Raw genomic sequence first — 72,089 nt, 5'->3', positions numbered from 1 at the left:
AGCAACGTTCGCCGAAAGAGTGGCTGGAATTCGCTCCACACAGAGGTAATCAAGCTCATTGTTTCGCGTGTGGACAATCTCAGTAACATGCCGCTCACCGCGTGCTCGTCGGGGCTGTACCGTTTACTCAAAGCCCTCAGGCCGGAGCCTTTTAAGCCAGCTCCTTGCTTGCTTATGCTGCCTGATCTTCAGAAACGGCGTGCCACGCAGCATAACGATCGTAGGGTGGCGAGCATCAACCCCCTTCACTGCGATCCGATCCCCGTCAGCCTCAGATACATTAACGGTATGTACTGGGTCGGCATGAACACGTCTTGGATGGTGCTTGTCGACGGTCGCGGCAGCTGGATGCTCGTGGAGGTCTACACCCAGTGATTGATCCCCCTTCCTTCGATTAACACTGCACTACTTTGGCACCACGGCCCAGAATACTCGGAATCTTACAGTAGCCAACATGATACCAAGTTTGATTTGCTCAAGGTCGTAATCTTCCAAGTGCCCACAAGATTTGTGAATTATAAAGATTTCAGGCTAATTGCGTTCTTCAACCGCGGTCTCGCCTATCTGACAGGTCACTGCGGTAAGTGGATAAATCTGCACGTCCATCGCAGGATCATACATCCTCCATGGTTCTCTGATGCCATTGAACACAAGGGCTTCATTTACGCTGTCGACTCCTTCTATGGCTGGCCATATTGCTGGGCTACTCCAGTCATCGCAACAAACGGCTGTTACAGTAGTATGTTACTTTCCTATGATATCATGATGGCTTGCTTATATTACTGTCAACATTTACTGAAAAAATATTCATGCTCATAACATGCTGTTCTTAAGATTGACTAAATCAAGAGCCCTTTTTTATTTGACTCCAACTTGGTATGATGTTGTAGGCCGCCTGGTGTCCCTACCCTTCCTAATCCCAGAACCTTTCAAAGAAAAGCGGCATGGCAGTTGCAGGTGGTTCCTGGCTCGATCAGACGATAACGAAAGATTGATATCGTTCGCACGTACCGGACGTGTTGTTTCGCGGAATACAATCACAATCACTGCAAGGTCTTTGAGCAGGATCCCAGCTTCTCTGGGCCTTCAGGAATTTTTGACTGGAGGCTGGTAAGTAGCCTTGGTACACACTCTCTATTTGTCGGACTGAATTATTCGATTAACCAGGAGATAACCGACGGCAAGGATCATGATGGCAGTGCGGTTTCGTTCATCGGGCAAAATTGTGTGTACACAACATACCATGCGTCTCTGCATGCACCATACCCTGATATGTGCCGCCATGCTCTGCAGCCCAAAGTAGGAGAGAGGGTCGCAAGTATAAGACTTCGACCTGCTGGTTGGAGTTTCCCCCGTCAGGCACCCATCTGGTTCAAGCCGTCAGCCAATCTCCACAACTTAATAAATAGTAACGTCTAACTGAGCCAGTTAGTTAGATGCGTACACTTGGTGTAGTAGGATCTTTATTTAGTTTGATGCATGCACTTGTTTTTTTTGGTAGCCCTTTTGCAATGATGGCTGATGTTTGGTTTGGAATAGAGAGCTGCGTCTTCACTCTTCTGCCGTGCTTACTGCTTCTATTGCACCCCCAGCCCTCGTTGCTGTTTTCAATGTACAATCAGTAGTATATTTCGTCTATTGGTTGAATAAATGTGTTGTTAGAACGACAAACACAATGTTTTGGAAGTCGTTGCACGGTTCGATCCTTTAGTACCCCGTACCGTACGTAGCTCATACTATTTTTCGTACGAAACACATTTTCCACTTGTCGATAACATACACCCCACTGATGAAGGCCCAATAGAGAAGCCCATAATTAACTGGAAGGGAGGCTCTCACATGAATCCGGCCCAGGTACATGCTCATGGTCCCCTAAACATAAATAAGTAAATAAATAAATAACTCTAAATGCTCATGCACCAGTTCTTTGGGAAAATAGGTAGCCTAGTATTTCTTTTTGAAGAATACCCAAGCTAGGTCTATTTGTTTTCTCTGAATTACTGGGCTGCAAATCTTTCAATACAAGGAGGGTGCATTCCGTCCTGGCCAAAGAGTATGGTCAATGTCTGTTAAAAGTAATATCAAAAGGGGTTGAAAAATCCAAAAAAATTATAGCAAATGGGATATTAGTTTTTTTAATTTTGTTCTTCACTGATATCTTATACGTATTTCATTGGATTTAACATGACATAGTACTAATTTGTTTTTAAATTTGTTTTAGTATGGCTATTGATTTTTGGATTAAGAATATTTTGTTCCCCAGCAAAAATTTGTGAATTTTCAAAATTACCCACATATTTAGTTAATTTTTTGACCCTGGTACTGACCAGAAAATGGCCGGCAATTCTAAAAATGGAAAAAGGGCTGCAATAAATTCCATATGAATTAGAAAATGAGTAAAAATTATAAAAATAATAGCAAATGAGCTGTACACGCCACAGATTTCGGGGCTGACTTGTTTACGCAAGGCTTTGTCAGTGAACACACGATTCTAGCCGTCGTGCTTCTTCAATCTCTGATCTTCCTGCTCCAGCCGCCTAAACTAGCGCCGGCGGGACTGCCTGCTCCCTCTTGTGGCCCGCTGTGATGCCGCGCAGGCTTCCCCGGCCCACCCTACTCCCTCCGCTGGCCTGGCCGCACGCAATCAACTTCCTCCTTATTACGTGCAAAAATGATTCCTCCCACTGACATCTGGGGCGCACCGGTTGGGAGGCTGACCTGTGGGCCTACTACGTTGACGCGTACACAGGGCTTGTCAACTTAGTCAACAAACAATTCTAGCAGCAGTAACTGTTGGGTTTGAATCGAACGGTCCTGCTGCTTCTTCAATCGCTGCTCTTCTTGCACCAGCCGCCCAAACCAGCGTCGGGAAGACCGCCTGCTCCTGCCTCCAGTGGCCGGCTGTGCTGCCGTTGAGGCCTCATCGCCCCCTACTACTCCCACCGCTAGCCAGGCCCTGCGGCGATGGCAGCCTCACACCGCAGCCGAACCAGTGAACCCTCGTACTCCTCTCTGTGTGGGCATTCACTACCGCATCTTCCCCGGCTCCGCGTCGTCCCCTTCCTAGGCCTCGCCGTTGTCCACCGCCTTGGTGCTCTCGGCGCGGCGTGGTCAATGTGGTCAACGACATTCCATCGGAAGAGTACTGTACATGGAGAGGCTGGCAGCTGGGTCCATGGCCACAACCCAGTTTTTTTGTGATTTGCCAAGTAAGTCGCTTTGTCAGGCCTGTTGGGCTGCAAATCTTTCAAGACGAGGAGAGCTTTCATTCGACTGGCCGAGAAAATGGCCCATCAGTAATGAGAAATGGGTTGTACATTTTTAAAACACATCAAACCGGCAATTAGTTTCAAATATCTTTTTTTTCATTTCGAGATTTTAAATTACATTAATTTTTATGCATGGAGAATTTGTTGGATTTTATATTGATATACATTTATTTTTAAAATCAGTTTGAATGTGAGTCAAAATTTCGGGATTAAAAACAGTTCGGACCGCACCGAAATATGCAAAATTTCATATAAGTTTTTAACTATGGCCACAATATGGGCTGTAATGCTAACAAAAAGAATATCGGCTCCAAGAAAACCTTAAGAATTAGCAAATGGGCTGTAAATTATTAAAAATAATGGCAGATGGGTTGTATGCTGTTTTTCACAGATTTGAGGTTTTCCTAAAAAAAGGTTGACGCACAAGCAGTGACTGTTGGATGGCCATCCAATGACCGTCGTGCTTCTTCAATCTCTGCTCTTCCTGCTCCAGCCGCTCAAACAAGCGTCGGCGGGACTGCTTGCTCCCTCCTCCCCGCGGCCGGCTCTGACAGCTTGGACCCACCAGCTATATCTTCGTACGCAAGGAAGTGCCTCCTTATTACGCACAAAAAAATGAATACTCCCCCTGTTAGCTGGGACCCAGTATAGTGGCAGGCTGACTTGTGGGCCTACTAAGTTGACGGGGACGGAGGGCTTTGTCAACTTAGTCAATATGCACGATTCTAGCTCCAGGGACAGTATGATGTCCATCCAACGGCCGTAGCGCTTCTTCAACCTCTGGTCTTCTTGCTCCAGCCGCCCAAACCAGTGCTGGTCGTGCCTCGTGCTCCCGCCTCCCGTGGTCGGCTACGATACGGCGGAGGCCTCACCGCCCCCTACTACTCCCACCGCTGACCAGGCCATCCCTCTACTCACCCACACCCCCTATTATTCTGCGGCGACGGCAGCCTCACACCGCATCGAACCAGTGAACCCTCGTACTCCTCTACGCGTGGGCATCCACTGTGGCGTCTTCCCCGGCTCCGCGTCGTCCCCTTCCTAGGCCTCGCCGTCGTCCACCGCCCTGGTGCTCTCGGCGCGGCGTGGTCAACGTGGTCAAGGAACGGCTTCCATCGGACGTGGACTGTACGTGGAGAGGCTGACAGCTGGGTCCGCAGCCGCAGCAAGGAAGTGCCTCCTTATTACGCTCAAAACAATTATTCCTCCACCTGACAGCGGGGACCCACCGTACGGGCCACCGTATTTCGTGAAAAAAACGATCCCCCTGTCTGCTGGGACCCACCAGCTACATCTTCGCACGCAAGGAAGTGCGTCCAAAAAAACGATTTGCCCCTGACTGCTGGGACCCACCAGCTACATCTTCGCACGCAAGGAAGTGCGTCCGGGCAAAAAAAATGATTCGCCCCCCTGACTGCTGGGACCCACCAGTTACATCTTCGCACGCAAGGAAGTGCGTCCGGGCAAAAAAACAAAACGATTCGCCCCCCTGACTGCTGGGACCCACCAGCTACATCTTCGCAGGCAAGGAAGTGCCTGACAGTCGGGACCCACCTGGTCGAAGCGTACGTAGCGTTGTCATTCTAGTCGCGAACGTGTACGTACATACTGGTCGATGTAGAGGCGTGCACGTGTCGTAGTAGAGGCGCGCACGTGTTGTAGTAGAGGCGCGCACGCAGCATGTACACGTACGTACAGAGGCGAGGGTGCAAGAAAGAAAATACGGCCACGTACATACATACGGGTAGGGTCTCGAATGCCTAGTCGCGCATACATACATGGCTGGGTCAGAACGAAGAAACAATGTCGTCGTCGTGTTCATGGGGAGGCAACGAAATGAGTGTTCATGGGGAGGCAACGGAATGCGTCATGTTCATCGGGAGGCAACGGAACGCGTGGGAGCCAACCGGCTTGGACGGAATAGGCGATGGAAACGAGGCCTGGCGTACCGCAAAACGGAGGAAACGGCCTTGTGTTCGACCGGCCACGTTCGGAACAGGGTCCTATTGATCGGGAGGGGTATTGCGTGCCGCAAAACGGAGGAAACGGACCTCCTACGGTCGAAACGGAGGTCCTCTTGATCAGGAGGGGTGTGGCGTACCGCAAAACGAACGAAACGGACCTCCTACAGTCGAAACGGTGGTCCTGTTGATCGGGGGGGGGGTGTGGCGTACCGCAAAATGGACGAAACAGACTTGTGTTGGAGCGCTACGGTCGAAACGGGGTCCTGTTCATCGGGAGGGGTGTGGCGTACCGCAAAACGGGACTCCACGAGATACTGTTCATCTCCACCGTCGACCTCCTCTAGCCTCCACGGGCTACCGTCGACCTCCTCCAGCCTCCACGGGCTCCTGTTCATCAAGCCTCCACCGCGCGCTACTCCACCGGCTACTGTTCAACCACCCCTCCACCGTCTACTGTTCATCCAGCCCTCCACCGTCTACTGTTCATCCAGCCCTCCACACCACGGGGTCCTGTTCAACCACCCCTCCACGGCCACCCCTCCATCGTCTACTGTTCATCCAGCCCTCCACACCATGGGGTCCTATTCATCCAGAGGCAACGCCACCGCTCACTATTCATCCAACCCCCCCCCCCCCCCGCAACGCTCACTGTTCATCCAATCGATCGACTTCAGTTAGCAGCAGTAGCGAAGGAATCGCTCCCTCGGGTTCAGTTAACAGCCATCGATCGACCGCTCGGGTTTAGTAACGCATAGCCTGCAGTGCAATCGCTCGGGGTTCAGTTAGATCCCAACGCATCGCTCGGGTTCAGTTAGAGCCAACGCCTCGCACACATGTGTGTACGTGTACGAGAGAAACGCGCATCGCTCGGCCCCCGACCTCCCACCGTAACCGGAAACTCCACGAAATTTTCCTCCCCCTCGCTTCTACCATGGTTTTTCCCGTCATGGACGGCCCAAAGAATGTCATGCAGCTACGTCTCCGGCCCGCCCAGGACGAAAAGCCCATTTTCTGTCATGATTCTTTGTCATAGAAGTAGGAGCCCACCACATCTATGATGATACCGGGTTTTGTCACAACTATCGTCATAGAAGTGTCATATGTATGACAGAAAAAAAATTGTTGGGCCCAAAATGTCACGGATGTGTCTTTTTTTTTGTAGTGTTCGTTTGTGTTCAACGACCAGACAAAGGCATCACAGAACCCCACCTTCATTAATAAAGCTTTCCTTTGTTATTCGCAAAATCCAGATTTCAATCTTAGTTTCTTGCTTGTTCTTCATTTGCTTGCAGGAAATAGACCTTCAGTGGTCAGGTTGATCGTGCTCCGGCGTGGTCAATAACCTCTCGGAGTTGGTTTAGCGATTGCTAAGGCGCGACGTCTTCGCACATTCGTAGTTGGATCGTCAAAGTCGACTTCCACCAAAACGATAGCCACCATCTCATCGAAGGACGGGATACCTTTGCCTCTATCGAGTGGTATCAGATTTTTAGGTTGCTCGGTGAGATTTTACAGTTTTTCGTAGTTTAGGTCGACTCTGTTCTTCATACCTATAGTCCACGGAAAAGCCACACAAAAATTTTAGGGTTAGTTCATCATATCTGAACCAGTCTGAGCTATTGCATAATCTTTTCTATATTTGTGTTGTTGAATTTGCGGTTGCTTCGTCGTGTCAAGTTGCTGGTCCTAGGTCTAGTTCTTAGAGTTTCGAGTTCTGTTCGCAAGTCGTCATGCCGCCGCCGCATCATCATCATCACCGCTGCCATATAGCACCATCGTCATCACCGCTGCCATATAGCACCATCGTCATCACCGCTTCCATCTACCACCATCGTCATCACTGCAGCCATATACCACATATCCACCGCCATCACGATAATCCGAGTCCACCTCCATCACAGATTCACCACCAGTTCGTATTCCACCGCCCTACATATCTCCACCACCAGTCCGAGTTTCCACCAGATTCATATTCGCCATCAGTTAAAGTCCGAGTCCAGTATTTGTTGCTTTGTTTTTGATTTCCAGATCACGCCATACTCCAAGTCGTGACAGAGAAGGACTCCCGAACTTTCGTGTTACCCGCAGTAGAAAAATAGCTCCAGTTTCAAAAAAAATAAGTCTGGAAAATTTTGGTTAGGCAGTTTCTAGACCATTTGTAGACTTTTTTGAAAAAAAAATGTTGCGGAGCAAAAAAAAAGAGGAAAAAAAGTGCAAAAAGGTGAAAAAAGAGATTTTTTTTTTCCAGTGTGTGCTCATCCTTTGTTTACGTGCAGCGCCGTGATTTTGTTTGTGTTCTAGGCTCGCGTCTCTAGCACGGTGTAGCCTAGGACCAGCACAGTACCGTCGTTGAGCGTTTCTTCAACTTTGCATCTCTGAATTGATTATTGCTGACCCTTTTTGCTACCATATTATAAGCCTTCCCAGCTCCACATACATCTACGTCGTGCGTTTGACTCTCCCTGGTAGTCGCTCTATCCAAGCTTTGAGAGTTTTGACTAACGGTTGCCGATCACCACCTGCTGCTGGGTAAGAACTGGTAAGAATTTGAGATTCTCTTGAAGGATTTGTGACACACCACCATCACCACTGTTTCCTACTAGTCTGTAGGATCATATTCTTTTGTGTTTATATTGCTATTAACCATGGCAACATCACAAGCCGACGAGATTGACCGGGAGAACATGACGAATGAGGAGCTTCATGATAAGTTTCATCAAATGTTGGGTCAACAGGTGGAAGACATGATGGCCAGCTTTGGAGAGGCATTGGAGAGGATGGATGACATTGAGAAGACAATTGACACCAAGTTGGATGCCAAGTTCGATGAATTACTCAAACATCTCCCACAACCAGTTCTACGCCGCGATATAGTAGGGCGAACACATCGTGTTCCTATTGAGCAAGGACAAAATTCTGGTGCTGCTGCTACTGCTGTTGGTGCTTCTGTAGCTCCTGCTGCTACTGCAGAGGTGGAGGACTATTACGAGGATGAGGTTGATCAAAATCAGAATTACGTGCAACCACCAGCACCACCACCAGCAGGTCGACCTCAGGTATTTATTCGCAACAGTAGGCCTGCACCACCACCTCAGGTACGAGATAATGACCATATTCCGAAACTGAAATTGAATATTCCACCATTTGAGGGTAGATATGTTCCTGATATATATCTTAGTTGGGAGTTAGAAACTGAAAAACGTTTTACATGTTTACAATATCCCGAGGAGAGACGGGTTGCTGCTGCTATTTGTGCTTTCACTAGTTTTGCATGTGTATGGTGGTCCGAACATTGTAGATTATATCCTATTCCAACTACTTGGGCTGCTTTGAAAACTGATATGCGTACTTGTTGGGTTCCACCATATTATCAATGTGAATTGCTTCAAAAATTGCAGCGTTTAACACAAGGGAAAAAAATCTGTAGAAGAATATTATCAGGAATTACAAACTGGCATGTTTAGATGTGGCATTGTTGAGGAGAATGAAGCTATGCTTGCACGTTTTATGGGTGGATTAAATAGAGAGATTCAGACTATTCTAGAGTATAAGGAGTATACTAATATCACTCGTTTATTCCATCTTGCTTGTAAAGCTGAACGTGAAGTGCAGGATCGACAAGCATTGGCGCGAACTAACTTTTCTGCACGCCGACCTTCATCATGGACACCGCGTGCATCTTATACTTCAACTGCACCAGCACCTCCATCATGTGCCACCTCCAGCCGTGATACAAGAAAGCAGGCACAACCACCATTATCTGCCAAGAGCGCACCTGTCGAGCCTGCACAGAGTTGTTCTTCTTCCATGGCATCAACAGGGCACACAAGTGATATTATTTGTCATCGTTGTAAGGGAAGAGGTCATTATGCGAGAGAATGCAAATCTCAGTGTGTGATGATTGCTAATAAGGATGGTGGGTATGAGTCCGCTAGTGACTATGATGAGGAGACTTTGGCTCTTATTACACGTGAAGAAAACGGTGGAGATGATTCTGATCATGAGACGCAATACATGGCTCCTGAAGACGCTGACAGGTATGAATATTTAGTTGCTCAACGTGTTTTGAGTGTGCAGGTCACACAAGTTGAGCAAAATCAGAGGCATACAAAGTGAGTTGTGAAGGAACGTTCTGTGCACGTCATCATAGACGGAGGGAGCTGCAACAACTTGGCTAGCATGGAGATGGTGGAGAAGCTCTCTCTCACCACAAGACCACATCCACATCCTTACTACATCCAATGGTTCAACAACAGCGGCAAGGTTAAGGTAACACGTACTGTTCGTGTGCATTTTAGTATCTCTACATATGCTGATTATGTTGATTGTGATGTGGTACCTATGCAAGCATGTTCCTTATTACTTGGTAGACCATGGCAATTTGATAAAAAATCTGTACACCATGGTAGAAACAATCAGTATACTCTCGTTCATAAGGATAAAAATATTACTTTGCTTCCTATGACTCCTGATTCCATTTTGAAAGATGATATTAATAGAGCTAATAAAGCAAAACAGGAGAAGAATAAGAGTGAAAATCAGATTGTGGCAAAAGAATTTGAGCAACAAATGAAGCCTAATAATAAACCATCTAGTGTTGCTTCTGAAATTAAATTGAAAAGTGCATGTTTATTTGCCACCAAATCTGATATTGATGAGCTAGATTTCAGCAAATAAGTTTGCTATGCTTTTGTGTGCAAATCATTCGAGGACGTGCCTTCCTCTTTGCCTCCTGCTGTCACTAACATTTTGCAGGAGTTCGTTGACGTCTTTCCACAAGATGTGCTACTAGGATTACCGCCTATTCGAGGGATTGAGCATCAGATTGACTTAATTCCCGGTCCTTCACCGCCAAACCATGCGACATACCGTACCAATCCAGAGGAGACGAAGGAGATTATGCGTCAAGTACAAGAGCTTCTCGACAAAGGTTATATACGTGAATCCCTTAGTCCTCGTGTTGTTCCTATTATTCTAGTGCCGAAAAAGGATGGTACATCGCGTATGTGTGTTGATTGTAGAGGCATAAATAATATTACTATTCGTTATCGCCATCCTATTCCTAGGCTAGATGATATGCTTGATGAATTGAGTGGCTCTACAATATTCTCCAAAGTTGATTTGTGTAGTGGATACCATCAAATTCGTATGAAATTGGGGGATGAATGGAAAACAACATTTAAAACTAAGTTTGGATTATATGAGTGGTTAGTCATGCCTTTTGGGTTAACTAATGCACCTAGTACTTTCATGAGATTAATGAACGAAGTTTTACGTGCTTTCATTGGATGATTTGTGGTAGTTTACTTTGATGACATATTGATTTATAGCAGATCTTTGGAGGAACATTTGGAACATTTACGTGTTGTTTTTATTGCTCTACGTGATGCACGTTTGTTTGGTAACCTTGGGAAGTGCACCTTTTGCACCGACCGAGTGTCTTTTCTTGGCTATGTTATTACTCCACGGGGAATTGAAGTTGATAAATCCAAGATTAAAGCTATTGAGAGTTGGCCGCAGCCCAAAACGGTCACACAAGTGAGGAGTTTTCTTGGCCTCGCCGGATTCTATAGGCGTTTTGTGAGAGATTTCAGCACCATTGCTGCACCTCTCAATGAGCTTACAAAGAAGGATGTGCCTTTTGTTTGGGGTACCGCACAGGAAGAAACCTTCATGGTGTGATAAGTTGACACATGCTCCTTTACTCCAACTTCTTGATTTAATAAGACATTTGAGCTTGAATGTGATGCTAGTGGAATTGGATTAGGAGGTGTGTTATTACAAGATGGCAAACATGTTGCGTACTTTTCTGAAAAATTGGGTGGGCCTAGTCTGAATTATTCTACTTATGATAAAGAATTATATGCTCTTGTTCGGACTTTAGAAACATGGCAACATTATTTATGGCCCAAAGAATTTGTTATACATTCTGATCATGAATCTTTGAAACATATTAAAAGTCAAGCTAAACTGAATCATAGACATGCTAAATGGGTTGAATTCATTGAGACTTTCCCTTATGTCATTAAACACAAGAAGGGTAAAGAAAATGTTATTGCTGATGCATTGTCTCGAGCTATACTATGCTTTCACAACTTGACTTCAAAATATTTGGTTTGGAGACCATCAAAGATCAATATGTGCATGATGCTAATTTTAAAGATGTATTGCAGAATTGTAAAGAAGGAAGAACATGGAACAAGTTCATCGTTAATGATGGATTTGTGTTCCGTGCTAACAAGCTATGCATTCCAGCTAGCTCCATTCGTCTTTTGTTGTTGCAGGAGGCACATGGAGGAGGACTAATGGGACACTTTGGCGTGAAGAAAATGGAGGACGTAGTTGCTACACATTTCTTTTGGCCAAAGATGAGACGGGATATCGAGCGCTTTGTTGCTCGCTGCACTACATGTCAAAAAGCTAAGTCACGACTCAATCCTCATGGTTTATATATGCCTTTGCCTATACCTAGTGTTCCTTGGGAGGATATATCTATGGACTTTGTTCTAGGTTTACCTCGAACAAAGAAGGGGAGGGATAGCATATTTGTTGTCATGGATAGATTCTCGAAAATGGCACACTTTATACCATGTCATAAAAGCGATGATGCTGTTAATGTTGCTGATTTGTTCTTTCGTGAAATTATTCGCTTGCATGGTGTGCCAAATACTATTGTTTCAGATCGTGATACTAAATTTCTTAGCCACTTTTGGAGATGTTTATGGGCTAAGTTGGGGACTAAACTGCTTTTTAGTACTACTTGTCACCCCCAAACTGATGGACAAACTGAAGTAGTCAATAGAACATTGTCTACTATGCTTAGGGCTGTTTTGAAGAATAATAAGAAAATGTGGGAGGAATGCTTGCCTCATATTGAATTTGCTTATAATCGTTCATTGCATTCTACTACTAAGATGTGCCCTTTTGAAGTTGTGTATGGTTTCCTACCTCATGCACCTATTGATTTGTTGCCTCTTCCATCTTCAGAGAAGGTTAATTTTGATGCTAAACAACGTGCTAAATTGATTTTAAAAATGCATGAGTTAACTAAGTAAAACATTGAGCGTATGAATGCTAAATATAAACTTGCTGGAGGTAAAGGTAGAAAACATGTTGTGTTTGCACCTGGAGATCTTGTTTGGTTACATTTGCGTAAGGATAGATTTCCTGATTTGCGCAAATCAAAGCTAATACCACGTGCTGATGGTCCTTTTAAGGTGTTAGAGAAAATAAATGATAATGCATATAAACTTGAGCTGCCTGCAGATTTTGGGGTTAGTCCCACTTTTAACATTGCAGATTTGAAGCCTTATTTGGGTGAGGAAGATGAGATTCCGTCGAGGACGACTTCATTTCAAGAAGGGGAGGATGATGAGGACATCAATACCATTGTTACACCCATAACCCCTGCTTCTATACATACTGGACCAATTACTAGAGCTCACGCATGCCAATTAAATTACCAGGTACTTTCGTTTCTTGGTAATGATTCTAATGTTCATGAGAATATGATGCTGCCTAAATTGGATACATTTGTTTTGCTTACAAATGAAGGGCCTAGCTTGGAGAAGGATGAACAGTGGAGCAAGAACAAGCATGGAGATGATGGCATGCGCAAGGGGAACAAGAACGGAGTTACAAGTGATGATTTCAGGATGTTGAAGCCACCATAATGAGTGCATGAAGCCTTGGATGAAATATACAAGATGCTACTTCATAACTTTCGTCCATAGGCTATTCTAGGTGCTGCGTCACCTTATTATTGGGCCAGGCCCATGTATTTTCGAAATACTTGAGTATAGGCTGTTTTTAGAGTCTGTATGTTTGGGGAAACAAGAGATAGGGTTGGTTTCGGACCCCTTCCCCAAGGGCCACGAAATTCCCCGCTCTTCCTCCATATATACAGCCCTTAGGGCGTCGTTTAGACTTTGGGTTTTGTTTAGATTAAAAGTTCTCCATAGCTGCAACTTCACCTACTTCGTTTGTGTTCAACGACCAGACAAAGGCGTCATAGAACCCCATCTTCATTAATAAAGCTTTCCTCTATTATTCGCAATATCCAGAAGTCAACTTAATTTCTTGCTTGTTCTTCGTTTGCATGCAGGAAATAGACCTTCGTGGTCAGGTTGATCGTGCTCCGGCGTGGTCAATAACCTCTCGGAGTTGGTTTAGCGATTTCTAAGGCACGACGTCCTCACACGTTCATAGTCGGATCGTCAAAGTCGACTTCCACCAAAACGATAGCCACCATCTCATCGAAAGACAGGACACCTTTGCCTCTATCACCGCCAAGTCAAGCTTATTGTGGATGGTAAGCCGTACTTACTGCAAAATGTCTTTGGTGGTAATAGGTTCGCTTTGCTCTCACGAGTATGGCGTTTCCCATGCGCTTTTGCGAACCTCCTAAGGAGTGCATTAGATGTAGCCAAGTACTTCGCGTCCCAGGGGGGACATGCCGAGCAGAGGCTATTATGGGCGCAGTTTCAGGCACCCGAACACCCTACCCTCCTCAACAACCAGATGAAGCAGTTGATGGAGTTACATCGGATGGCGGAGCTGGCAATGAAGGACTTCTGTGCCAACTTGTGGCCTTTGGAGCTGCTGTCGAGCAACTATTTTGGCTTGGTGCAGAGGTTGTGCGATGTGGCACCCCGGATTGATGTTTGGAAGCGCTCTATATGCATTGAGGGATCTCGGATGTCCTTCGGCAAGACTATGGTACATTGGCCGAAGATCAAGCAAGCCGGAATGGCCACCGGATCCCCGCCCCCTGGGAAGGAGCATAGGCGCCCTGAGTAGTACTTTCCCATCGTGATGGATGGTGCTCGGGCGATAGAGGCCCAGGCTCGAAGGATGTAATTTATGAATTACTGTATTTTCATTTATCCAAAGAAGTTTGAACTTTTGTGCTTTATAATGCAACTGGTTGGCGTTATATATAATGCCTTGTTTGTTTATTTTGACTCCTGTGCGGCCGTTTTAAACTGAAAGTTACCAGTTGTCGGCTTCAACCCCTTAGCAGATGCTGCAAAGGTTTTTTTCTCTTTAACACTTTAACCCTTAGCCGACGTCTCAGTGCCCGGAGGCGGTAGTATGTAAGGAAAACAAGGCAATCAGACTATGTGGCTTTAACGCTTTCACTTAGTCATAGGAGCCTGAATGTGGGAGCTAGTGACTAGCCCCCAGTGTGTGTGATATTCGGGTGTGCCGAGGTTGATGCCATCATCACTTGGTTTCTATGACATCGTTTGACATAGAATAACCTCCATCAATTTTTAGTTTAACTCTTGTCATTGGATCGCCGACCAGTTCTCGCTTATTATGGAAGTCGGTTTTCGGCTTTCTTCACTGAGGTACTTAACAAGGCGAGCTAGAAGTACAATCGTCGTGGTTCTTCTTTTACCCTCCTACTCGAACAGTGCGAAACGTAAGAGGGCAAACACAGGATCTGGGCAACCCAACTATTGACCAAAGACATAATTTGGAACTGATTCATATAATGCAATATCCAAAATGTCGAGTGATGAGGACATGGCTACTGCAGTTACACCCATATCCCCTGCTGTTTTACCTCATGGAACAATTGCTAGAGCTCGCATACGCCAATTAAATTATCAGGTACTTTCGTTTCTTGATAATGTTTCTAGTATTCATGAGAATATGATGCTGCCTAACTTAGATACATTTGTGACGCTTGCAATTGAAGGGCCTAGCACGGACAAGAAGGATGAACATTGGAGCATCGTCAATCACGGAGATGCAGGTGCGTGCCAAGAGAACAAGAAAAGAGGTTCAAGTGGGGATTTCCGGACTTTGAAGCCACCATGATGACATACAAGAAGATGGACGAAATATACAAGATGGCCTTTCATAAATTTTGTCCATATCTTATTATTGGTGTTGCGTAACCTTTTCTTGGGACAGGCCCATGTAATATATTTTTAGAGTCCATATTGTAGGGGAAATGACTTAGGAGGTGTTTTAGTCCCACCTTGCCTAGGATGGACGAAACCCCCTCTCTTTTTCCTATAAATATAGCCCTTAAGGCATCGTTTAGACTTGGGTTTTGTTTAGATTAAAGTTCGCCATAGCTGCAACTTCGCGTACTTTATTTGTGTTCAACGACCAGACAAAGGCGTCACAGAACCCCACATTGATCAATAAAGTTTTCCTCTTATATTCGCAATATCCAGATTGCAATCTTAGTTTCTTGCTTGTTCTTCGTTTGCCTGCAGGAAACAGACCTTCGTGGTCAGGTTGATCGTGCTCCGGCGTGGTCAGTAACCTCTCGGAGTTGGTTTAGCGATTGCTAAGGCGCGACATCCTCGCACGTTCGTAGTCGGATCGTCAAAGTCGACTTCCTCCAAAACCATAGCCACCATCTCATCAAAAGACGGGAAACCTTTGCCTCAATCAAATGGTACCAGTTTTCAGGTTGCTCGGTGAGATTTTCTAGTTTTTCATAGTCTAGTTTGCATATCTTCTTCACACCTAGATTCCAAGAAAAAGCCACAAAAAAAGTTAGATTAGTTCATCGGTGTCCCAGACAGTCTGAGCCTTTTCGCTATTTCACTTAGTTTTTGCATTGTTGAACTTTCGGTTGCATCGTGTGTCAAGTTGCTGGTTTTTAGTGTCTAGGTTTTTAGAGTTTCGAGTTCTAGTCACGTTTTGTTCACACCGCATCCGCTCACACCATCATCCACCGCCATTGTCATTCGCCATATCATATCACCGGTTCATCTTGTAGTTAAACTCAGTACATCTTGCGGGCAGATTCATCTTGGAGAGAGAGAAAATTAGTCGAGAATTTAGATCAAGGAGAGAGATCGGAGTGCAGCAGAGAAGGAGTATGTGCTAGTTTGAGATTCTTGGATTTGTTGTTGTTGCGGCCGAGTACCAAAAAGAGCTGTCAAATCTAAGTCGATAGTAAAAGAAAAGAGGTTGTTGACCGCTTGGAAGAAAAGAGGACGTGGCAGTAGTATTTAGAGAGAGAAAAAAAAGAGTTTGGGAGTCTCACGGCCGGAAAGGACTAAGAAAATAGTAGGAAAGTAGAGGCCGTACGCTTCAGATTTTGTTGGCCTACTGTGGTTGCATGAAATTTTGGTTGTGATCTCCTTTGTGGGTCCCAAGGCTGCTGCACACGCTCTAGGAAAGAATCCCAAGACTCTCTTCTCCCAAAGTAGTACTACGTGTTACCCAAGGCCGTTGAGAGCGTTACAAAAAAAGAGAGTCTGATTGGGAAGAGAGCAGGGCGTTCTTTGCACGTGGGGCTGATCCGAATAGAAAAAAACAGATTTGATTGGAGTACTAGTAGTACTTTGTTTGGAAGGCAAAACGAATTGATTTGGTAGGAAGAGTCTACCAATAAAGTTGCTCCAATATTTGTGCTGTTTGTTTGGAAAGTGTTCTAGTCAGCCACGTTCGAGTTTGAAAAAAAAGTTGGCTCGAACAAAAAAAACTAAAAGAAGAACGTGGGAAATAAAAGAGATTGAAAGTGCATTATATCGACTGGAGGGGGGTGAATAGGCGATTTTTATGAATTCTTCACTGAGGAATTTTCTGGTGAGGAAGTTCCTTAGCGAACAACTATTTGCAGCGGAATAAGTACTCAGAAGTAAACATAACAGAACACTAGCATGGTCATCATAATGGAATGAAGACAAGCACATAGTACAGAAAGCGTAAACACATGATAACACGGAAAGAAGACGAACAGACTGAAGAAATTGAACTGAGGAAATTGAGAAAGTCCGCAGTCAAAGTCTTCAAACAGATATGAATAGACACACGACAACAGAAATGAGGAAATGAAAAAAGTTTAGGAAATAGAACCAGTAAGCTTGGTGAAGTCAATGATTTGGTAGACCAGTTCCAACTGTTGTCTCAGTTGTACGTCTGGTTGGAGCGGCTGATTATTTAAACTCAAGGACACCCGGTCCTGGACACATAGTCCTCACCGTATTCTCCTTGAGCTAAGGTCACACAGACCTCGCCCAATCACTCATGGTAAGTCTTCAGGTGACTTCCAAACCTTCACAGACTAGGTCACTCGGTGATCCACAATTCCTTTTGGATGCTCTAGACCATGATGCCTAACTGTCTGGAAGAAGCACAGTCTTCAAAGGTAACAAGCATCGTATCTACGCAGGATCGATCTCTTCAGTGATGCTCAATCACTTTGGGTTTGTAGGTGTTGGGTTTGGGTTTTCCTCACTCGATAATTTTCGCTCAAAGTCCTCGGAGGATGGGATGCTCTCAAATGACAAGTGTAAGTTTCTCTCGGAGCAGCCAACCAGCTAGTGGTGGTAGGGGCGGCTATTTATAGCCTAGGGAGCAGCCCGACATGATAAGACATAAATGCCCTTCAATGATATGACCGTTAGGTGGGTAGATATTTTGGGATAGCTGGCGCATAGCACAGCAACGGTCGAAAATTTGACTCTCAAATTCCTCAGGGCTATCATGTTCCTCACTGTGTAGGCAATCCGCACTGGCGAATTCCTAACTCCTTAGTCAGAACAAATTCCTCAGAGACCATAAGAACTTCGTCTCTGTCACTGAAGAATATGACTGAACTGCATGAGATTTCCAATGGCTTCACTCGAAGGGATTGGTAGGTATAGGATTTTGAGTTGAGCATCACATGGAAATTTTTCCTTAGTATTTTCTCGACCCCCTTTAACAGTACGGTGTTTCCTATGACTCAAGAAAGAGAAAATGAAAATAGAAAAACAAAGGTCTTCAGGCTTCATGTTCCTTGAATGATTGCCAAGTCTTCAAGGTTACACCAATTTCTTCACTTTCAAAGTCTTCAATCGAAGAACTTCATTTTTAGGGGTCGACTTTCTCTGTAAATATCAAACTCCTCATAGACTTATAGACCTGTGTGCACTCACAAACGCATCAGTCCCTTAACCTATAAGTCTTCAATACACCAAAATCACTAAGGGGCACTAGATGCACTTACAATCTCCCCCTTTTTGGTGATTGATGACAATATAGGTTAAGTTTTCAACGGGAATAAACATATGAAGTGTAAATACTGATATTGAGGAATTTGATTGCAATATATAGAAGATCTCCCCCTGAAGATGTGCATAGTGAGGAATTTGCTTTTGAAGCAATGCACACTTGAAGATTATGATCATGGAGATCCCCCCCCTATATCTTGTAATTCATACACGCATTTGACATATAATATAAAGAATTTGAAATGCATGAGGAAATATGGTGACTGATGTAATTTAGCATGCGTATATTAACATTAATGAGGAATAAGCATGCAGAAGAACTCTGCAAAAGTATCAGGCCACCAGAGTTTAAGATTACAATTCGATCCAGTAAAGTCATCAAAAGAACGAGAGTTGTAACTTAGAAAAAACGCCCATATAAGATAGACCCGCTTGAAGACTAACTCAAATTTCTCCCCCTTTGTCATCGAATGACCAAAAGGGTTGAAAATGAGGACTAACGCCCTGAAGAATATCATGAATATGGAGGAGCGCCAGCGTCGTCAGGGTCTTGAGTCGATGTAGGGCCTGCTGCAGTGTCGTCCAAGTCTTCGAACTCGTCCGTGTCGCGTGATGAAGAATATGAGCTGGCCACCAAGGAAGGAACCTTGATCTTCTTGAATTTCTTCAGTGGAAGAGCAGACCAGTCAAAATCTTCCTTGGAGCCCATTTGCTTCAGATCTTCTTCACCATAGAGATGTGACAGAATAGCCCAGGTGCGACCAAAAACTTCATGGAGATAGTAATGGTTTTTCTTCACTGCATTATGTGTAGAGGTCATGTTGTGAAGAATAGAGCCAAGCTGACGCTTAACCCATTTGTGGTTTCGATCCACCTTCTGGTGAAGACTTAGAAGCAGCTCACGGTCAGTCATCACACGAGGAGCAGTGGCTTGAGGATTTGGCTTGGATGCATTGGTAGCAGAATCATGAGTGGCAGAGTCATCATTGGTGGAATAAGATGCAGCTCTGCGGAACTGACCATCCAATGGACGAATGCCTTCATCGATAACAGTTGGTGCCTTGCCCTTCTCATCAGTTGAGGAATATGTCCGCTTGAGGACTTCAATCAGGGGCAAGTAGCTGAGGTGATTCTGAAAGTCAGCCTTCTAGTTGAGTGAAGACCTTGTTCTGAGGAATCTCATGATCCACGGCGCGTAAGGCTTCAACTCAAATGGTGAAAGTGCAACATTCGCCAGAGTCCTCATGAAGAAATCATGATAATTTATGGAATGCCATGTATGATGTTGAATAGCATATTGTTCATCATCCCAATAATTTCCTCATCGGATGAGTCATGGCCTTTGATAGGACTCATGGTCTTCGTCAGAATGCGATAGATGGTTCTAGGCACATAGAGCAATTCCTTCACGAGGAATTTGGTCCTTGGAGCTTGACCAGGGTTCAGAGGCTTCATGAGCACTTGCATATAGTGAGCAGTGAGTTCAGGCTCATCATACAGACAATGAGCACCGTCAGGTGGAGGACTGATTGGCAGGGCTCGAAGCAATTCAGAGTCTGGTGCCTTGTAGTGAGTGTTTTCAGTCATCCAGTCCAATACCCAAGAGTTGACGTCAGCAGCATCACCTGTCATATGCAGCATTGCGTAGAACTGAAGAATGAGCTCTCCATTCCAGTCAACTATGTCAGAGCAAAAGTTGAGCAAGCCTGCATCATGAAGCATACTGAGGACTTGAGAGAAGCAAGGCATTGATTCCATGTCCACGTGAGGAATATGCTCGTGGTCGAAGACTTTGTCCTTATTGAACAACAGTGAAGAATAGAAGTTGGCCTGGCTGGCAGTCCAGAAACGTTTCCTTCTAAGACGAGCATTGTCATAAGGGTTGAAGTTAGTGAAGAACACATGCTCGCCGAAGAAATCACCAGCCTTGAATTTTTGCTTCTTTGAGAAGGGATCCTTTGCTTGGGCTGAGGAGTGTCAGTCAATTGCATCACCACCTTAGGAATAACAATCTCAGGATCCACAGGCTGAGGAATTTCAGGCTCTTCTTCAGCTTCAGCCTGGGTCTTCAATTCTTCATTTACAATTTCTTCAGCACTAGTGGCTGGAATTTCTTTATGGACAGACAGGGTTGCATGAGGTTCTTCAGACCCCATTTGTACTTTAGTAGCAGCTGGGGACTGAGAAATTGCTTGGAGTGGAGTGAACATTGGAGAGTTAGGGTGTTGACTTTCCCAAAAGTCATCATTCAGCACAGGTGTGGTACAGCCAATGTTCACATCCTCATCTTCCATTTCTTCAACGCCGGCCTCTTCAGCACTGAACTGAGGCATAGGCAAGGAGACGACTTGGGTTGAAGGGATTGCATCCACTTCAATTTCTTCATCCAACTGCTCTGTCGAAGCAGTAGAAGGAGTTTCTTCATCAGATTCGCTAGGAATAACATAATCTTCACCAAAAGGAACAAGGTCCTTTGATGGCATGAATGAGATGGGAACGACATCAATTGGGTTGTCAATTGAGCTAGTCAGAGACTTCATCTTCTTCGGAGCTGAAGAATTTGATGAAGTTGATGCCTTCCTTTTCTTCACAGCTGCACGCTCTGCAGCCTTGGTCTTCTTCGCATCTGATGTAGATGGAAGGATCGGAGTTGGCGTAGGCGCAGGAGGTGCAGAGGACTTTGGTTCAATTTCTTCAGGCGCAACTGATGCAGTTTCCCTAACTTCTTCACTTTCTTCAGGCGCACCACTAGTGGATGCCCTGGCAAAATCTTCAGTGGCTGGAATGGAGTCATCAGCCCTGGTACTCTCATTTTCTTCAGCAGCCTGATTGTCATCAGTGGTCCTGGCATGGTCTTAAGTGGGCTGAGTAGATGCTTCAGCCGGTGTAACTTCAATGTGCACCGGAGGAGCAACACTTGAAGTGAAAGTCTTCGTCAGTTTGACGAACCGGACCTTGGCGCCCTTCCAATCAGCATAGTAGCGATTGAATTCATCACTCAGTTGCTTGATTTCAGCTTGCAAAGCAATGAGTTGATCAGGAGTGAGAGTGAGGACATTGTCCTTGAGGTAGCGCTGCTTCTTGTACTGCGATTTCTTCAACCTTCTGCCTTCTTCAAGTTTCCACTTTTCTTCCTCAATGAAGGCAGTCAGAACATGACTTTGACCAGGAGTGATGATGTAGGGCGGAACCCTAGGGGCCGATCTTTCACGTTTGGAGAGGATCCCTACGAGGAACACGAAGAACGCGCGAAAGAACACAAGGGAAATCACGGGGTAAAACGAGAGAAACACTCAACCAACACGAATATGATCACACATGTGCTAGATCCAAGGAACACAAAGAGATTCACGGTCCAAATCCAACAAAGGACGATACAAGTGGCGGTAGCTCATCTCCGAGAGGAGATCTTGAATCCACGAGGGATCTTCCCATAAAGGGGTCTTGAATCCATGGTGGATCTTCTCCGAAGAGGCCGCTGTCTCTCACGAGGAGGAGATCCGTATGGATGAGCAAAGCTCTATCTCAAATGAGCTAATCCTTTGCTAACCCTAACTAGGAGGAGGTGGGGGAGTATATATAGTGCTAGACCACGAAGGGGTAAGTGAGAGGGGGATACATGGGCCCTTGGCCCGTTCTCTGCGCACAAGCAGGTGCCGGATGTCTGGGCTGGGGCCGGATGTTTGGGCTGGCCTAGGTGCCCTGCGGTTGCTCTCTGGACAGGCAGGGTCCGGATGTCCGGGCTGGGGGCCGGATGTCCGGCGACTCGGGAAGAGTCGGATGTCCGGGCCTCTGGCCGGATGTCCGGGCTGAAGGGGTTCAGCTTCTGAACGCGTTCTGTGATGGGCGCCGGATGTCCGTGCTGTGGCCGGATGTCCGGGCTTGCGGGAAGGGCCGGATGTCCGGGCTAGGGCCGAATGTCCAGGGCCTGTAGCAGCTGGCTCTTCTTCCTTCTCCTCTTCCATGCTTGGCCTTGGTCCTTTGATTCTCCATGGTCATCTCGGTTGTACCTTAGTATAGGCAAGGTGCATGCATGAGGTAGTAGCCATGTCTCACACGTGGAAAGTGACGGTTCGAAGAGGAGTGAATTCACCTTGTGTCCAATGGTGTATGTTTGAGGTCTCGTCATATGTCCTCTTGGGGCTTGGAGAGTAGTCGGAGTGTACATGGGGATGAACGTGGGATGCTCTGCATCATCTCCCCCCCCTTGGGAAAGATCTGACCTCGGATCATGATCCCCATCACCATGGAAATGGTTGTCGTGGACGGACTTGTAGTTGGGCGAAGTCGAAGACATGGTGCAATCCAAGTAGTCCATGGTGTCACCGGAGTGATAGACATGCAAAAATAGCAAACACAAGCGACACTCGGAAATACAATGGTTAGCGCACACAAAGTGTCCATCATGTAAGAATAAGTCCGTGCAACAAGATAGTGCGTGACAAAGCACAAGATGCTTATCCAAAAGATGTAGAATGAGATGTAAAGCATTCATGGTTGCAAATGCAATCGTTGTGCACATAAATGTGTTATGAATATGAGCAATGCAACCACGATACAAAATGATGTCATAATGGGATGGTTTATCAAATGCATGAACAGGGCAATGGATGCGCAACATGGGGATATTATCATGCAATTGATGGTTGACAATATGATCATTATGTATGAATATGCCATCAAGGAAGATCACAACAAATTTGCTTAGGAAGTGCACAAGCTCATATATCATGGATGTCATGGAAATAGATGCAACAAGGCAAGCATAATGTGAGTCAATCCATGCATAGGGTGCAAACTTGCGGTGAGTATGATATGTCCATCGAGCACGACATGTATGAGCACAATCAACAAATATGGAGGTGTTGGTGTACCAATGCTCGATGTCGTGGCATGAGTGGAATTCCGAATATGCATCCAATAAGTGTGAGCGCTCCTCAATGTGAAGGTCCATGGAGCCAATCTTCAATGTCGCTCCTCCGTTCGCGAGATGTATCATGTAGACAACAAGAAGGAAACAACAATGAAAGAGTGACCCATCCAATATGCGTATGTGAGGGTGGCTCAAAGGTAAGGAGTTCACCTTTATGAGGATGTCAAAAATGTTGGTGTTGCACATCATGTATGCCTTCACATAGCCAATATATCTCATGACGGTAATGCCTTGTGAATCCTTCAAAACAAAAGAACATGACAAACACTCGAAAAAACAAATGAGGTTAGCGGAAGTGCAAAACCTATCATTCGTGTGGTAAGATACCAAACAAGTGTATGCATCATGCTCATCATAAGAAAGTACAAGGGAGCATTTCATAGTATGGAGGCATATGATGTAAGAGCAGCCAAATACAAGAGGCTCAATCAAACAAGCATGCATCACAAGTAAAGTGTCAAAGTCTCCAAGATCAATAAGCATAGTATGGTTGCACTCAATACAAGTGGATATGAGAGAGGCAACTAATGGACACAAGAGACAATGATCAAGATATATCATGTAAGAGGCATGAGCATATATGTCATCAACCCAAGAAAGCAAGTAATAGTGGAACATGGGTGATGCAACATAGAAAGCAAACATAGCGATCAAGTCAAGCAAGCTAGTAGTACGAAGATGCAACATACTAGAGGGAATCATGGCAGGCATGTCATGTGTGCAAATAGTGGGCATGAATAATGCACATGACATATCACAAGCATGAAAGCAAGATATGAGAAAAATATCATCAATGTATCGGCGAGAGACCATATGTAAATAGAAATGGCACATCATGACTCTCCCCATGCAACAAGCATCAATAGCATGGAGCACATGATAAGCATGGCAATAGCAACAAGGATCTCCACCAAGCATGCAAATACACATATAAGTAGCATAATGGTGAATCATGGGTAGATGCAAGCAAGGGTCATAATTACATGGCAAAGGCATTGAAGCAAGCATATCATGTAAAGTGAACACGAGAAAATGAGCATAAGGTGACAAGTGGTAAATAGCCCATAGCCATGTGAGAGCCAAGTAGAAGAGATGCGCATATTCCTTGCGTGAAGGGAATGGTGGTAAGGATAGTCCACGGGATCCCAAAGTGTCATTGCTCTCAAGAGCTCATTTCATCAACTCTTGGGATTGAGAGGTTGATGGGTATACATGAGTACCTACACAAAACAAAGGCAAAGGAAAATTTGTGTGTGCGTGATATATGTACACATCATCCATCATGATGCGCACATGCATGTGTCGGTTAGCACAAAATATCCAATGCTCAAATAAATGAAATGCGTGATATAGAAACATGTCATCCATCATGATGGGTTTGTTGTTATGTATAGCATAATGGAGACTCAGATTGTGTAATGCATCACGAGCAATATCTAGAGCATTGTTATTCATGGAATGCATATGGTGTACACTATCATGGGAATCATGCAAAGTATGAAATGCATCAAGATCTCCGAATATGTATGAGGAAACTATGGGGGTCTCCTCATGAGCATTAGTGGAAACATCCCATGGAGAATATTGACAACATCCAAAACAATGCATATTTGGAACAATTTGATCATGGCATGGCATAGTAGATGAATTGTGCAAATCATGTAGAGGAAGCATGGCAATATCATCACATGAAAAACAAAAGCCAATGACCATCATCTCGTCATCTATGCCATAAGTGCAAATGGGATTTATTTTAATGGGGCATGCATAGTTACTATGTTGAGATTGTAATGATGCAATATGGGAGATCTCACTCATAGCATATGACAAGTTCAATGGGTTGTCAAACATGATGTGACCAAAAGAATTTTCACATGATATCCTATGGAGCATAGCATCACAACTAGGCAACTCAACATGCTCATCATCACATTCATCATAAATAGGTAAGTCATGGCATGAAGAAGTCTCACTAGCATGAAGCATGGGAATAGGTGGGTCAACATCATGGGAGCAATCGATGTCAAGAGAGTCCACTAGTGGGACAAGAGAAGCACCATCACCTATGTTACCTTTGGAGTGTCGCTCATGTGTTGTAGGTGAGGTGTTGAAGATCCACTCGTTGTCATCTTCATCTTGATGGAACCATGTGAGGGTGCATCATCGTCCACCATGGCCATCGGTTTCTCCATTGGAGGGATGGACTCGTCGAGGATAGGTGTGTTATCATGTAGGAGGCCTAGAACCAAAGAAGAAAACACACTAGAAGTAGAGGTTAAGTCGTTAGAAATCATAGTGGCCTCACGTGCCGTGTCAACTACCTCACTCACTAAGTGTTGTGGCTCACTCACTCCCTCAAAGATGCTCTCACTCATATGGTTGGTGGAGTCACTCAAATGGCGCTCAAACTCACATAGGATGTGTGGCATGCTCTCATGTGTGGGGCTAGTGGTGGTCACACTCATCCTCTCATAGGAAATGCTCTCAATGTCACATACGATGGAGTCACTCATCTCACTCATGGGGTGGTGGTTCTCCTCACATGACAAATGGGGCGTCTCGACATATGTGGGTGTCGGAGAGGTGTAGGTGCAAATGTCTCCATGCGCGGTCGCGTAGCTTGACTCGGAGTATGAGTCCAATATGGGCGCCGTCTTCATGGTGTTGAAGAGGTCGCGCTCGTCGCCATGGTCGAAGGGGATAACCCTTGCTCGACCGTCTTGCCGCCGTCTTGTTGTTGGAGGCCCATAGGATGTGGCACCTCGTAGCTCGTCTCCATGACCGAAGGGAGTTTCCCATGCTCGGGCATCTTCCTTGAGGGTCTTCCGAAGATGGAAGTGTCGCCCTCGCTCGTAGGTAGTCGCCTTGGACTTGATGAAGTCGATGTAGGCGTACACATGGGAAGGAGGCAAAGATGGCGTACGTCCAAAGGCGAAGATGCCTTGATAGCACTTGGCGAAGATGCCGAAGTGGTTGTTGTAGTCGCAGCACCATCTTGGTGGTGCTCGTCTCGCGGTCTTCTTTTGTGCTCTTGAAGCTTGGCCTTGGCGTGAAATAGGGCTTGTTGGGACTTGTACATTTGTTCTTGTGGAGCATCTTCATGATGATGATGTCGTTGTCGTGCTTGAGCTCGATAGCGTTCGTCATCGTCGTGCACATGATGCTTGGAGGTGACCTGCCCTTCATGACAATTTTGATCACGAACGTGATGGTGGTCGCCATGTAGATGTGGACGAGGACGATTTGCACTTGCATCGTTTTGGCGCTCCGAAGACTTGTGGCTTGAATGTCGCCGCCTTGAAGATGACGAAGGGGAAGAAGACTTGATCAAGGCTCTAATCTCCTCCATCCTTGCATCTAGCTCCTCTTTATGCGCGGAAAGCTTCTTGTCGATGTAGTCCCTTTTCCTTGCTTCAGAGTGACGAATGTCGATGGAGATGTTCTCGATGCGCTCTCGCAATCTTTATTGTGCGCCTTGCATTTGTCGTTGTAGATCAAAGATGGATGCTTTGGTGATGTAGTTGTTCACGCCGTCGTGGTTGTCGAAGGCCGGAGAGGAAATGCCTTGCCTATCCATCACAAGACTCGAGCAAATATGAGTGGGAGAAAGAGAAGAACTATACCAAATGTACCTTGATCAATGTTGAAGATGGATCAATGATCACTCAAATGTGTAACAAGGAAATAACACAATTGGTACCAATTCTTGTCGGTTCTCACACCTACACAAGTAAGGCTTTGGGTGGAGCTCGGTGAGGATAGTGGCACAAAAATTTGATGCAAAATGTTAGCAAGAGTCAATTATGTTGAAAGAGATTCACAATTTCGCAAGCGAAACAAGTAGACCAATAGCAATGTGGCACATGGAAACACACACACGGATAGATAAATGGGATCGTGCAACCAAGGAATGAGCACAAAATGTGGAATCCACGGAAAACGCTCGTGTTGCACAACTCAAGAGAGACGCTAGCACGATTGCTCTATAGGCGGATACGACACTTGTGCACAACCTATAAGATGCAAAATGGATAAACTCTGTATCCCAAGTATGCTATGTATGTATGGTTCCCGGTGTTCCTCTTAAGATGATCCAAGATGATCAGATGTGACAATCTTATATGCAATGTGGTATGATGCTATGACACTTGCTTACAAGCTCTTTCTCTTTCTCTTTTGCTTAAAAGCTTTATTTCTTTTTTTTTGTATGGCCACTTTGCACAATGCACAAACCAAGATAGCAATTGTGTATATGTGGGAACAAACTTGTGACACAAGATATGATACCAATATATGCACCACGATGATATGGTATGTATGCTATGGGAAGTATGACCACTAATGTGCACAAGTCACATTGTCGGCAATACTCAAATGGCTAGTCTCGATAGGCAAGTAATGCAAAATGGTCTAGGGGTTAACAATGCAATGGCATGGGAATATACAATGGAGGGATACCACGATACCAATATGATATGGAGGTTACCGTCCTTGGCGATGATGAGTGGCGGTGTTCTTGATGTAGATACCAAGATGATGGAGACTCGTCCCTAAGTAGCCGAAACACCTTAGGAAACGGAAAAACCGCGAACTCAAAATCTCAAACGTCAAATGTCAAAGTGGTGGTAGCGGAAAGTGGTGGTGGTTTGCACTTGGCAATGCAGAAGTGAAATGATGGGCTATACACGTGTCGTAGTTGAAGTTTCCGTCCCTAAGTAGCCGAAACACCTTAGGAGACACAAGCCACAACTCAAACAAAATTGGGTTAAGTTGGGGTGGAAATGTATGGTGGGGAAAGGTTATGCGGGAACGGTGGTGGTGGTTGATGAAGAGGTAATCGTCCCTAAGTAGCCGAAACACCTTAGGAGACTCGAATCACTACTCAAGCAACCACTAAAGCTATATGGAACAAAATGGGTGAGGTTGCGGAAGTCGGTGGTGGTAATGCAGATGATATGGTGGTGGACCTAGGCAAAGATACCAATATTCACAAAATTTAATGGAGTCAAATGGTGTTGCAACCTATTTATATGGATGGGGGATGTCAATAGCTACTCAACGAGCTAAAGAACGCGAAAATCAGACTCCATATGTGAAAATTATGGGCAAAACGGTGAAACACCAAAGGCTGAAATGACAGTGGGCGGACATCCGGGGGTTTGGCCGGATGTCCGGGACCTGATGTCCAGAAACTTGCACGAAAATGCACTCCAGGAGCCGGATGTCCGGGCTAATGGACGGATTTCCGGGATGGCCGGATGTCCGGGCTCCAAATCCGAGGATGAACTCGAGGAACTCAATTTTGGGGCGGAAATTGATGATTTCGGGGGCAAAATTGGAGAGATTTCATGGATGGAAAGTGGGGAAACTTGGGGAGATGCTAGATCCACTTGAAACCAAGCAAATCCATGGATCAAAATCAACAAAACATCATTAAACCAACAACTCACAAAAAATTTGGGGGCTATTTTGGTGGGGATTTTCGGATTTAGGACGAAATCAACAAAATCAAGCTAGAAAAAGAGGGGTAGGGGTTCCAAAAACGTGATCAACCTGGCTCATGATACCAAGATGATGTAGGGCGGAACCCTAGGGCCCGATCTTTCATGTTTGGAGAGGATCCCTACGAGGAACATTAAGAACGCGCGGAAGAACATGAGGGAAATCACGGGGGAAAACGAGAGAAACACTCAACCAACACGAATATGATCACACATGTGCTAGATCCAAGGAACACAAAGAGATTCACGGTCCAAATCCAACAAAGGACGATACAAGTGGCGGTAGCTCATCTCCGACAGGAGGTCTTGAATCCACGAGGGATCTTCCCATAAAGGGGTCTTGAATCCATGGTGGATCTTCTCCGAAGAGGCCGCGGTCTCTCACGAGAAGGAGATCCGTATGGATGAGCAAAGCTCTATCTCAAATGAGTTAATCCTTTGCTAACCCTAACTAGGAGGAGGTGGGGGAGTATATATAGTGCTAGCCCACGAAGGGGTAAGTGAGAGGGGGATACATGGGCCCTTGGCTCGTTCTCTGTGCACAGGCAGGTGCCGGATGTCCGGGGCTTCGTGACGGGCCGGATGTCCGGGCTGGGAGGCCGGATGTCCGGGCTGGCCTGGGTGCCCTGCGGTTGCTCTTTGGACAGGCGGGGTCCAGATGTCCGGGCTGGGGGCCGGATGTCCGGCGGCTCGGGAAGAGTCGGATGTCCGGGCTGACGGGGTTCAGCTTCTGGACGCGTTCTGTGATGGGCGCCGGATGTCCGTGTTGTGGCCAAATGTCCGGGCTTGCGGGAAGGGTCGGATGTCCGAGCTGGGGCCGGATGTTCGGGGACTGTAGCAGCTGGCTCTTCTTCCTTCTCCTCTTCCATGCTTGGCCTTGGTCCTTTGATTCTCCATGGTCATCTCGGTTGTACCTGAGTATAGGCATGGTCCATGCATGAGGTAGTAGCCATGTCTCACACGTGCAAAGTGACGGTTCGAAGAGGAGTGAATTCACCTTGTGTCTAATGGTGTATGTTTGAGGTCTCGTCATATGTCCTCTTGGGGCTTGGAGAGTAGTCGGAGTGTACATGGGGATGAACATGGGATGCTCCGCATCAAGTGAGGTTCATCTCCGGCAATGGCGTGTTAGGGTCCTTGTGCCATAGGTCAATGAAGTCAAGGATCAACTTTGGATCCAATAGCAGTGGCACATTGCTGCCTTTGGCTCTAGCGGCCCTGGTCTGCCTGTCTCTGATGATTTCAGCAAGTTCTTCATCATCAGCCTCATCATCATCAGAGGGCCCTTGGAAGGCGACCTGCTTCTTGTGAGGACTTGGTTGAAGGCCTCGTCCAGTAGTAGCTTTTTCTTCAGCGGAGAGGGGCCAGCTGAGGAATTTGGTGCAGCTGAGGAACTTGCAGATGCTCCTGAGGCAATTGAGATGCATGAAGTCCTTTGGCACGTGGCGAGATGCACAGGTGCAGAGTATTTGGTCGGAGCAGCTGAAGACTTTGTCGGAGGGGTTGAGGACTTGGAAGGAGGAGCAGACCGAGGAATTGGCCATGAGGGCTTTGAAGAATCTGGCCTTGAGGGCATTGAGGGAGAAGCGCTTGACTTATGCGTAGGCTTCTTAGGCATCGCCTTCTTCGGCTAACTAGCAGAGGCCTCAGCAGCGGTAGCAGCAGCAGCAGAGTCAACATTGAATTTCCTCACTGCTTCCTTTGCTTGCTTGGCCAGTTTGGCCTAGAGCTTTGCCCATTCATCAGCATAGTCCTCACCGCGCTTGAGGCTGGTGGGGTCTGCCACTTGGCCTGGTGCCAATGGAGGTCTTGAGCACAGAGGGTTGAGTGCGAATTTCTTCATATACTTGGGAGTAACATACCTATACTCCCTCCATTCCCGTGCCCATCTCCTCTCTATCCTTTGAATGCACACCTTGCGCCGATTTTTGTCCTCCTTGCCAAACTTGGCCTCATCAGGAGTGCAGTATCCAGCATAAATGTCCTCGGGGATTTCGAAAGCAGTATTGACCTCATGCCTCTTTCCACCTTTCTGTGGCTTCTTACCTTCAGCCATTTTCTTCAGCTGAGGAATATGGACAACTGAAGTTTCTGAAGAGGTGTGCAACTTTTCTTCGAGGAACGCTGCAAATGAGTTAAGTTGATGAGAACCTAGTGATTCAGCAGCAGACATTTGTACCTATGAACAGAGTATAGTTGCGAGGAATTTGGAGAGGTCATATGCGTTCTCAGAAGGTTTTTCAAAAAAATGAATAGGTTTGAGGAATTTGACCAGATGAGTCTTGAGGAATTTCACTAAGCGTTCTTTGTCTTAGGTTCCAGAGTTTTATAGATTGAAAATCCACACAATTGAGGAATCTTGAAGAAAAACATCGCTTAGAGAAACGTATCAAGAGCAGATGACATGTGAGGTGTTCGTGTGTGTGAAGATTTGAAGAATAAACACCTTTGAAGATTTTCAAGAAAACATAAGAATCAAAGAGGGTAGTAAAAGTAACTTTTAATTACCCGAGATGAAGAACACGACGAACTGGGAAGTGTAGATGTGAAGTTCGTCAGTTCAGATCTTTCACGCCCTAACTCGGCAGAGGACGACGGCTACGGCGGTGGCGGAGTGAAGAAATCCGCAACCGGCGAGAGTACGACGGCGATGAGGTCGAGGCAGTGAAGCTCTTCCTCACCGGCGACGACGAAGTAGCAGCGACGCTAGGGTTTGGGGAGCTCGAGCGGGAGTGAGAGCGAGCGGAGTAAAAGTGAAGTGAGGAAGAGGCAGGGGTATTTATAGTGAGAGTGAAAAACTGTACGCCCGAGGAAATTGTACAAACGTGCCCCTGGCCCTTCTCATTCGCATGACATGTGTCACCCACGTACTGAGAGGTGGTGATTGTGGGTGAATAGATAAGGATTGTCGTGGGATGAGGAACGGTTTGAGCGGCAAAGCCGAAAATTCAGATCAGATAGGTTAAAATTTCCGTTCGCAATTTCTTCAGCTATAAGGACACAGTGAAGATTTTGAACGAGTTTCAATCAGAACGCACATGAAGAATTTGTGAATAGACTGAGTTGAGTTTAGCATAGAGGGGGAAGAGTCCGATCACATTCACTTAGCAGAAGAAAACAACTTGAAGAATTAGCAATAAGTGAATGTTGTAGAGGACATAAAACTCATATATATATATATATATGAGTTATATATATATATATATATATATATATTCAAATGAAGAACAACACGGGAAAGAGTGAAGACAATGCAAAGTTGAAGAATTTGAAAAGCTGAGGAATTTCAAAAACGAAGAAAAACTCAAATTGAAGATTTTCAACTTTGGTTGGTGGCGTAACCCACCGTATAAGAAAGCTGATTTCAGACACCGCGTACAATTGTCGTAGGGCTCTGAGAATCAATTTCTTCACACTTAGAGGGTTAGTCTTCATTGATTGAAGAAAAACGTTACTTCGTGTGTTGCCCATCTAAGTCATCAAGTCAGCATAAGTGTTAGGATGTGTGTCCATTTCAGAGAACATTCAAAGATTCTAGGATATTTAGCTCACATCGCAACTTGCTAAATCTCTTCTCATCCAAGGGCTTAGTGAAGATATCGACCAGCTGGTCTTCAGTGCTAACATGGTCGATGGAGATGTCGCCCTTCAACACATGATCACGAAGAAAATGATGACGAATCTGGATGTGCTTGGTCTTCGAGTGCTGAACTGGGTTATGAGCAATCTTGATAGCACTCTCATTATCGCAGTAGAGAGGCACATTCTTCACGTTGACGCCATAGTCCTTGAGTGTTTGCTTCACCCATAGTAGTTGAGAACAGCATGATCCAGCAGCAATGTACTCAGCTTCTGCAGTGGAGAGTGATACGCGGTTCTGTTTCTTCGAGGAGCAACAGACCAAAGATCGTCCGAGGAAATGGCATGTGCCTGATGTTGACTTGCGGTCAACACGTTCGCCAGCATAGTTAGAGTCTGAATATCCAATGAGATCAAATGACGAGCCCTTGGGATACCATAATCCAAGTGTTGGTGTGTGAGCTAGATATCGAAGAATATGCTTCACAGCCTTATGGTGTGATTCCTTCGGTGTAGCTTGAAATCGGGTACACATGCAAACACTAAGCATAATATCCGGCCTACATGCACATAGGTACAATAAAGAGCCAATCATGGAGCGGTATACCTTTTGATCGAAGTCTTTACCATTTTCATCAGTGCATAGATGGCCATTTGTGGGCATTGGAATTTTGACCGCTTTGCAATCTTGCATGCCGAGTTTCCTCAATACGTCCTTGAGGTATTTCTCCTAAGATATGAATATGCCATTGCGCTATTGACGAATTTGAAGACCTAAAAAGAATTTCAATTCTCCCATCATAGACATTTGATATTCTTCACTCATCATATAGGCAAATTCATCACTGTATCGTTGGTCAGTACAGCCAAAAATGATATCATCAACATAAATTTGGCACACAAACAATTCACCATCATAGGATTTAGTGAAAAGAGTTGGGTCGAGTGAACCGGGTTTGAAGCCTTTCTTCATGAGGAATTCCTTCAAAGTATCATACCACGCCCGAGGGGCCTGCTTGAGGCCATACAGGGCCTTACTGAGTCTGAATACTTTGTCAGGATGCTTTGGATCTTCAAAATGGGGGTCGAGCAACATATACTTCTTCCTCAAGCTTACCATTAAGGAATGCACTTTTCACATCCATTTATTGTAAGATAATATCATGATGGTTAGCATAAGCAAGTAATATGCGAATAGCCTCAAGTCTAGCAACAGGTGTAAAAGTTTCATCGAAGTCAATTCCTTCAACCTGTGTGTAGCCTTGAGCTACAAGTCGTGCCTTATTCCTCACCACAAGGCCATTTTCGTCTTGCTTGTTGCGGTAGATCCACTTTGTGCCAATAATGTTGTGCTTGCGAGGATCTGGATGTTTGACCAGTTCCCAGACATTGTTGAGCTCGAACTGATGTAATTCTTTTTGCATAGCTTGAATCCACTCAGGCTCCAGAAATGCTTCATCTATCTTAGTGGGCTCTATGATAGAGACAAAAGCAAAGTGCCCATAAAAGTTAGACAAATGTGAAGATTTTGAGCGTGTGAGAGGACCTGGTGCTTCAATGTCATCGATGATCTTCTCGATTTGCACTTCGTTTGCAATGCGAGGATGAGTGGGTTGTCTTCGAGGAATTTGATCCGCATTTTCTTCAGGAGCATTTTCCTCAGCACCATTTTCTTCAGGTCCGCCAGCTCGACGTTCATCACGTTCTGGAATGAATTCTTCAGCAGATTCTTCGGTCGGAATGACATCCTTAGTAGCCTTGAACTTGATAGATTCCTCAGGTCCTGGTTCATCGAACACAGAAGGTAGGTGCTCTCTTTGCGAGCCATTAGTTTCATCGAACCGCACATCTACAGCTTCAACAACCTTGCGAAGAACATTGTTGAAGACTTTGTAGGTGTGCGAGTCCTTTCCGTAACCAAGCATAAAACCCTCATGTGCTTTCGGTGCAAATTTGGAATTGTGATGGGGATCTCTAATCCAAAATTTAGCACCGAAGACTTTGAAGTAACTCACATTGGGTTTCTTGTCAGCGAGGAGTTCATAGGCAGTCTTCTTGAAGAATTTGTGAAGATAACTCTGTTGATGATGTGGCACGCAGTATCAATAGCCTCAATCCAGAATCGACGAGGTGTCTTGTATTCATCAAGCATAATGCGAGCCATCTCAACAAGAGTCCTGTTCTTGCGCTCCACGACACCATTCTGCTGAGGAGTATAAGGAGCAGATAACTCATGAGTAATACCAAGTTCATCAAGATAGTCATCAAGACCAGAATTCTTGAACTCAGTCCCATTGTCGCTCCTGATGTGCTTGATCTTCACACCAAAGTTGGTTGAAGCCCTCGAGGAAAATCGTTTGAAGACTTCCTGCACCTCATGTTTGTAAGTGACAATGTGCACCCATGTGTAACGAGAATAATCATCAACAATAACAAAGCCATATAGAGATGCATCATTTGTAACAGCAGAATAATGATTAGGACCGAAGAGATCCATATGAAGCAATTCAAACGGTCGAGTGGTGGTCATGATAGTCTTCGCTGGATGATTGGCCTTTGTCATCTTTCCAGCTTCACAGGCTCCGCATAAGTGATCCTTGAGGAATTTGACATTCTCAATGCCAATGACATGCTTCTTCTTCGCAAGCGTGTGCAAATTCCTCATGCCAGCATGACCAAGTCGTCGATGCCATAGCCGGCCTTCTAAAGCTTTTGCAAGTAGGCATACGGCCGGTTGTGGTCCTGTAGAGAAATCAACAATGTACAAGTCTCCTCTCCTAAAGCCTTCGAAGACTATGGAATTGTCAGCTTCCATGATCACAATGCAACGATATTTGCCAAAGACAATAACCATATCAAGATCACAAGGCATTGAGACAGACATGAGGTTGTATCCTAAGGACTCGACAAGCATGACTGTGTCCATGTGTCGATCCTTTGAGATCGCAACCTTACCTAGACCCAATACCTGACTTTTGACTTTGTGAGTGAAGATGATATGCTTCAGATGAAACAGTGACAAAGGAGCATCCATCAATAGATTCTTGTCACCAGTCATGTGATTTGTACATCCACTATCGAGGACCCACTCATTGGCTTTGGGTTTATCATCCTGCAGATGAATTAGTGCAACTTACGAACGCATATACTTCATCAGTGAAGAATATGACATTAATATCATCAGATCAATTTCATCGAGCAATATAACAGATAAACAGTATGAGGACGTGTGAAATGAAAGTTCATTTCATCATGATTAGCCTGCATCCTTTCAGGCACTGTTCAGGTCTCCAGTAAATTCTTCAGACGTTTTGAGCACATCTGGAGACCTGACCCTACATAAAAGATTAGTTCTTTTTCTTCACCACCCACATCTGAAGGGGTGGCAAAGAGTTCATCACTCTGCGAGCACCATATGAGAAAGGTGGCATAGAAGCCAGTCCACTTTGTTTCACATAAGAGGGGTTAGGGTAAGCATATGAATAAGCAGAGAAATTCTTCGAGGACTTATGAACATAATGATTAGAAGAATAATGCTCATATTCATAGCCCTTAGCTCTACCCTGCGAAACAGAGGGGTTAGCACGATGATGATCATATGAGGACTTTGATCCTTTTGAGGAATTTGATCCACGTGAGGAATTTGGTCCGTATGAGGACTTGGATCCATATGAAGAATTTGGTCCATATGAAGAATTTGATCTGGAGTTCCTATTCTTCACAGGTGGTGTCATGAGGACATTCACCTGAAGACTTTCAAGGCAACTTTTGGGAACCCAGATTTTCTTCATAGGGGAACCGTTCCTGCAGTTAGTGCCAACATATCTAGCAAATACTTCACCATTCTGATTTTTGAACAGTTTATAGTTGGAGTCAAATGACTCATCAGAAGAATGAGGAGATTCACATGTAAAGCCAGATAAATTGGATGGATCAACTGGAGGTCCCTTTGCAGCAACCCATGAGGTTTTGGGGTACTGCTCAGGCTTCCAATATGTTCCATCAGCATTGAGTTTCCTCTCAAAGGCAATACCCTCTTTCCTAGGGTTTCTGTTGAGGATCTGCTTTTTGAGCACATCACAAAGAGTCTGATGCCCTTTGAGGCTTTTGTACATGCCTGTCATGTACAATTCCTTCAGCCCTGCATCATCAGTGATACTAGCAATGTCCTCAGATGAGGAATTAGTGATAGCAGAGACAGATGAAGAATTTGTAGCATTAGAAGCATTTGAACATTCAGGTGAAGAATTAGCAGTTTCACGTTCAATGCACTTCAGACATGGAGGAACAAATTCTTCCTGAGTAGCGCTGATTTGTTGAGCAAGTAATGAATCGCGCTCCTTCTGAAGATCTTCATAATCCACTCTTAGCTTTTCAAGATCTTGCTTTCTTTGAAGAAATTCATAAGAAAGCTTCTCGTGATCAGATAAGAGAGTGTTATGATGACCTTGAAGGTTGTCAAACTTGGACTGAAGTCTCTGAAGATTTTCAGTCAAGGTTTTAGTGCGATCCATTTCTTCACCCAACATATCATCACTTTTATCTAGCATGTTTTGAACCTTTTCAAAAGCCTTTTGTTGTTTCACAGCAATCTTAGCAAGTTTAGAGTAGCTGGGCTTGAGGTTTTCATCAGATTCATCCTCACTAGATTCAGAGGAGGCGTATTTAGTTACCTTGGCACCCTTTGCCATGAAGCAATAGGTGGGAGCGTAGTCATCATTGCCTTCATCAGCCTTGTTGGTGAAGCCATTTTCTTCAGAGTTGAAGATAGACTTGCTGACGAATGCAGTAGCGAGAGCTAGGCTCGCCACACCAGACTCGGACTCCTCAGATGCCTCCTCGTCCTCATGTTCCTCAGATTCAGCCTCAGAGTCCATTTCCTTGCCAATGAATGCCCGAGCCTTCTTGGAGCTGCTCTTCTTGTGAGATGAAGACTTCGAGGATTTTGATGATGAAGACTTTGAAGATTTCTTCTTCTTCTTTGCGTCATCAGAACTGTAATCCTTGTATTTCTTCTTCTTTGATTCCTTATCCCACTGAGGACAATCTTGGATGTAGTGACCAGGTTTCTTGCATTTGTGGCATAGCCTCTTCTTGTAGTCACTGGATGAGGAATCATTGCTCCTTGAGGATTTTCCAAAGCGACCACGTCTTGAGAACTTCTGAAATTTCTTCACGAGCAGTGCTAGTTCCTGGCTCAGTTCTTCAGGGTCACCAAGGCTGCTAGCAGAGTCCTCATCTTCAGACTCAGAGACTGCCTTGGCCTTCAGAGCACGTGATCTGCCATAGCTCGAACCATAGAGATCTCTCTTCTCAGCAAGCTGGAACTCATGAGTATTTAGCCTCTCAAGGATATCAGCAGGATCAAGTGACTTGTAATCAGCACGTTCTTGAATCATCAGTGCCAGAGTATCAAATGAAGAATCGAGCGATCTCAGCAATTTCTTCACCACCTCATGGTCGGTGATGTCAGTGGCGCCAAGCACTTGAAGGTCATTTGAGATGTCAGTGAGGCGATCGAAGGTCTGCTGGACATTTTCATTATCGAGTCTTTTGAAGCGGTTGAAGAGATTGAGAAGAACATCAACACGAGTCACGTTGAGTAGAGACTCCTTCATTCACTTTGGACAACCTATCCCAGATAAGCTTAGCAGTTTCCAAAGCACTCACTCTTCCATACTGTCCTTTGCTCAGATGGCCACATATGATATTCTTCGCTTGAGAATCGAGTTGCTTGAATCTCTTCACATCAATAGCATTCAGAGAAGGTGTGACTGAGGGAATACCATTTTCCACAACATACCAGAGATCGTTATCAATTGCCTCAAGATGCATTCGCATCTTATTCTTCCTGTAGGGGTAGTCCGTTACATCGAAGGTAGGACACCCAGCAAAGACCTTGATCATACCTGCGGTTGACATAGCTAAAACTCCAGGCGGTTAAACCAAAATCACATAGAACAAGGGAGTACCTTGATCTGATACCAATTGAAAGTGCGTTATATCGACTAGAGGGGGTGGGGGTGAATAGGCTATTTTTATGAATTCTTCACTGAGGAATTTGCTGGTGAGGAAATTCCTTAGTGAACACCTACTTGCAGCGGAATAAGTACTCAGAAGTAAACATAACAGAACACTAGCATGGTCATCATAATGGAATGAAGACAAGCATAGAGTATAGAAAGCGTAAACACAGGATAACACGGAAAGAAGACGAACAGACTGAAGAAATTAAACTGAGGAAATTGAGAAAGTCTTCAATCAAAGTCTTCAAACAGATATGAACATGCACACAACAACAGAAATGAGGAAATGAAAAAAGTTGAGGAAATAGAATCAGTAAGCTTGGTGAATACAATTATTTGGTAGCCAGTTCCAACTGTTGTCTCAGTTGTGCGTCTGGTTGGAGCGGCTGAGTATTTAAACTCGAGGACACCCAGTCCTGGACACACAGTCCTCACTGTATTCTCCTTGAGCTAAGGTCACACAAACCTCGCCCAATCACTCGTGGTAAGTCTTCAGATGACTTCCAAACCTTCACAGACTAGGTCACTCGGTGATCCACAATTCCTCTTGGATGCTCTAGACCATGACGCCTAACTGTCTGGAAGAAGCACAGTCTTCAAAGGTAACAAGCGTCGGATCCACGCAGGATCAATCTATTCAGTGATGCTCAATCACTTTGGGTTTGTAGGTGTTGGGTTTGGGTTTTCCTCACTCGATGATTTTCGCTCAAAGTCCTCGGAGGATGGGATGCTCTCAAATGACAAGTGTCAGTTTCTCTCGGAGCAGCCAACCAGCTAGTGGTGGTAGGGGGCGACTATTTATAGCCTAGGGAGCAGCCCAACATGATAAGACATAAATGCCATTCAATGATATGACTGTTAGGTGGGTAGATATTTTGGGACAGCTGGCGCATAGCACAGCAACGGTCGGAAATTTGACTCTCAAATTCCTCAGGGCTATCATGTTCCTCACTGTGTAGGCAATCCGCACTAGAGAATTCCTAACTCCTCAGTCAGAACAAATTCCTCAAAGACCAGAAGAACTTCGTCTCTGTCACTGAAGAATATGACTGAACTGCATGAGATTTCCAATGGCTTCACTCGAAGGGATTGGTAGGTATAGGATTTTGAGTTGAGCATCACATGGAAATTTTTCCTTAGTATTTTCTCGACTCTCTTTAACAGTACGGTGTTTCCTATGACTCAAGAAAGAAAAAATGAAACTACAAAAACAAAGGTCTTCAGGCTTCATGTTCCTTGAATGATTGCCAAGTCTTCAAGGTCACACTAATTTCTTCACTTTCAAAGTCTTCAGTCGAAGAACTTCATTTTTAGGGGTCGACTTTCTCTGTAAATATCAAACTCCTCATAGACTTATAGACCTGTGTACACTCACAAACGCATCAGTCCCTTAACCTATAAGTCTTCAATACACCAAAATCACTAAGGGGCACTAGATGCACTTACAGAGATCCATACTTATTAGGAAAGAGAAGGAGAGCTGATTCGTTTGGGAGAAGTGGAACTAAAAAAATGTTTCCTTTCGAGTCCTTCTAGCCATTCATGTTTTGGAAAGACAAGAAGAAAAAAAGGCAACTGCAGATCTGCTGTTTGACCAGTTCGGCTGCGTTATTAGGGCGTGATCCCCTCCCGCGTCGGTTGTGTTACTTTGGCAGAAAATTACAGCGCGAAAGAAAAGGTAAGTCTGATCCGAAAAAAAGGGGGGCTGATTCGGTTGCGATTTCTATGGACAATAAAGAGGGCGTACATTTTTTTAAAGAGAATTAGAAGGAAGGAGAGTGTCACGTGGACTTTGTTGCCTTGGATTATTCCATTGGAGAGATTAAAGGACAGAGTAATTGTCCGGTTGCCGAAAAAAGATATAAAGGAAAATTCTGTATGGATAGAAGAGAGAGAGAGAAAAAGAGAGATAGAAGGATAAAAAAACAAAGATTTAGGAGTACTATTTGATTCGGTTTCCAAGGCAACTATATTATTTGATTCTTTCTAGTCTGCCACGTTGACTTTGGATAAAAAAAAGTAGGTGTTGGGAAGGGAATAAAGTGCTAATATTTTGATTCGGTTGGAGAGTGGACTTTGAAAAAAAATACGTGGCTAGTAATGCTACCACTCGGATCGGTGTGAGGCAAAAACGAGAGAAAAAATATCTTTTCTTGATCTAGTACTCAGTATTTTTACTTTGGTTCCGCCTATGAATTCATCTGTGTCTTAGGCTCGCGTCTCTAGCATTATCTAGCCTAGAATCAGCACTTGATCACTTTGAGCGAATTTTCAGCTTGCATTAATTAACGTGGTTGTAGCATTTTTTTTACATATATAAAGCCAACCCAGCTCCACATATTTCTACACCGTGCATACATACGTTCACCTGGCAATCGCTTTAACCAACTTTTGGAGTTATTTGACACCGCTGGTTGCCGATCACCACCTGCTGCATGGTAAGAACTTGCAAGACTTTGATTTTAGCTCTATTATGAGTGTTTTACCACCAGATCCTAGTAGTTCATAGGAACATTATTCTTGGATTTTTTTTCTTGTTTCTACTAATCATGACAGGATCCAGAGTCAATTCATGCGCTTTGTCGATCGCGGCAGACGTGTCACCACCTATGCAAATACCACAACCGTCGCGAGAGGTGCACAAACATCCAGATGCACATGATCAGGTTAATGTTTCTATACCACCATTTAATGGCCGTTTTAGACCTGCTTTATATATTGAATGGGAGTTTGACATAAATAATATATTTGCTTCCAATAATTTTGATGAATATAAAAAAGTTAAGGTTGCGATTGGTTCGTTCACTGGTTATGCTTTAGTTTGGTGGAGTGAATATTGTCGGTTACACCATATACCTAAAACTTGGGATGATTTGAAACTTGCCATGCGACATACATTCGTCCCCGCTTATTATACTCGTGACATGATTAAAAAGTTGCAATATTTAAAACAAGATAGTGACATTGTAACAAAAATATTACGATGATTTACAAACTACCTTGTTGCATTCCTCTTTAGAAGAAACTGAAGATGATTTTATGAATAGATTTTGGGGAGGATTAAACCATGACATCCAGGAGATACTAATTCATGAATAGTGTTATCCTATGGACTGTTGTTTCGTCTTGCTTGCAAAGCTGAACAGGAGATAACAAGACGTGTTGCCCAGAAGGCAAACAAGCGGAAGGTGCAAATGCCAAAAGTTGCGACGACTGTTCCTTCCACCACTGCACCTACTATGACAACAACATCCATTGTTATGAGCACTACATCACCTCGACCACGTGACCTGTCGCCACCTAGCGTGCCTACATCATCTGAGTTAACCATAATAGGTAATGACAAAGGTATTAATCTTCTACCTCCACATGAGTATGATGAATGCCTTGTTAATTTAAATGCACCATGCGATGAGCTACCTACTACTTTGATCACAGCGACTATTTTAGAGGACTATGTTGATGATTTGACTTTGCCATGTGATCAAACAATTTTGAGTGAACCCATTGAATTAACTATTGATGCAAAAGAACCATGTGAATCAGGGAATAACTCAAATTTGGATCAAATATGCTTGAAAATAATTGTGCCAATGTTTAATCATTTTGATATAACCTCTAATCTTGGTGATGGTTCATCAATGTTGGGATGGTTTAATGATAAGCATTGTCAATCTTTTGATATGAATAAGAGCTTCACTTATATGTGCAAACTGGGTTGCAATATTTTCATGCCTTTGACTTCTTATGATAATATATTGGCTTTATATTTCACGACTTTTGAAGGGTGACAATGTCACATGCGCCCCAACCGAGATCACTAAAAATGGAAGACATATGCATATACAACGTGTACACCTTGTCTCTTTTGTTAGCCACATTTCAGACTAAGCAACACCGAGGACGGCTTTGTTTTTAAGAAGGAGAGGATGATGAGGACATGGCTACTGCAGTTACACCCATATCCCCTGCTGTTTTACCTCATGGAACAATTGCTAGAGCTCGCATACGCCAATTAAATTATCAGGTACTTTCGTTTCTTGATAATGTTTCTAGTATTCATGAGAATATGATGCTGCCTAACTTAGATACATTTGTGTCGCTTGCAATTGAAGGGCCTAGCACTGACAAGAAGGATGAACATTGGAGCATCGTCAATCACTGAGATGTAGGTGCGTGCCAAGAGAACAAGAACAGAGGTTCAAGTGGGGATTTCCGGACTTTGAAGCCACCATGATGACATACAAGAAGATGGACGAAATATACAAGATGGCCTTTCATAATTTTTTTTCATAGTTTATTATTGGTGTTGCGCAACCTTATCTTGGGCCAGGCCCATGTAATATATTTTTAGAGTCCATATTGTAGGAGAAATGACTTAGGAGGTGTTTTAGTCCCACCTTGCCTAGGGTGGACCAAACCCCCTCTCTTTTCCCTATAAATATAGCCCTTAAGGCATCATTTAGACTTGGGTTTTGTTTAGATTAAAGTTCGCCATAGCTGCAACTTCGCGTACTTCGTTTGCGTTCAACGACCAGACAAATGCGTCACAGAATCCCACCTTGATCAATAAAGCTTTCCTCTTGTATTCGCAATATCCAGATTGTAATCTTAGTTTCTTACTTGTTCTTCGTTTGCCTGCAGTAAACAGACCTTCATGGTCAGGTTGATCGTGCTCCGGCGTGGTCAATAACCTCTCGGAGTTGGTTTAGCGATTGCTAAGGCACGACGTCCTCGCACCTTCATAGTCGGATCGTCAAAGTTGACTTTCTCCAAAACGATAGCCACCATCTCATCGAAAGACGGGACACCTTTGCCTCAATCACCGTGCACATAAGATAAAGTAGCGCGAGAATGATGGTTGGGGCAAGATTTATAGTCGAGCCCCCGGTCTATTAGCCGATCGCATCTAGAAAAGCACGTGTCATACTAGTTTATTTTGGCATAATAAGCGGAAAGAGGTATTGCCACACAAAACGACTGGAGTATGACCATAAAAATGGTCTTTATTTTCGTTGATTTCGTTACGTATAATCATACAACTCGAACTACCGAAGCAACTGTTGTAGATACTTTGAAAATAAACTTATTAGAGGAAAGGTTTACACAGGGCCTCGATGAGTGGTTTGGCCAACAAAATACAATTTATATATTACAAATAATATAACATAATAAATTTTAGATGTTGTATTTTCTAATGGTATATTTTTTATCTATATAAGTTGTATTTTCGTGCCCAAATTGGCGACCTAGAAATATGCATATGACTTATAAACCGAGACGGAGGGTATGATTTTCAATGTAATTTTATTTTTCCTAGGTTGTTTTATGTCTAGCGGACCTTGTTTTGCTCGATTTTAATCAGATGCAAGATGCCTTTAGACTGTCTTTATATTAAAATAAAACAGAATAGATAAATCCCGAACATTCGATTTTTAAGCATGTCATCCCGAACTCTTTTCATGGCAACTTTAGTTAAGGCGATGTTGACAAACATGATAATTTTCTGATAAAAAATTGAAATGGAACAAAGTTACCATGTGTTAACAACTAAAATTGCAATCTCACAGCAACTAAAGTTGCCATCAAAAAAGTTCGGGATCACATGCTTAAATTCCGAAACGTTCGGAACTTATTAAGGTCTAAATAAAAAAACCGAAAAAGTATAATCAATTGCTTAACGGTGAGCAAAAACGACGGAACATTCGAGAAGAAGGCGTCTGCGATCAACCAGCAGCAGCAGGCGGCCGGAGACGAGCGTCGTGACGTCTTGGTCTAGCGGTCCGCGGTCGGTGCGTGGAACATGACACCCCTGACCCTGAGGGTACCCCAGTCATTCCACGCCAAATTCAGTTCTATAAATGCGCCCCCACCTGTCCCATCAATAATCTCTCTCACCACAAGGACAACAGAAAACCTTATTCACACGCGCACGCACCAAAATCACCTTCAATCTCATCACCGCGGAAGGGGATGGCCGCCGCCGAGGAGGGAGCCGTGATAGCGTGCCACACCAAGCAAGAGTTCGACACCCGGCAAGCTGGTACGCGAATGCGATTCCCGATCCCAGTCCCAATCCTCCTCCGTCTCCCTTTTTTTCCGTATTTTTTTATGTGTTTGTGGGGTCTAGGTCATCTCCGGTTCGTCGTAGCACTAACGCGATGTTGGGAAACTTGACATCAATCTGTGCGGGCGTGCGGCGGAATTGTGTTTTGGACGATTAGGGTGGATGATTTTCCGACTTGTTCAGATCTCATACGTTTACTAGCAAATCCTAGTTTTCGTCTCATAGGTCGCCCAATTCGGAACCTGGATTGCACAGCCCCGATCTGTAGCTTAGTATTACTACTAATGTTTATCTCTGTGTGATGCCCCTAAGCTGCATGATTTTAGTGAATGGCTGATGAGAGAGGGAGAGGGAGAGGGAGTTGGAACCTTTGGTTAACTGTCAGGTGTTACGTATGGTTGATCTTAATCTCTGGTTAATTTGTTCAGGATTATCAGGTGAGGGTTGATATCCTAATTTGGTCAAAAATTGTTCATTCAACTTTTGAGAGGATTGAGATCTTGATATCCTAATTTGGTTAAAAACTCTGAACATGTTGCCTGTTGATTTTGCAATGTGTAAATGGTACAGCTTACTGTACTTGAAATCACCCTTAGTTATCCTAAGGCCCTGTTCGGAGACCCGCCACTCCACCACTCTGCTCCCGGAACTGGAGTCAAAAGGCACGGAGCTGGGAAAGAGATGCTCTAGCTCCTCGTATTTTTAGGAGTTGGAGTGACTCCGAACAGGGCCTAAGGTGCGTGATTTTAGTGATTTGGCCATGGGTGGTACTTTTGGTTAATATTTGTTCAGGATTACCAGGAGGGTTGATGCCTTAATTATGCATTCAACTTTTGACTTTGTCATAACTTACTGGAGAATTGAGATCTTGATATCCTAATTTGGTTAAAAACCTTGGAACAGATTGAAGCAATGTGTAAAGGTGCAGCTTACTGTACTTGAAATCACCGTTAGTTATCTTTTTGAGCACACATGCTTTCAAGGCGAACTGACATATATTTTGGCATTATTTGGAGGTGATGTTGAAACTGCTTGAAATTCGGGTGTGTTGTAGGCTTACTTAGATAAAATTTGGCAACGTTTGGAGCCAATGTTGAAATATTGTGAAATTCAGGTCTTTCTTAACGTAAACTGTGATAATGTGTTGAAACGGGGAGTCAGGTCTGTTGAGTCAACCCTGAACATTTTCTGTTGGGGGTTGCCACAGAATCTGGCTCTGCCAGTTACCATATTCAAACAATTGTTTTAATTCAAAACTGTGATGAACATAATACCTTTCCAGTTTCATTATGGCAAATATTGATCCCGCTTCTTTCTTCTTAGCTAACTATCATGTTTCTTATAACCACCCGAAAAGATAAAGTGGCATCCCCCCCCCCCCTCCCACCATTGTCTTCATCCGCCCTAACTCAGTATCGTTGACACTTCAAAAGTCCATCGCACCTCCTTACAATTGCTTGTGCACCTGCCTCAAAAAATGAGCAAATCAATAGCATTGAAGGCAAGCAGTTAGGATGCATTGTTGAGTCACAAGCTTGCAGTTGCATTATTTCTGAAAAATTATCATGAAAGTGTCATGCCGTATCTTGCAACAAGCAGTGCTGCATAAACTTCATACAGAATGAAATCTAGAATTTGAAGAGACACACTAAAGATTGTGGTCGAGGTCCAGGTAGTTAAGATGAGGCACATGCACTTCTCGTGCACCACGTCCTCAACCCGTGCAAGAAAAGAAAAGGAACTTGAAACATCAGTTACACTACTCAATCCATCCATCTATTTAGCAGCGACCAAGTCCAAGTCCAAACCTCATTTCACTCAATCCATCCATCTATTTAGCAGTGAAAGTCCATGGCAGGTGTTCTTGACGGCAGGGTGGTCAGTTTTCTGGATTTTTTTCCTTGGGAGGGTGCATTTTTTTAGCATGTGGGGGCAACGTGGGAGGGGGGAAACGAACGAAACGAACGAAATGATGTACGTACTCTCCTAAAATAATCAAGGATACTGGTGGTTTTGTAACCTTAGTCCTTGTCACAAGCTTAGTCTGAATTTATGTACTTCTTTGCTCTTCAGGTGATCATTGACTTCACTGCTTCCTGGTGCGGTCCTTGTCGTGTCATAGCCCCAGTCTTTGCTGAGTACGCCAAGAAGTTCCCTGGCGCCATCTTCCTGAAGGTGGACGTTGACGAGCTGAAGGTAAGCATAGCTCCATGATCCTCCAAAATATGTCTCCTTAGTGAGAGTGAAGTAATGCCCTTCATCTCCTTGTTCAACAGGATGTCGCTGAAGCATACAACGTTGAGGCAATGCCAACCTTCCTGTTTATCAAGGACGGTGCGAAGGTGGACACTGTTGTTGGTGGCAGGAAGGATGATATCCATACCAAGATAGTGGCCCTCATGGGTTCTGCATCTGCCTAATAAGTGAAGAGTGATACCCCGGTTACATCAATAAGAGCCAGCACCTGGTGTAAGTAGTTATCGCTGCGGTATGCTTTGGCTTAGTCGTGACAGAACTTTGTGTTGATTCAGTTTAGAGTTCAGAACTTCAGACATATGCACTAGTTGTTCTGAATTACAGTACCTAATGTTTGCTACAGTTGCTTTGTTGTGAAGTTTGTTTAACTATCCTGCCTGAATGTTGATGGAAAGCCAATATGCCGCTGGCCTTATTTATCGATGTGTTGTACTGTACCGCGTTGTTGCATGGCGCTGATAGTGGTGCATTAGAATGAACGTGTTGATTGCTGAGGGTATCAGTGCATCTTCAAGCAGCAGCACATGCACATCGAAGTTTTTTCTTCACATCGCCGGCGGGAGCACAGCAACGAGCCGCTGCTGCCAATACTGGGCTGCTGCTGCTCGTGGCGGTGGCGGTGGCGTAGTGGAGTTAGGAGGAGGAGGCGGAGGCGACGCCGGCTGCACGAAGTCAGGGGCGTACTCTCATGTAACTCTCCTGATGTTTGGACAAGAGCTAGCCGATCAAAAAACAGGGTCAAAGTATGCCACATGAACATAATACATTCTCCATACGACACCATTTTATATCCGTTAATTTTACGTAAATGACATAGATTGACGGTTGAGATTTGAAATATGATCAACGTAACGGATTGGACCACCCTTTGACATCCAGCCAACTAGGTCCGTGTTGTTGGTCTCCTTTGCAAGTACTGATCCAATGTCCGTGTTCTGACCCCTCCTCTCCTCTTTGTCTCTCTCTGCCACAGCGACAACGAAGAGAGACAAAGAGAGTTGTAGCGAAGGATGAAGGTGAAGACGACGAGTCTTGGCTGTGGACGACGCCACTGAGGGGCGCACGTGCGCTCGGGGAGACGCAGGGACGCGTGGGAGGAGGCAAAGGGCAGCAGCGCAGCAAAGAAATGGCGTCTCGCCTGCAGGCGCGGTAGGAGGAGCGGCACAGGGGAGCTGCCGCAGCGGCTGCTCAAGGCAGAGGCGCCATGGACGACCCCCCGCATGGGGAAACGACATCGTCGGTAGCTGAGGGTTAGAAAGACAGGGAGTCATGAGAGACAAGGGAAAAGAAGGCCGCCGATGAGGGCGCCTGGATCGCTGCCGCCGCGAGGAGAGGATCAAGCAGTAGAACAGGTTCGGGGCAGCCTCTCTTCCTGTGACGGCGCAATAGGGATCAAGAGAGAGAGAGAGACAATGGAGAGATGGGGCTCGCTTAGTGTAAAAGGGAGGTCAGCTGGGACTTGCGGTTAATGGGCCGGATGGCTAACTAAGCTGGTTTTAGAGAGAGAATCTGTTTACATAAAAAGAAAAAGATAAGCAAAAATATTTACTTGAAGGGCCAAAATGAATCTAAATTGAGCTGGAATTTGGCGCGTTCACCACGACGGAAAGAATTGAGGGAGCTTACCAGATCTCAGTTTACTAGGTTGCTTAACGATTTGTTTGGAGGTATACCCGTACTAGGTTGTTGTAGTAAAAAAATTCTGAAGACGGTGCTTCTGCTGTTGGATTTTGCTCCTTTTAACTTCCATCTCGGTGCAAATGTTACAATGATCATGTGTATCAACGGCAACAACCTCATTTATTATTTGAAAGTTGATGTTGCATGTCGTTAGTATTGCTCAAGTGACTCGAAGCTATACAAATTGTTAGAAAGGGAAACGAGAGACAATCGAGAGAGCCTTGAAACAGATGTAAAAGTGAATTCTTGTTCTCATTGATAATGGGTTACACATATATATAACCCCCGAAGGGGTGTTTCCGAAGGGACACGAGGCAACCGCCTCCTTTAGGAAAAGTAGGGATTAACAGGATTAATTAAATCCTAACACTCTCCCCAATCCATGCTTGTTAATGTAAGTATCATCATCTTGAGAAGCTCCTCCCAAAACCCTGTGGGAAAAAATATGAGGAGATATGTGTTCTATATGTTGCTAAAACTCCTTCAAACCCAGTGGAAAAATAAGGAGAAAATGATGCAACATATAATGGTAATTGTCTCTTTTAACTCAATACGAGAAAATCCATAGAGTTTAGAGGACAATAAATATGTCATATATACTTTCCTAAAAACCCCGATGGGGAAAACAGAAAGTATGACATATGATCTCATGTTGATATTACCTCATTAAAAACATTTATGAGAACCTGTAAAGTAAACTCATGAAAGGAAAAAGAGCATAATATGATGCATTGAACAGAAACAATTCAGGAAGATACTCCCCCTGATTCTTGCAAAAATTCGAAGCCGCCACATACCAAGACATAGAAATTGGTAGAGACCCGCTGAACAAATCAGTCGCATGATTTGACTTGCAAGATATGCAATATAGTGATATTGCTTATTATGTAACCTGTTTGCATCCGGGCAACACAAGAAACATTATCGTTGAGATAATGGTTGGTGAATGTAGCCATGAGGTCTGATTTGAAGACTCTTCATGAGAGGGCTACCACACCAAGTAGGAACACTAAATTTGTGTATGATCTGATAGTGGGGATCTGATCCATGTAACCAATGATATTGGTGTTCAGATTTCTCCGAAACTGAAAAACCAGGACAAGATGTTTCATGCCTTGGAGATATCGAAAGATATTCTTGAGTACCAACCAATTGTCTTTGGTGGATCCAACGGCATTATGGAACGTTGAGTTCCAATATCTCATTTCCATCATCTTTTGGTCTAATAGATCTTTCTTTACATCTAGAGAATGAACTACCATGAGAGTAATGGATAGATAAGATTTGTCCACAATGAATTTCTCCAATATATTTTGGATATAAACAACATAGTATACCATAATGCATGAATGAAGGTGTTCAAGTTGTAGTAACGAGCGGTATTTTGGTTTACCAAATCCTTCATTTTAAAGTCCGTCACTCAGATGATTACATGTGTCGTCATTGCAGACACACAACGCATAGATAATCATCATTATAGGAATAATCCTTGTGTATAAGGATCTCACTACGTCGGTTGTACCATATGTACCGACAACAATAAGCAGTATGGTGGCTTACCGATTTTACACAATGTATGTTGCATTTTGTATTTCGATTCAGAATTGAGATTCCATCGGAAATCAATCATATATGTCTGAATCTAGTGATCCACATGGATATGTGATCGCTACATCTATCAACTGCAGAGATAGATGATTTTGAACTGCCAATTATATAAGTTATCGGAATGAGATTCCACCTCAGGAGAATAGTTGGGTATCTGCGTGAACCCTTGTGCTACAATACTTGCTCTTTGTTTCACCACCTTATTGTTCTCAATTCTATTTCCAGAAGAAAACTGGTGTAGGTATTGCTTATGAATACCTTCCCATTATTGAGCAAGATCATTTCTATCTAGACTATACCCTTTACTTGAGTTCAGTCCGAGTGTTGTTCACACTTTGCCATGGCCATGGTCTTTGGATCTGAATCATTTGAAAGGTTTTTGCAATCTAGTTGAGAAATGTATGTCGACAATTGTAGACTTCCGGTTATATGATTCTCCAGAATCTATATATCAATATATAGTTGACGGAAATATCGTTACCCATGGTGACTCCTCGCGATTTCCCAATGCAATTGAGTCGGGTATTCCGATGTCCCGGTCATTGTGTGCACTATGACCTGGGTTGGTGGAGGTTTCCCGTCCACTGGGTGTATACTACCCATTAGGTGTCTGCCAACATGAAGTTGACTTGCATTTACTGATTCACAGGCCTTGATATCCTTGCTTGTGATAAGCTGAATCCCAACGTACTTCTGCCATACATCTCCCCCTGTTACTTTGAACGGGGAGTGGAGTGGATTTTGTTCGTACCTCCACTCTTTCAGGCGTACTTTTGTAGGATTGTAGGATTGTGTGACACCTTTATAGTCAGTAAATGAATCTGGCAGGTTATTTGCAATGTGTTGCAAATCTTTTGAACGCATAGTTCAGATCTTTGAGTACGTGGATTTGAGGCAGAAATGTGTTGAACATTCCACTAATTTCCTGGCATTCTTTATGGTACTTGAAATCTCCCCCTAATGCCCGGAAATATTCCTCATTGAATCAGCATACTGACCTTGAATAACTCCCCGTGCGGGGGCTTGAGGTATTGACGAAAATACAGTTATTCCTCACATAGATCCCAACTATATGTTGAGAGGCCAATGATGTATGCCGGGTGGTGATATCGGTATGCAACCGAATTATCGTAGATAGGAAATACTTGGTAGATATCCACATATCAAATATACAGGGGAATAATATTATGCAGTTCTGTCATGAGCGTGTAAAACTGCATGACTCCAACGTAAAGTTGGCAAGTTGCAATTCCAAAGTAAAGATTATGCAATGAGCTTAACTATTTGGATAGGATTCTACCAAACCATTTTGAGTCTAGACCTTAGGACAAATTGCTAAACTCAATCCAAGGGCCATAGAGAAGGCACTTAAGGAGAATTCTGCAATGTAATCCATTCGATTTGCTTGAAATCGATGTCAGGATAATGAGCCAATGGTTTCGTGTGAATAAAGCACACATTTAAGACCATCATGTAGATATGTCTTTTAGAACCATGGAATACCTGAATAGTCTAGTCAATGGATGGGAAGAGCCACTTACCTCAACTTGATGCATTCAAGGAGTCTGAGTGGTTCAGCGTAGACTTTAAGGTGTGCGAGCCTTAAAATTAGCTTCCCCGTGTCACTTGTAGTGCACATAAAATCCAAATGATGTTAGAATTTAACATCATAATAATCATAAACTATTGGAATTGCTGATAGTTTCTGTTTCAACCCAATGTCTCGATGACCAAGGCGAGTATGCCAAATTTGTCATGTACAAGACACTCTGGAAAACTATCTCGTACACAACATGTGCTACGGGTTGTGTCTTATGTGTAGTACAATCCAGATGATACACATAGAATGTGCTTGCCATATCCGTTGCATATGGTAAAGAGAATGTATTTTTCTTTCTTGTCAGCATAAGTTTCACTATGGAAACCATGTTGACGAATATCTCATAGCTTAGTAGGGTATGAGTTAAACTTTGGGAAGCAATGAAGCATCCTGACGTTACTCGAGTACCCACAGGGATAGTAAATATGACTCGAGTTGAGCCAACAAATACCTCATCGCGTCTAGCAATTTTAAAATATCTCCTTTCTCTCAATGAGAGTGGAAACATTGGACTTCACTGAGTATAGAGTTTGTGGTACATATGCCCACAAGGCACATATCATTTTTCATCGGACTGACTCCCGTAGAAATCTATATATAGACATGAAGATTCTCAATATGAAAATCACTGTTTGATATATAGAATACATACAAATGTATTCATACCAAAGTGTTTGATACAATATATTGTGATATACAATATATGATGACAACAATACTTATGTTGTTGTTATAACATCGTAAATGGACATTAATAATATTGACAACTCAGGAGATTGAAAGACTACTCATAGTCTCCAAACATGTCGGTTGAGGCATATTCAACCATCACATTCTCCGTGCCCATAGGATCCCGTCACAGCTAGTGATGTCGGATTGAAGGTTGAAGTAAGATTCAAACCTTTGCCCTTGAGGTTCATTGTATCCCAGGAATTGCTGATACATAATAACCAGATGCTAAGATCTAATCTTATGCCTTAAGATTTATAAGGCAACATATGTTTCTGTTAGCGGTGTGTTTCCGACCAGAGGTGAATCCTACGGTCTTGGATTGCACACATTATTCCACGAGACACAAGAGCGATCATGATGTCCATGGCCCAGATAGTGCAGTGGTGGCCATTGAGGACGAATGCCTCAAACTCTATAGCCATATGTTATTGTAATGAACTTAGCAAAATCAATGGGTATTTCAAGAAGTTATCTTGAAACCATTAGTGTGAATCTCAAATTGCCAAGTATGACATCTTGAAGATAATCTTCAAAATGAAGTAGATCTCGTAGCACTAGGGAGTATAATCTGATGAAATCAGTAGATACTCACTCATAGTGCCTTATGTCATGACTTAGTAAAATGTGTGGGAGAACACTTTGTAAAGCAATCATAATGTCAAAAACGATAAAATATATGCTTTATCAGTAGTCATCAATAATCTGCATAGATAGTAGATCCATATGACTACCTTGTGATCCCAAGCATCAATTTGACGAAATCACTTTGAATGTTGCATCTGTATTTGCAAGAAATTGAAAATTTCAATTGCAAATAGACGTATTAATCTCGACATGTGTTTAACATGGAAATAAATGCATCATAGATATATTCCGGAATACATCGTACTCAATGGAGAAACAGTACTGTAGAGGTACTGAATTTATCTTTGCAAGAGCCAATTGCAAATGAACGTAATTAGTCTCAACACGTGATAAACGTGGAAATATATTACATCAACTTAAGATCTGAAATACATCTCGGTACTCAACAGATATACACTACTATTGTAATGAATAGTAACGATGTTGCAAACTTGATGTTCAAGTGAAAAACTTGAATTGTATAGACCTCAAAATAAAATGAGATGATCTTGTATCAAGTTGCAAGATAATTCAGCAGGGTGAATTAATATTTTGCGAGAGAAAATTAATCTCAATCGCAATGAGATTGTTTTCTGAGAGGAAAACATTATTTTTTCTCAATCGCAAATCAATATTGTTATGCGAGAAAAATTTAATCTCAATCGCAAAACAATATTGTTGGACTAATAAGACATGTTATAGGGATTGCTAAAAAGCAAACGCATTGAACATGCCATATATAATAACCACATATTTTCTGGAATGTTAAAACTCAACAGAAAAAGGGCTGAAAATGCAAAGTCCAAGGAGCCAGATGGCTCGATTGTAAAATACAGTAAAGCATAGAGCTAAACTGCAAAGATTCGTAAGCCTCAGGATCGAATCAGAATTTACTTGGACCCAGTTAACATTAAGATAAAGTCCGAGGACTAAATCGAGAAATGGCTGAAAGGATAAGATGCCCTTTCTTTCTCCTGTGTGGCCATCCCTGTAACCGTCGCCTCAGCGGCCACGGCCGGGCGCGGGCGGAGCGCGGCGCATGGGGCGGTCGCGGGGCGCGGCGCGGCGCTGCCGGGCGGCGGCCAGTCGAGGCGGCGCGGCAGGGACGAAACCGCTGGAGCCGGCAACTTGGTCCGGCGGGGACTGAAGCCAATCGATGCCACTTGCCATGGATGCCTTCGCCCGCCGTCCAGCGTCAAGAGCCGCTGGGGGGCGTTGTTGTGCGTCTCGCGCTGAGGTCGCTACGCCGCCGCATCGCGAGGATGCATGCCATGGTTGCCAGCTCCGCCACCGGGAGGTCGAGGATGCGGGCACCGCGCGCTAAGCGCGTGCGGTTGTTTCCATCACAGCCGCTCGCCCGTGGGCCGTGGCACGTCTTGTCATACACCGGCTGGTGCCTCGCTGCGGAGCAGCAGCCACGGGCGCCGCCATGCTCCTTGAGGGGCATCTCCATGTAGGTTGTGAACGGCGCCTCCGGCCGCTGCGGGCTGGAGCGCTGGGCCTCTGCCACCGGTGATGCAGCCGTGCGGTAGATCACCGTTGGCACCATCGGCCGCAACCAGCGTCTCCGCTGCCTTGTGCGGTCATGCCAGCAGCGAGCGGCTCGATGGTACTTTCTTTTCTCCTCCTTTACGCACTCAGATGAGAGCAATTTGCTTGTGTGCGTAGGCGTACAGGTAACAATCAGATCATTGATTGATTATTAGAAGAAGACAAGATCAAAAAGTGTACTTGATTGATTCCTCTTTGTAGGCCTTCTTGCCATTGACGGGAAGTTGCCGATCGGATCGCCACGTTTAGCACCATGGTGGTGGCATGGATCGGGTGGCAGCGGGCTGCACGCCGATCGGAGATCTGGATCGTCCGCATCCACCGCCCCAATCCGCGAGGGCTGTCATCCGAGAACGACTCCATCGCGCGTAGCCGCAGTTGCTCTCTCGGCAGGGCGTGCTGATAACGTGTTAGAAAGGGAAACGAGAGACAATCGAGAGAGCCTTGGAACAGATGTAAAAGTGAATTCCTTGTTCTCATTGATGATGGGTTACACATATATATAACCCCTGAAGGGGTGTCTCCGAAGGAACACGAGGCAACCGCCTCCTTTAGAAAAAGTAGGGATTAACAGGATTAATTAAATCCTAACACAAATAACTGCAACCTAGGACAGGTCTACACTTCTTCACTGCTGATAGATAAAATACATATCCTGTATTTTCTATCTAAATTATTAATGTTGGTTCAATATTTGCATGTCTAATCTTATCAACTAGTAAGAAGCATTCTACTACCTTTTTTTATCTGCAAGGTAGTTGTTACGGTGTTTGGATAAAGTTATTTATGGTAGTAACTTCTATGTTGTGGAACTAGTTTTAGAGGGCAGCAGCTTAAACCGAAGCTTGTACATATTCATTAGAAGCTACACTCTAGCATGATCTCTCCTATGAGATCATTACATGTTGCAATCAAATGGAACGGCAGCCATCGGCAACAAGCGTCGTAAGAAAGATAATTAGGAACATAGGTGGGGCACCATAGTGAAACAGAGGCGGGGTGATATTTTTTCTTCACCCGTTGCAACGCAAGGGCCCTTTTGCTAGTGTATCCCAAATAACAAGTGCCGCAATTGTGGCACTTATCAAGTTGGCCTGAACGCAATAGCTGTTGTTGGATTGATTTGCACGAATATTGCAGCAGTTGCCATCTGAGTCAAGTGTCACGTAAGTGCACAACGTTGTGTGCGCGATCTGCTCCTTGTCCGAGCGGACTGCATCCATTCCCTTTAGCATACGGTCGCTCGCTCTCCGTGCGGTGAAACTGCTCTACGCTCGCACGACCGCCACCTCGCTTAATTCTTGGCACGTAGCCGTTTTTTTCACTGCACAGCCGCGCTCCCTTCCCGTTTGCATCCGTTCCCCACCCACTTCTCCTTGACTCTGCGTCGACCCGAGAGCGATTCTGCGATGACACTGAGGCGATTCCGCGGCAACCTCCGACGAAATCGTGGCGGAAGTCTCGCGGAGACTAGTTGTCGTCGCCAGGAGGACTCTCAGTCGCTCCGTCACTGGTGGATTTTGAAGTGTGCAAAGGTAACGCTCACGAATCTCCTACTCTGGAATCCTGCATTTGTCGCTTCCCCTCTCTTGAATCTCTTTGTTTTTGGCAGCGAATCCATGGCGAATCCGTGGTGGATGTGTTAGGGGCGTCGTTTCCATGTCGCCGGTGAGTCGCTGACGTGTTGATGGTTAGGGTAGTAGTTCTCATTCTCCTAGTCGTGGTACGTCTCACCCGCGCCTCGCCTTTTGTGCTCACCTAGTCGCCGGCTTAACTTCAATGGAGTCGTTATTCGTTGTTGATGGGAGCAATCTAGGGGGGCATCTACTATGGGATTGGACTTCTGAAAGGGATCACGTGGTTCAAATCCGAGGCACGGCGCAATGTTTGTTCTGTTTTTACAGTAACCCTAGATTTAGATTTGTTCTGTTGTGAGATTGAGTTGAGTTCTTCCATGTTTAATTAGGCGCATGTTCATGGCAATTCATTGGTTGCAAAAATATTCTTAATTGCCTTTTTTGCTTTTCGTAACCATGACAACTCTGTTTGTAGCAATAACCTGAATGTTTTCCATGTGGACTAATTACCTGATGGCAACTTTCTCACATGTTCAACCAAGGCCTTGCCATGTTTGCCTAATTGCCTCGATGTTTAATTCAAACATGGCAACTCCTTGTGTACCAAGATGTTTTCCATTTTCTATGTACTGTTCATTTAGCAAATGACAACTCCCTCATGTTCAGAGATCCTCTCGTTACCATGTTACTGCATGACTACATGGCAACTATCCATGCCCATGGAAATTCAGTGATTATAAAACACCCTTCAATTGCCTTGTTGCTCAAGCAAACATGGCAACTCCATTTCTGCACCAACATTCTGCTATTTTACCGTACTGACTAATTAGCAGAGGGCAACTTCATTATATGCACAACTCACTTTTGTCATTCTTTCACATTGTTGGTGACATGGGATATGCTGTAATTTGCCTGTTTTGTTCATTTGAAACATGGCAAGTGACTCCTCCTCCTGAGCGCCTCCTCCTCCTCCTGAGCGTCGGCCGCCACTCCGACCCCGGTGGCCACAATCCACCCCGCCAACGACCACTCCGGTCTCCGCAGCCACCGCCCAACCCACCGGCAACCGCTCCGGTCTCGGTGTCCTCAAGCCCCTTCCCCCCATGGCGTCCAGGGTCTCTCTCTCTCGGGGATTCGTCATCCTCGATCTCGCCTTCCCCACCTCATCCACCCCTCTGGTCTACCATCATTGTCCAGGACGTCCTTGGGTCTATGTTGGGTCCCATCATCCAAGGCAGCATCGGCGGTCCTCCATGCCCCCCCGGTGGCTGGCCCTTCGGCCTGGCAGACCAAATCGGCCAGGCGCCCCCGCACCCCTCCATACCCACCGTGCCGCTTGGCGCCACCGCTCACCCGTGGACCCCGTCCCCACCAAGAAGTCGAACACGCGCATCTCGACTGTCCTTCATGGTGCTGCTCAACTATGGAGATGCGGGCCATATCTCGGCCAAGTGCTAGAAGGAGACGTTGTGCATCCGTTGCAAGGGCCATGGCCACCTAGCGCGGGGCTGCACCAGGCAACGGAGCCCCTCACCGTGTGATAGACATGTGCACCTACCGCCGGCGCTGGTAGTATCGAGCATTCCGCTTCCTCTGCTCGATGTCAGGACGCCCCACCCCCTCTGCCATAACCGTAGCTACTGTAGCATGCGCACTCGCCCCCGGAGGTCCATCTCCCGCCACCACCGCCGCCCCCCTCCATGCACAGTCCGGCTGGGCAGGTCTTGGAGCGAGGTTGTCGCATCGAATGCTGGGGCGATCATGGTCGGACCCGGGTTCGCTATGCCGTTCGCGGGCCAGTTGGACTCGGTGGAGGGGCGTGCTCTCGCGGGGCACGAGGCCCCTATGGAATGCTGCTTCCTCAAAGCGGCGGAGGACCTCTCACTCATGGAGGAGAACCTGGCGTAGGCTGTGGTGGTCACTGTCACCGGTGATCAGCAGTAGGTGGATCTGGCATGGCGGCAAAGACATTGCACGTGGAATTTGGCATCGGTCCGGGCGACATGTCAATTTGCCGATTCTATCCAGAGGATTTCCTCGTGATTTGCAAGCATCCGATCATTAGGCAGCTAATGGTGGACCGTGGGCAGGCTTCTTCGTCATGATGCTCGCTGTCCCTCCGGCTGTGGACTCGACAGGCCCAGGCTACAGGCGCGACCATGCCCTTCCTGGTGCTGCTGGAACTGATTGACATCCCGTCTCATGCCTAGTCCAGGCGGATGGGTGAAGTTCTCTTGCACGACCTGGGTTTTGTGGAGCAAATCGTCGATCGTACTGTGCAGAGAAATGACATGGCTGGCTTCCTGGTGTGGTTTAGGACCAACGACCCGTCTAGAATTCTGGCCGCCGTCTCCTGTTCATCGAAGAACCTAGGCACGTGCATGTCGCCGAAGCGCCTAGGGCGCTGTTGTATCCGGTGACAATCATAGTACTGGACCCGCGGATCATGGACGACGGCCTGGGGTGGACATGCCACCGCCGCCACCTTCACCACCATCAGGCAATGAAGAAAATGGAGACAGTCGGGGCGGTGCTGCAGTGCGGCAGGGTGGACCGCGTCCGACACCCGCATCTGACGCCTGGGTGGTGGGCTCAGGTGGATCGTCGGTGGCGTCGTCGGGGTGCTGCCGCAGCATAGACATGTCAGATTTTATATGAGTTGCGCTGACCAGTCGTCAAGACAGCTAGGCCTCCTAGCGCCTTCCAGCTGGTACGCTCGCGTCATAGAGAACATCGGAAGTGGAACCCCGCAGTAGTTGTCCTACCACGTGCCGCCTTTGGCAGATGATAGACCGGCAATACCCGCTCAAAGCGAGGGAGACGCACCTGATCCTGATCCTCATGTGTCATCCCGAGGATCACACCAGCCAGTGGCATCGACAGGGGATCTGTGGGAGCTTGGAGGCTTAATGGGCTCCCCCCAATCAGTGACTCTGCCGCGGTGGAGAGCTGCCCACTCGCTGCCTGTGTATGATACACCCAACGACACGTGGAACCCGACGCGCCAGATGGAGCCCAGTGGCTTAGTTGCCAAGGCGAGGAGTGATTTCCAGCCAATCACGTTCCTAGTGGGCTCCCTCCAAGTATCGATGGATGGGATGATCGAGCTCCCGCCAGTGGAGAACAATAACCGTAGCGAACACCTGCTGGACCCAGAACAAGACCAAATCTCGAATGTGCCCTCCCCATTGGACAGAACAACTATGGACGACTACCAATTGATTCGAGATGACTGGAAGAGGGATGTGGACCTAGAGACCCCACCACGGGCACCAAGGGAAGATGCATTCCTGGTGGGCCTGTCGACCAGCCCGGAGCCTGCCACTTGCCCGCCTGGCACTCATATAGCCGGATGCACGCCATGCACGTAGCTGGTATGTACGCTACTGGACTCGCTGTGCGCCCAGCTGAGGAAGGTTCTTACCCCAGTTCTAGCATGCATACCTTCCAGAGAGCTTGCCGCACCCACAAGGAGGCCAAGACAAAAGAGACAGCCGGTGTCTAATCCAAGACGATGTGTCAAATTTGTTAGAGGAGTGGGACATGGTTCCAATGCATCCAAGCAATAGAATGTCCTCATCCGCAAGCTTTGTCTTGCAAATGAGGGAGAAATCATAAGCAATGACGCGCTCCAAGCTTATGTCCAGGTATTCGAGAGGCCACTCAGCAACACACACATCAAGGCAATCTTAGCCTTGTTTGTCTGGGAGCCGGCAATCTTGCCGCTCTTTGAGGGCGAGGGCGAGGCAGAAGGCCAACAGTAGTTGCAGCCTTGTAGATACTTTTGGTAGGCATATAAGATGAATGCTCAAGCATGCAAAATGTTGGTGTGGAACGTTCGTGGGATTAAGAATACGGCTCGTCGGAACATAATGGCACAAGTGGTTAGGTGATATGTCTCCAACGTATCTACTTTTCCAAACACTTTTGCCCTTGTTTTGGACTCTAACTTGCGTGATTTGAATGGAACTAACCCAGACTGACGCTGTTTTCAACAGAATTGCCATGGTGTTATTTTTGTGCAGAAATGAAAGTTCTCGGAATGACCTGAAACTTCACGGAGTCACGTTTTGGAATTAATAAAAAATATTGGCGAAAGAATCAACAGAAGGGGGCCCACACCCTAGCCATGAGGGTGGGGGCACCCCCTAGGATGCGCCCCTGCCTGGTGGGCCCCCTGGAACTCCATCGACCTCAAATCCAACTCCATATATTCACGTTCGGGGAGAAAAAAAATCAGAGAGAAGGATTCATCGCATTTTACGATACGGAGCCACCGCCAAGCCCTGTTCTTCCTCGGGAGGGCTGATCTGGACTCCGTTCGGGGCTCCAAAAAGGGGAATCCGTCGCCATCGTTATCATCAACCATCCTCCATCACCAATTTCATGATGCTCACCGCCGTGCGTGAGTAATCCCATCGTAGGCTTGCTGGACGGTGATGGATTGGATGAGATTTACCATGTAATCGAGTTAGTTTTGTTAGGGTTTGATCCCTAGTATCCATTATGTTCTAAGATTGGTGTTACTATGACTTTGCCATGCTTAATGCTTGTCACTAGGGCCTGAGTGCCATGATTCCAGATATGAACCTATTATGTTTTCACAAATATCTGTGAGTTATTGATCCTATCTTGCAAGTTATAGTCACCTACTACGTGTTATGATCCGGCAAACCCCGGAGTGACAATAGTCGGGACACTTCCCTGTGATAACCGTAGTTTGAGGAGTTCATGTATTCACTAAGTGTTAATGCTTTGGTCCGGTACTCTATTAAAAGTAGGCCTTAATATCCCTTAGTTTCCATTAGGACCCCGTTGCCACGGGAGGGTAGGACAAAAGATGCCATGCAAGTTCTTTTTCATAAGCATGTATGACTATATTCGGAATACATGCCTACATTACATTGATGAACTGGAGCTAGTTCTGTGTCACCCTATGTTATAACTGTTGCATGATGAATTACATCCGGTTACCCATCATTGATCCATTGCCTATGAGTTTTTCACATATTGATCTTTGCTTAGTTACTTCTCCGTTGCACTGTTACGATTGCTACAAAACTGCTACCGTTACGTTTGCCACCGTTACCGTCACTTCCATACTACTTTGCTACTAAATACTTGCTCTAGATATTAAGTCTTTCAGGTGTGGTTGAATTGACAACTCAACTACTAATACTTGAAAATTTTCTTTGGCTCCCCTTGTGTCGAATCAATAAATTTGGATTGAATATCTACCCTCGAAAACTGTTGCAATACCCTATACTTGTGGGTTATCATCAGGGCGGCCAATCCTAGCATTGTATGCTTACTAGAGACCAAGATGGTGGTTGTAACACTTGATGTAGTTCGTCATTTCCTTGGGAATAAATTCAAGAGCTTGTTTACTTGCCGGCCTCGGGCACACGTGGTGGAATGCTTCTGGCGTGGGACGCATTGGTGGTGACACTCTCCCAGCATAACTACACCACCAATGCTCTCACGGACACGGTCCTGGTCACCCTGGCGGAGGGTGTGCACTGGTGGCTAATGGGTGTTTATGGGCCACAACTCGATCATGAGAAGTTAGAGTTCATGCAGGAATTGGTTGACATCCGGGAGCTCCAAGCTAGCCGTTGGATGGTGGTGGGCGACTTCAACTTGCTGGTCAATCCGGAGGGCAAGAATAACAACAGAATAAATAGGAGAATGCTATCACGGTTTCGTAGCAACCTCAACACCCTAGAACTAAAATAACTATACCTCAACGGAAGGACGTACACATGGTCGAATGGGAGGGAAAGGGCAACATTAGAGAAGGTGGATCATGTGTTATGCACTTCATCGTGGGAGGACATGTATCCCAGATGCTGCGTCACAGCGATCAGTCTTGCGATTTCGGACCACTACCAACTATTGCTAGATCTCAATTCGGACCTATGCATGGGAAGGCGTTTCAAGTTTGAGGATTTTTGGATTAAGGCAAAGGGGTTCATGGAGGGCAGAGGCGTGGATGTCGATCCCATCGGGAGGAAACCCCTATGTGGTTTTGGACAACAAACTAAGGGCCACGACGAAGAGCCTCGAAAAATGGAGTGACCACTGGATCGGAAATGTGAAGCTACAGGTTGCAATTGCGCTAGAGATCATTCTCCACCTTGACAAAACGATGGACATGAGAGAGCTATCAACAAATGAAAGAGAGTTACACAAACCGTTGAAACACAAGCTTCTTGGCCTGAGCTCCTTGGAGAGATCTATCATGCGGCAAAGGTCCCGCCTCCTTTACCTTAGGGAGGGGGATGGAAAAACCAGGCTATTCCACCAAAGCGCATGCAAAGACAAAGAAGTAATATGATCTCCATATCACACAACAACGAGATTGCAACCGGTAAAGACGACATTGCAGACATGGTTGACTCCTACTATGACAACCTCCTCGGAACAGTCTCGCTCAAGACCCATGCAATTAACCTCGATCAGCTTCAGTTATTGTTGGTGATATAACTATTGGGTATGACCTGCCCAGGAGGTACCACTGGCGGTTCATAATAACAAGGCCCATGAAGATGTTGAAGATGGCGGTTCATGAAGCAGGCTCACTGAAGGCCCAAGACCCAAAGGTGACTTGAGGCCCCTGGGCGTAAACCGCCATATGTTAACTTGTATGTTAAGGAAAATATAGATTCTATCACCGAGCCGGACACGATGTGTATGAGCTGGCCGGGACTCTGTAGGCCATCGGGCATCAGCCTATGTATATAAAGGGGTGACCCGGTGGCAGTTTAGGGCAGGAAAGAAGAGATCGAGAACTAGGTCAAGCGTATTCGCTCCCTGGTAATTGAAGCCCAAGCAATAACCACCCTACACTGGATTAGGCTGTTACCTCCACCGCGAGGGGCCAAACCAGTATAAACTCTCTGTGTCCCTTGTCCCGTTTAACCCTTTCAAGATAACTACGTTGCGATGGCTCCACACCTAAGTCCTTATGCTAGGACATCTGACGTGACAATTCCATGACGGTTGGCTCCCACCGTGGGGCCAGCGCACGGTGGTTTCGAGTTCTTGAAGGGCAGCTTCGCAGGGCTCAAGGGGTATGCTGTGGGCCGGATGACCAAGAGTCGTCGCGGTAAGCTCTACCTCGACGATGAGGGCTGGCGCCCGAAGGCCGACTTAATCGAGTACGGGTACCGGGTCCCCTTTGGCTGAATCCACGTTTTCATTGGCAAGCTTGGTGAGTCGGAAGCTGAGCCGGACATCTGCACCGACATCGTCGAGTCGGCTCGGTGCGCGCGACCCGCCAAGGCTAAAGCCGACCGAAAGCATGTTTTTGTTGGTTTGATTCATGGAGCGAAACTAGAAGGAGGATCTGAATCTGGTGGTGAGACGGTTATTTACTCAGGCGACGAGTCTTCTACTGGTGAGACCAACTCCATCTACCAGGTTCAGGATGGCGGGCTTGGGGGTTGTTCCAATGGTGACTGTATTCCGGACCCCTATCAGCCGCCACACTTGGTCACGGTCTTCATGGCCGGTACACAGCCAGCGCAGGCCTCTACGACTGCATGAGCAATGATCTCCGGGTCAGCAGCGGTGACGGCTTCCGAGACAGGAGGCCTTGTGCGCTCGCTGGCTCAAGTCTTGTCTGATCTGTTGGATGCTTTGACAACGTTGTTAACGGCGGAGGTTAACCCGGCGAATCAAACTCAGAATAACACAGAGGTTGCAAAATTGCGTGATGAGATAGCACAAGCCAAGGAGGAGCTAAGCATGGAGAACACCCAGATGGCAACGGAGCGAGCCGCTTTACAAAGGGAGGCAGAATAGCTTCAGGCAGAGAGCTTCCGCTAAGCCTGGACCGGGATGCATCAAATGTTGTCTTCAACAGAAGGCATGCGAGCAGGCTACCCCCAACTTACGATGTGAGGAACCATTTCAACATGCCTGGGGGAGGAACTAGTAACCCGCCCGGTGTGGATCGGGCCGCTGAGGCGCCAACGGCTGGGGAACCGGTTCAGCCACGAGCTGCAGACCCCCCACGCTTGAACTTAACCCCTCCACAGCACGTTCCAACACCTCCGAGGCATTTTTCTAACCCCTTGGATAACATGATAGCTGCGGCAACTCGAATGGCAGCTCTCCCAGCTCAAGATGAGTCACCAGCAGCAATGGAAATACAGAGAGCCGGAGAACTGCTTCAGACGGCTATGGCCCAATAGGCGGCTTATTCATACAATCGTGATCGTATCCACTCAACACCACGTCCAAGAAAGAGTTATAGTAGGCATATTGATGAACCGGCCGTGTCAAGCAGTGAACGACACCGCAATCAGCCTCGTAGGCCTGACCCGCCGCACACGGGAATGATGCCTAGGCTTTGATAGACCAGGGCAGAGCGTGGCGTGAGGCGGAGCTGGCGGCTCAACAGCAATCTCCGTTTTATCCTTAAACGTCCATGGAGACAGGAGTAACCTCTAGAACCTTGGGTGTGCCATGTTTAGTGCCGGCTCTATGCAACGAGCGCTTGCCTAAGGATTTTAAGGGCCCCCGTAAGGTGCCTAATTACACAGCGGATCAACCCCCAGAGGCTTGGATTGAGAGTTATGAGATGGCTATGGAGATGCTGGATGTCGGTGATGCTGCGTGTGCTAGGTATTTCACCATGATGTTGGATGGGCCGGCTCGTACTTGGTTAAAAAGCTAGCCCACTAATTCTATTGGATCATGGGCAGAGTTAAAGATGCGTTTTATTCAAAATTTCAAAGACACATGCAAGCAGCCTATGTCGATTCTGGATTTGGATTCTTGCATTCAAGGTGAAGGCGAGTCAACAACCCATTGGGTGCGCTGAATCTCGTCTATCATACACTCGTCGGATAGTATCAATGTCGATTCTGCAGTCCTGTTGTTAGAGAAAAATTGCCATTTCATCCCCCTTAAGCAGAAGCTGGGGCTGCTTAAGCGCCACTGCAACGACATGGGGGAGCTAATGGAAGCTCTCGTCAAATATGCCAACTCTGACAGTACCAAGGACCCCGAGTCTGATGATGATAAGCCGGGTAAGGGAAAGAAAGGCGGCAATGTAAAAGGGCAGCAGCATAACCCAACAGGTCAAGGTGGCAGCGGTAAGCGTAAGGCTGATGGTAATTTTGACTTTGTGGCTAACACCAATGCACATAACAATAATCAGCATCACAAGGGAAAACCGCCCAGTCTGGAGGGTCAAGATTCAACCTTGAGGCAGTGATGAATCAGCCTTGTCCAAGGCATGGTACACGCGAGAAGCCAGCTGGTCATCTGTGGAAGGATTGTTACATTATGAAGGAGTTTAAGAATTCCAATTTTTTCAATCATGGCCCAAATGGCGGCTCTGGATCCGGCTCTCACGGACCCGACTTTGGTGGTGGCGGTTCAAACTCTGGCTTTCAGGGTCAAGGCAATCAAGGTAGTTTTAATCAATAGTCTGGCCAAGGAATCCAAGATCAGCAGTCTGGTTATCAGATTAATCCAAAGTAGCTGAATGGTGGTCACTATCATGTGTTCACCACAAGTCTGTGCAAGCGAGATCAAAAATCCATAAGCGGGCGGTGAACTCTGTTGAACCGGCGGTGCCCCGATACTTAAGGTGGTCTGTGCAGCCTATTATATGGAGCCGAGAGGATCACCCGCCCCGGGTCGACAATCCAGGTCAGCTGGCATTGGTGGTTGCTCCACAGGTAGGAGGATATAAACTCATGAAGGTGCTCATGGATGGAGGCAGCAGTATCAATATAGACCTTTTGTCGTATGAATTTGACCGACAAGGATCTTAGGCCGTCTTCTACTATCTTTCATGGGGTGGTGCCTGGTAAGTCGGCGTATCCTGTGGAAGGATAACACTGAAGGTGGCTTTTGGAGATGACAATGATTCCAGAGCTGAGAAGTTAACCTTTGAGGTGGTGAAAATTAAGAGCCCATACCATGCTTTGTTTGGGCGGCCGGCTTACGCCAAGCTTATGGCACGGCCGTGTTATGTTTATTTGCAGCTTAAGATGCCGGGTCACAAGGGCACCATCATGGTGCATGGCAATAGAAGAATCGCTCTGGATTGTGAAGAGGGTGATGCTGCTTATGCTGAGTTGGCTTATGCCACTGAAGAATTGAAGTTTTATAAAGACAATGTTGAGCCGGCGGATATGACACCTTTGAAGAAACCAACCACAGAGAATGAGGCCTTAATGAAGTTTAAGTCGACAGATGATACTAAGATGGTTGATTTTGTTCCTGGCAATTCATCAAAGCAGTTCAATATCAGTGCTAATATGGATCCGGAATAGGAAAGCGCGCTCATCGAGTTCATCCGTGAGAACCGGGACATCTTTGCATGGAAGCCTTCTGACATGCCAGGTGTACCGAGGGAACTTGCTGAGCATACCCTTAATGTGGATCCCAAGTTTAAGCCGGTCAAACAGTTTCTTCGTCGGTTAATGAGGAAAGGCACAAGGCAATTTGTGAAGAGGTGGCCCAGCTCTTGGTGGCAGGGTTCATCATTGAAGTTTTTCATCCTGAGTGATTGGCTAACCCGATGCTAGTGCTTAAGAAAAATGGCACTTGGCGTATTTGTGTGGATTATACAGACCTTAACAAAGCCTATTCGGCTGATCCTTTTGCTCTCCCTCGTATTGATCAGATTATTGACGCTACGGCGAGTTGCGGGCGCTTGAGTTTTTTGGATGCGTACTTTGGTTATCATCAGATCAAAATGGCAGTTAAGAACCAGGACCTTCATCACTCCCTTTGGAGCCTTCTGTTATGTATCTGTGCCATTTGGGCTCAAGAGTGCCTAGGCGACTTACCAATGGTGTGTTCAAAATTGCCTCCATGGCCAAATTGCGTGCAATGTTCATGCTTATGTGGATGATATTGTTGTGAATCGAGGAAGGAGACATTGATTGAGGATCTGAAGGAGACCTTTGACAACCTCCGGGTCTACAAGATGATGCTTAACCCGGCCAAGTGTGTTTTTGGCGTACCAGAAGGCAAGTTATTAGGTTTCTTGGTGTCTGAGAGAGGCATTGAAGCTAACCCAGAGAAGATCAAGGCTATCACCTCTTTGGCTAAGCCGGCATGTATCAATGACGTCCAGCATTTGGCGGGTCGTATCGTGGCTTTGAGACGGTTTGTATCAGATGCTGCTAATGAGGCGTTTGAGGCACTTAATAAGCAACTGGCTGAGCCGCCGGTTCTTACGACTCCCATTGAGAAGGAGCCCTTGCTGTTATATGTGGCTGTAAACAACAAGGCTGTTAGTGTGGCAGTGGTGGTTCAAAGGAAGGAGTCAGGCAAGGAGTATCTGGTTCAAAGGCTGGTTTATTATGTCAGTGAGGTGCTCATCGACTCTAAGCAGAGATACCCACATTGGCAGAAGCTGGGTTATGGCGTGTTCATGGCTAGTCACAAATTGAAACAATATTTCCTTGGTCATCCCATCACTATGGTTAGCTCTGCTCCTTTGGGGGGTATTATTCAAAATAGAGAAGCCACAGGTCGGGTGGGACATTGAGCTTGGACCCCATGGTTTAAAATATGTGCCTCGGACGGTTATAAAATCTCAAGCACTTGTGGACTTCATCAATGATTGGACAGAGTTGCAGATGCCTGAGGATAAGCCGGATAATACATATTGGACTATTCATTTTGATGGATCCAACCAGTTGGAAGGCTCAGGGGCTGGAGTTATATTGACTTCCCCACGAGGTGATAAATTTTGTTATGTTCTAAGGTTGATGTTCCCTTGTACTAACAATGCAACTGAATATGAAGCCTTACTCCATGGTCTTCAGATGGCTAAAGAGATGAATCTAAGCCGGGTAAGATGTTTTGGCGACTCAGATTTGGTGGCTCAGCAAGTGTCTGGGACTTGGGATTCAAAGGATCCACTCATGGCGGCTTATCATCGAGAGGTTGATACTATTGCTGGTCACTTCAAGGGATATCAAGTGGAGCATGTTGATCGAAGGAAAAACGAAGCACATGATGTGTTAAGCTGGCTGGGGTCTCAGCGTAAGCCGCCCCTAATATTTTCCTTGATATTTTGCATAATCCATCAGTGAAGTTGCCTACGGAGGAGGACTTGGCAGTTCCTGACCCGGAGGCACAATTGGTGGCGGCTCTTCATGTTATACCTGATTGGAATGTTCCGTATTTGGCTTACATGACCCGGGGCGAGTTACTTGAGGATGAAACTTTGGCCAGGAAGATAACCCGGAGGTCTAAGTCAATGACTATTGTCAATGGTGAGCTTCATAGATGTAGTGTTACAAGGGTGTTTCAGCGATGCATTTCTCCTGAGGAGGGCCGTGAAATTTTAAGGGAGATTCATGAAGGAGATTGCGGTCATCATGCCGGCTCTAAGTCTCTCGTTGCTAAGGCTTTTCATCATGGGTTTTATTGGCTGAAGGCTCATGTTGATGCAGAAGATCTGGTCAGTAAATGTGATGGCTCTCAGAAATTTTCAAGACGAGCTCATGTGCCGGCTCAAGAATTGAGGATGATTCCAATTACTTGGCCATTTGCAGTCTAGGGGCTGGATATGGTTGGGCCTTTCAAAAGGTCAAAGGATAAAAAGACCCACCTCTTGGTGGCGGTTGACAAGTTTACAAAGTGGGTTGAGGCTGAGCAGGTCAGCAAATGTGATGCAGCCACGGCGGTTCAACTCATCAAAAAGGTGATCTTTCGTTTTGGGTATCCTGATAATGGTACTAATATGTCTAAAGGAGCAATGAAAGAATTCTGTCAACAAGATCATATCCGGCTTGATGTGTCATCAGTGGCTCACCCCCAGTCTAATGGCCAAGCTGAACGAGATAATCAAGAAATCTTGAGAGGTATCAAGCCCCGACTTATGTTCCTTTGCAGAGAACACTGGGTTGTTGGATGGAGGAGTTGCCCTTAGTTCTTTGGAGTATCAATACCACCCCCAACAGGTCTATGGGTTACATGCCTTTCTTCATGGTTTACGGAGCAGAGGCGGTTCTCCCCAGTGACATACGTCACGATTCGCCTCGTGTGGCGGCTTATGTTGAAGCTGACAATGAGAAAGCACGTCAGGATGCTATTGACCTGTTATATGAGGAGCTTGACCTTGCGGCGGCTCGTTCGACGATTTACCAGCAAGATCTGTGTCGTTATCACAGCCGCCGGGTTAAAACCAGGACCTTTCAAGAAGGCGATTTGGTGCTCCGGCTCATCCAGGATCAAACTGACATGCACAAGCTATCCCCACCTTGGGAAGGACCCTTCGTGGTCAGCAAGAATCAAAACAACGGGTCGTACTACCTTATCAATGTTCGAGACCACAAGGACTCACGCACGTCGGAGGAGGAGTGTCGGTGTCAAAACCGGTAGATCTGGGGTAGGGGGTCCCGAACTGTGCGTCTGAGGATCGAAGGTAACAGGAGACGGGGGACACGATGCTTACCCAGGTTCGGGCCCTCTCAATGGAGGTAATACCCTACTTCCTGCTTGATTGACCTTGATGAGTATAGTGGTTACAAGAGTTGATCTACCTCAAGATCGTAATGGCTAAACCCTAGATGTCTAGCCTGTATGATTTATCATTGCCTCTACGGACTAAACCCTCCAGTTTATATAAGCACCGGAGGGGATTAGGGTTGTACAAAGTCGGTTTACAAAGGAAGGAAACTACACATCCGGATGCCAAGCTTGCCATCCATGCAAAGGAGAGTCCCGTTCGGACACAGGAGAAGGCCTTCTGTCTTGTATCTTCACGGCTCATCAGTCCGGCCCATGTCACACAGGCCGGCTCCCCGAGGACCCATAATCCAGGACTCCCTCAGTAGCCCCCGAACTTGCCTTCAATGACGATGTTGTATCCGGCTTTGTGTCTTCGGCTTTGCAAGGCGGGTTCCCCATTGTACTTCGTATAGTTCAACTTTTACATTAAATACCATATCCTTCAGCTTCTGTGCTGCCTCGCCTCGGCTTCCACGTGTCAAATGAATATGGAGGGTCTAGGTATTTTACCAGGTAACCCCTTGACCACGTAGGGAATGCATCTATTTAAAGAGATTGAATCTCAGATGCCATTCCTCAACAGGCAAAAATCCTTAGAGCTTGCCACAGGAAACCATCCAAATATGGCTGGCACTCCTAGTTCTTCCTCGCGCCCCCACGACCATCAAAAAGGCGATTGAGAGAGCTGCTTGGTATCCCATGCCCAGTTGACCAAGCTTCAGATGCAAAGATATCTCCCTCCCTCAGATCTAGTCCCCATTCGGGCGGGATTAACTTCCATCAACGACAAAGCCCTGGCGGAGAACTTCCCCAATCCTACTAAAGGGGAGCGGGTGTGCTTTGTTTCCTTCCTGCTGAGAGGCGTGGGATTTTCGATCCACCCTTTCCTTAGAGGTCTCCTGGAGTATTACGGCCTCCAACTGCACAATCTCACGCCGGGCTCCATCCTGCACATCGCGGGCTTCATTGTTCTCTACGAGCTGTTCTTAGGCTGCGATGCCCATTTCGAGTTATGGAGGAAATTTTTCTGCCTCGTCCCCTGCTCCCAAAAGGGATCCATATTCGAGGTGGGCGGCGCCAAAGTATGGCGCATAGCCGGAACAGGATACCTGTCTGGCACTCCGAAGAGGGCATCCAAAGAGTGGCCCTCGGAATGGTTCTACATTGAAGACGTTGTTCTCCCGGACCCAATCCGGCGCGGTCTTCCTGAATTTTCCACTGCTCCTTTGAAGAAGCGTGCTAGTTGGCGTCCCCGAAGCTTTGAGGAAGAAGACAGTGCGGAGACTAAGAGGCTAGTGAGCAAGATCAAAATACTTGCCCACTCCGGACTGTCTATAGTCGAGGTAATGGCGATTTCAATAATGCGATGCATTCAACCAGTCCAATCCAGAGGGCTTCCCATGTGACATTACAATGGGGAGGACGACGCATCATGCAATGGGCGCAAGGGTCCGGACAATTTTGCCGCTTTGGCCGCCATGTTGGCTGATCTTTACAAAGGGGAGAAGGAAGACTTCACTCACCTTAAATGCCGAGAAGGTTTCTCCATGTATAACCCCATTGACTGGGTGAGTTTTTGATCATAGGCCTCACTCAATCTTTTTCCTTAATTATGCTTAGTCGAACTTAATCCGGCTACCTTTAACAAGAATGGAGAAAGGTCATTGTCGGTGTCAAAACCGGCGGATCTCGGGTAGGGGGTCCCGATCTGTGTGTCAAGGCTGATGTTAACAGGAAGCAAGGGACACAGATGTTTACCCAGGTTCGGGCCCTCTCGATGGAGGTAAAACCCTACTTCTTGCTTGATTAATATTGAAGATATGGGTAGTACAAGAGTAGATCTACCACGAGATCATAGAGGCTAAACCCTAAGAGCTAGCCTATGATGGTATGCTTGTAATTGTGATCGGCCTTCTAAGGACCAACCTCTCCGGTTTATATAGACACCGGAGAGGGCTAGGGTTTACATGGAGTCGGTTACAAGGAAGGAAATATAATATCTGGATCGCCAAGCTTGCCTTCCACGCAAAGGAGAGTCCCATCCGGACACGGGCCAAAGTCTTGAGTCTTGTATCTTCACGCTTCAATAGTCCGGACGTTGTATACAGTCCGGTTGTCCGGATACCCCCTAATCCAGGACTCCCTCAGTAGCCCCTGAACCAGGCTTCAATGGCGATGAGTCCGGCGCGCAGTATTGTCTTCGGCATTGCAAGGCGGGTTCCTTCTCCGAATACTCCAGAGCGGTTATCGAACACGTAGACCATGTCCGGATGTGCAAGATGATCTTCACATGGCATAAATCCGATCTGCCGGCAATCTTCGTGTGTCGTGCCCGTGCATCTTGGCCTGGTCCAACGTGAACCGGCGTTTCTTATCCCACCACGACTCGTGTTACGAGGCGGTTTTATTGGCACGTCCCGTCGAGGCAGAGATCGTGTTCCTTTTATTACGGGATTTCACATTAACATGGGTGTGCATGACCCCACAACAATCGTTGGTATAACTTCGCGTGTTTTTAGATAAGCCTCAAACGGTCACAACGAGGACTCTTGATATTCACCCCCTTTATAAAGGGGTCAAGGTCTATGCCTCTTTTCCACCTTCCTCACGCCTTCTCGCACCTCAAGTTCTAACACCCGAAACCCAAGCCTCAACAC

General features: G+C 45.7%; 1 protein-coding gene and 1 long non-coding RNA gene across 2 annotated transcripts; both read left to right on the top strand.

Moving 5' to 3' along the window:
- The first annotated feature begins 46,161 nt into the window (after positions 1 to 46,161).
- On the top strand, positions 46,162 to 46,985 carry LOC123039207 (thioredoxin H-type). Its single transcript, XM_044462468.1, has 3 exons — positions 46,162 to 46,188; positions 46,384 to 46,506; positions 46,587 to 46,985. Exons 1-3 carry the CDS (start codon positions 46,162 to 46,164, stop codon positions 46,728 to 46,730), a joined length of 294 nt encoding a protein of 97 aa, XP_044318403.1. The 3' UTR covers positions 46,731 to 46,985.
- Positions 46,986 to 53,811: 6,826 nt separating this feature from the next.
- Positions 53,812 to 55,054, top strand: LOC123044887 (uncharacterized). Its single transcript, XR_006420670.1, has 2 exons — positions 53,812 to 54,486; positions 54,563 to 55,054. It is a non-coding gene; the product is annotated as an uncharacterized lncRNA (long non-coding RNA).
- The last annotated feature ends 17,035 nt before the right edge of the window (positions 55,055 to 72,089 follow it).

The sequence above is a fragment of the Triticum aestivum genome, chromosome 2B, assembly GCF_018294505.1.
Source record: "Triticum aestivum cultivar Chinese Spring chromosome 2B, IWGSC CS RefSeq v2.1, whole genome shotgun sequence".
Classification (NCBI taxonomy): Eukaryota; Viridiplantae; Streptophyta; class Magnoliopsida; order Poales; family Poaceae; genus Triticum; species Triticum aestivum.
This window is presented reverse-complemented; position numbering and strand designations above follow the sequence as displayed.

Coding starts and splice junctions, on each gene's coding strand:
- LOC123039207 (XM_044462468.1), top strand. CDS start 46,162: ATGGCAGGTGTTCTTGACGGCAGGGTG. Junction 46,189..46,383: donor GTGTTCTTGACGGCAGGGTG/GTCAGTTTTCTG, acceptor TTTGCTCTTCAG/GTGATCATTGACTTCACTGC. Junction 46,507..46,586: donor TGGACGTTGACGAGCTGAAG/GTAAGCATAGCT, acceptor CTTGTTCAACAG/GATGTCGCTGAAGCATACAA.